The following is a 64801-nucleotide window of genomic DNA, read 5'->3' as shown; positions in this document are numbered from 1 at the left end:
GTACTTGTTAAAAGTTCAGTACTATTAATTATATTGTGTTAAAGGCAAAACCATTGTGTAATGTATGTAGGAGACACATTGTGATATCTTTGGTATATGTAAGGTACATCATGGTCCCTATTTTTGACTAGTCTACTTTGTTTTCAAAGCCTCTTAATAAGCAGGGATTTAGAAGCTCCTGTTACAATCTGGAAGGTAGAATCAATAATGACCTTCAAAGAGGAATTGAAGCCGAAAAGAGACAGAGTGGGATCAATTGGACAGATCATTCAAAGAGCCAACACAGGCACGAGGGGCCAAATGGCCTCCTTCTGTCCTGCTATTAATCGGACCATGTTTATGTAGTTTTAATTTTGGCTTTCTCTCAGTAGATTATGTTGGAATCATTTGCCTTTCCACAAACATTTGGTAATCACAGTGTAATAACTGGCAATGCCGACGCCATTAGGTCTGGCCACCTGAGCTCCATGATTGAGATGTTACAGGATGGTGACCTTGGTCACCTGCTCTTTGACATTTGGGCTCTGACACTTGACCTCTCAGAGCTCAAGAGCAGCCATTTGATGTTTGCTAAATGAATTAAGGGCGGTCTAGCCGTTTAATGGCTTTGGGGATGTTTGGGTTTTAATCACCACAAGTTTTGGGCTGGATTCACCTTTGACCCCGTGTCCTGTTGTCTCCTGGATGACAAATGGGAGTTCTTTTCACATCCACAAAAACACAGATGTCTGTTCGATAATGTGATCAATCAGGATGAATATTCACCCTGAATAATCACCAGATATTATTTAAGAGTGCAGCATTTTCCCATTCTTCTGTCAAACCATCGCGACTCGATATTCATGAATTTCTGGGGCCTTATTTACATCAATTCAAAGTTGCCCAATTCCTCTCCCTTGGGTTTTTTTTTAAACCTTTGGCTAAAATTGACTTTGATGATGGCTCAGCCGGTATAGACTATATCTGTGTGAAAATAAACCAAGTAAAGACAGGCTTGTGTTTAGGCTGCAACCTTGGGACATCACAAAGTGAATGCTTCCTTGCGATGTTGTAACTGGGACTGCTTGTGCACAGCAAGCTCCCACAAATAGCACTGGCTTGTTTTCTGCCCAAAAGCACAGTGGTTAGCACTGCTGCCTCACTGCACCAGGGACCCGGGTTCAATTCCGGCTCCAGTCACTGTCTGTTTGGAGTCTGCACAATCTCCCCGTGTCTGCGTGGGTTTCCCCTGGATGCTCTGTTTTCCACCCACAATCCAAAGATTGGTCAAGATCGGTGGATTGGCCATGCTAAATTGCCCCTTAGTGTCCCAAGATATGTAGGTTAGGGGGAGAATACTTGGGATTATGGGGGACAAGTCTGGCCTTACAAGGATAAGACTTAGGTGAGATTGTTGTTGGTGCAGACGCAATGGGCCGAATGGCCTCCTTCTACACTGTAGGGATTCTATGATTCTAGATGAGATTAGAGTGACTGTTGTTGACATCAAGGCAGCATTTGAACAAGTGTGGCATTGGATACAAGCAAACCTGGAGTCAATAAGAGTCAAGGAAAAAACTCTCTGCTGGTGGGAGTCATCCCTGGCACAAAGGAAGATGGTTGTGGCGGTTGGAGGTCAATCATCTCAGTCCCAGGACGTCACTGCTTGTGCCCCTCAGAACAGTGTCCAAGGTCCAACCATCTTCAGCTGCTTCATCAACGACCTACCTTCTATCCATAGGATCATGGAATCCCCACAGTGCAGAAGGAGGCCACTACCCCCATTTACCTATTATAAACCTTTGTTTTAATTTGGGATAACCTTGTGTTTAAATGCATCTTTTTTTAAAAGCTCCATCCTGCTTATTTTTAACTTTCTAATTCCAGTTGGTTTCAATTTATTCAGGATTTTAAATTGTAATAACGAGGGGAAACATGTCTATGTTTATTGGGAGTTAATTAACTTTCATAGAATCATAGAATCCCTGCAGAGCAGAAGGAGGCCATTAGATCCATCTGCACCGACCACAATCCCACCCAGACCCTTCCCCCATAACCCCATGCACTTACCTTAGCTAATCCCTCTGACACTAAGGGGCAATTTAGCACAGCCAATCCACCGAACCTGCACATCTTTGGACTGTGGGAGGAAACCTGAGCACCCAGAGGAAACCCATGCAGACACAGGGAGAATGTGCAAACTCCACACAGACAGTGACCCAAGGCTGGAATTAAACCCAGGTCCCTGGGGCTGTGAGGAAATCGTGCTAACCACTGTGTCACCATGTCGCCGTAAGGTCAGATGACTGCCCAATGTTCAGTTGTGTTTGTGACTCCTAAGATAATAAAGCAGTTCATGTTTATATGCAGTAAGACCTGGACAGTGTCCAAGCTTAGACTGATAAGTGGCAATAAACATTCATGAGACACAAGCCAATGACCATCTCCAACAAAAGAGAATCCAACCATCTCCCCTTGACATTCACATCGCTGAATCCCCCACTGTCAGCATCCTGGGAGTTACCATTGACCAGAAACTGAACTGGACCCAGCCATCTAAATACTGTGGCTACAAAATCTGGTCAGGAGCTGGGAATCTTGTGCTGATTAATGTATCTTCTGACTCGCCAAAGCCTGTACACCGTTTACAAGGCGCAGGTCAGGAGTGTGATGGAATATTTGTCACTTGCTTGGATGGGTGCAGCTCCAATAACACTCGAGGAGTTCAACACCGTCCAGGACAAAGCAGCCCGCTTGTTTAGCACCCCATCCACCATATTCAACATTTAATCCCTGCACCACCAATGCACAGTAGCAGCAGCTATGTGCAACATACATAATGTACTGCAGCGACTCACCAAGGCTCCTTCAACAGCACCTTCCAAGTTCATGACCACCACTGTCTGGGAGCACAAGGGCAGCTGACACGTGGGAACACCACTACCTGGACATTCCCCTCCCAAGACACTCACCATCCTGACTTGGAAATATATCACCATTCCTTGGCAGAATGGGTCAAAATCCAGAACTCCCTCCCTAACAGCACTGTGGGTGTACCTACACCTCAGGGACTGCAGCAGTTCAAGAAGGCAGCTCACCACCGCCTTCTCAAGGGGCAATTAGGGATGGGCAATAAATGCTGGTCTAGCAAGTGATGTCCACATAATGAGATAGAACTGAAGTTTATTTATTAGTGTCACAAGTTGGCTTACATTAACACTGCAATGAAATTACTGTGAAAATCCCTCAACTGCCACACTTCGACACCTGTTTGGGTACACTGAGGGAGAATTCAGCACGGTCAATGCACCGAAACAGCAAGTCTTTTGGAGTGCGGGAGGAAACCGGAGCCCCCGAAGGAAACCCACGCAGACATGGGGAGAACATGCAAACTCCACACAGTCAGTGACCCAAGTCAGGAATCGAACCTGGGTCGCTGGCGTTGTGAGGCAGCAGTGCTGACCACTGTGCCACCGTGCCCCGGAATTAAAATGGAACCATCTCAGCGCTGTACTGGAGTGGCCCCAAATTCCTCTCAGCATCTGCAGCTAGTCCTTCCATTAATAGCTGTGGTTCCCCACAAACTTGTTCATTCTGGCTCTGGGTTTTTTTCGGAACTTCTAATTTAGGTAGCACATTCTCCTTGTGTCTACGTGGGTTTCCTCTGGATGCTCCGGTTTCCTCCCGCAGTCCAAAGATGTGCGGGTTAGGTTGTTTGGCCATGCTAAGAAATTGCCCCTTAGTGCCCAGGGTAGCGTAGGTTAGAGGGATTAGCGGGTATAATATGTAGGGATATGGGGGTAGGGCCTGGGTGGGATTGTGGTCGATGCAGACTCGATGGGCCAAAGGGCCTCTTTCTGCACTGTAGGGTTTCTATGATTCTATGATTTTTCAGCAACTTTGGCAAGTATCAAACCTGAATTTTCAAGCTGAAATTGTCCCCACGGATCTGAACAAGCGACAGTATTTCCCTTCTTATGTCCAGTAGGAACACTGTGGTGAGAGCAGAGTCTCTTTGTAGAGAATTCTGTTATAGTTTGTGTGTTATCCACTGGATGGCAGTATTACAATCACAATTACAAAACTGCTGGAAGAAACTCCGTCAATCCTTCGCTCTGTAAAAAATCCATTATCTAAAGCACATTAACTTTGAAGCAGGCTTAGTTTCGAATGTAGGCACATAGAAACATTGGGTTTAGGAGCAGGAGTGGCTACTTGGCCCTAGGAGCCTGTCCTATCATTCACGGCCCATCAGATTGTGGGTTCAATTTCACATTCCTACCTGCCTCCTCCCAAAACCCTGGCATCAAAAACCTGTCTAATCCTGCCTTGAATATATTCAATGATCCAACCTCTACTGTTCTCTGAGTAAGAGGATTCCACAGAAACAATCCTCTATGAGAAACACTTTTGTCTCACCTTAGTCTTTAGAGATCATAGAATCGCTGCAGTACGGACAGAGGCCATCAAGTCTGCACTGAGTCTCTGACATAAGTCTTATCCAGGCTCGATCCCCGCAACCACACATATTTACCCTACTAACTCTCCTAACCTATAGGTGTTTGGGCACTAAGGGGCAATTTAGCATGGTCAATCCACCTTGTTTCTGTTAAAGGGATCAAGGGTGTGGGAGAAAGGAGGGATCAGGATATTGAATTTGATGTTCAGTCATGATCAAGGTGAATGCAGAGCAGGTTCGACAGACTGAATGGCCTATTCCTGCTTCTAGTTTCTCTCTTTCAGACTGTGGGAGGACACACCGGAGCAGAGAAAACCCATGCAGACATGAGGTGAATGTGCAAACGCCACAAGACAGCAGGAATCGAACCAGGGTCCCTGGAGCTATGAGGCAACAGTGCTAACCACTGATCCAATTAATCTAATCCACACATCTTTTGGACTGTGGGAGGAAACTGGAGAACCCGGAGGAAACCCAGGCAGACACAGGGAGAATGTGCAGGCTCCACACAGACTGTCACCTGAAGCTGGAATCGAACCCGGGTCCCTGGCTCTGTGGGGCAGCGGTGTTAACCTGCGCCACCCACCTTCTCAAGAAGCAGTTGGGGATGGGTAATAAATGCTGGTCTAGCGACACCCATATCCCATAAACAAATGAAAAATATGATCAACCTTTCAATGTATTTGACAATCTTCTTCATATGCTATCTCCAGAATCAGGTCCGTGGTTACTGATGCTTCATTCTGAGCTGTTTTCTTGGTGGTTTTACTCAGTGGTGATTAGTTTTTTGAGTCCCATGTGTAATCAGTTCCGTCAGTCAGTGTTGGACACAAAGGCTGTACTAAAGCATTGTCAATAATGGACAAACACCACAGTGGCAATGACATCTATATAGCAAATGATTGAATGTTCTTAAGTGTCCCAAGATGCTTGACAGGAAGATGACTGAATAAAATTTGACCCATGAGCAAATATCACTTCAGGGCTGGAATTTTACCGCCCGCCTGCCGTGGGAATCGGAGCGGGTGAGGGACCTCGGATGGGATTTTATGGTTTTGGGAAGAGTGAGGCCGTAAAACCCACCACAGGTATCCAAAAACCTGAGGAAGAAGAGTACCCATGACATTAAGGTGGCACGGTGGCTCAGTGGTTAACACTGCTGCTTCACAGCGCCGGGGACCCAGATTCAATTCCAGCCTTGGGTGACTCTCTGTGTGTGGAATTTGCATGTTCTCCCCGTGTCCGCATGGGTTTTCTTTGGGTGCTTCAGTTTCCCCCCACACCGCAAAGATGTGTAGGTTAGGTGCATTGGTTATGCTAAAATTGCCCCTTAATGTCAGGAGGACTAGAAGAGTAAATACATGGGTTATGGGGAGAGGACTTGAAGGCTTTGTTGTTAGTGAAGTCTTGATGGGCCAAATGGCCTCCTTCTGCACTATAGGATTCTATAATTCTACAATTTGCATAAGCTGGCACTATTCCAGCACATTGTGTCACCTTCATTCCCTCTCCACTGACAAGATTTCCAAACAGAGACAATAAATATTTAACAAATGAGTTTTTCCCTGATATTCTGCACTCCTTCATCTGTTGGTGTGTGTGGACAGTGCATTTCAGGCATTGTCTGGTTAGGTTTCTAGGGAAAAGTCACACTGTGGTTTAGAGAACTAATTGAGAGACCAGGCCCTTTAATATCAGTCTAAATTCTACCGTCGAACTTAAGTTCAGTTCATTAAATCTGGAATAAAGTATTGGTAACAGTAATGGTGACCATGAAACGCAGAAACAGAGAAGCAAGAAGCAGGAGTAGGCCATTTGGCCCTTTGAGCCTGCTCCACCATTCGTTTTGATCATGGCTGATCATCAAGTTCAATATCTGCTCACTGATCATCAGGAAAATTCATCTCATTCACTTTAGGGAAGGAAATCTGCCACCCTTACCTGGTCTGGCCTACATGCCGTTCTGCGAGCCTTACCTGCCCTGGAACTGGAGGCGATAGAATTCCAGCCACTCAGGTACAGAGCTGAGAATCTATCCTGAGAGATATGGTTTTGAGTGAAGATTGAGTTCTATGGGGGAGTGATCATGAAATCTTCAAGTTTGAGAAGTATATTTCTCTATTGCCTGTGGATCAACGATGGGAATTGGATTTTTCCTGCTGAATGGATCTTGGGAGCAGGAGTCAGGGACACAATCCGGAAGAACTGGTCTGACTTGCACAGGAAGTAGTTTGGCTGGATCCTTGAGTGTAATTAATTTACTCCAGCACCTTCTTCTGCCCGCTTTTGGACCCAGACTGTGATTCCACACTGATTGGTCCAACTAACTGCAACCAGGAAGAAATGTCAGTTACCAGGGGACATAGTAAGAAGTCACACAAGACCAGGTTTCTCTGGAATCACGAGCTTTTGGAGTTCTTCATCAGGTGAGTGCAGAGTTAGATTCACAAACACGGTATATGTAGACAAAGACACAATTACAAGATAATTACAGGCTGGATAATGAAGAATGGTTGGAATTCGAGTCCTTACAGGTCATCAAGTCTTTGCAGATATGAACAGTGTGCGTGGAGAGAGGGATAATCACAGGTTAAAGAGGTATGAATTGTCTCAAGCCAGGGCAGTTAGTAGAATTTTGCAAGCTTAGGCCAAATGCTGAGGTTACACATAGGGTGACATGATCCCAAGATCTTGGTTGAGGCCAACCTCATGTGTGCAGAACTTGACTATCAGTTTCTGCTGGCGATTCTGTGTTGTCACATTCCAACCATCCCAACCTGTAATTATTATGCAATTGTGCCTGTGTCTACATAGGCCGTGTTTGTGAACTAACCTCCACTCACCTGATGAAGGAGCAGTGCTCCAAAAGCTCGTGCTACCGAATAAACCTGTTGGACTTTAACTTGCTATTCTGAGACTTCTCACCGTGCCCACCCCAATCCAACGCCGGCATCTCCACATCATAGGGGGGACATAGGTTTAATGTAAAAGGGGGGGAAGTTCAAAGGAGATGCAGGAGACAAGTTTTTTTTTGATGTAGAGGGTGGTAAGTGCCTGGAATGTGCTGCCGGAGGAGGTGGTATAAAGCATATACAACAGCAACATTTAAGAGGTATCCTGATAGGTACATGAATAGACAGGGAATAGAGGTATACGGACCATGCAGAGGAAAAAGGTCTTTAAACCTTTAGTTTAGAAAGCTATTATTTATTTCGGTGCAGGCTTGATGGGCTGATGGACCTGTTCCTGTGCTGTAATGTTCTCTGAAAAAGGCACAGTGCTACCTGTGGTGTGCAGACAGAGGGTGGGCGCTAAGTAATGTTGGGATACAGGCGGATGCTCGCAGTTAGTTCCCGGAAGGTTGGCAGCTGTGTGGAAGTGTCCCAGGGAGCTGCAGTATTCAAAGTTTAAAGATTATTTATTAGTCACAAGGAAGGCTTACATTAACACTGCAATGAAGTTACTGTGAAAATCCTCTAGTCGCCACACTCCGGTGCCTGTTCGGGCACGCTGAGGGAGAATTTAGCATGGCTAATGAACCTAAACCGCACATCTTTCGGATTGTGGGAAGAAACCAGGGCAGACACGGGGAGAACGTGCAAACTCTGAACAGACAGTGACCCAAGCCGGGAATCGAACCTGGCACTGTGAGGCAGCAGTGCTAACCACTGAGCCACCCTGCTGCCCATACTCTATAAACAAAAGAAGCTAAAAGAAAACACTGCAAACTTTGCCTATGATGCGAAGTCAAGCAGCTAATAGGAGAACTCGGGGCGCTTCATTCCAGAAACATCTGTCATTTCATTTAACCCCGGATAGTTTATCCTGTCCTGGACCAAGTTTGTATCGAAAGTGCGAAGACCATCTGGCTGGCTAGTCCGCCGACTCGAAAAGTGGATGGGCCAGTAGAATCGCTAACACCACCACCTCGTCTGATTAATTGTTAGCGGCTGTGTGCCGATGTGGGAAGCACGGTCATTGACCACAATGTTGCTCAGGGATGCAGTGACATTGGGATGTGTGCCTAATGTCTTCCCGCACCATTCCACACAATTCCAGCACGGACTATTGCAATCAACATAAAATTCTAACCCATGGGCGTTTACCACCCGACATCCAACTCAGTGCAGTTTAAATAGTCCCTTTGCCACTTGTCTGTGTCAACCCAACAGAGGTGAACTGGAGAACATAGAACATAGAAAAACTACAGCACAAACAGGCCCTTCGGCCCACAAGTTGCACCGAACATATCTCTACCTACAAGGCTTACCTATAACCCTCAATCTTACTTAGGCCCATGTACTCACCCAGAAGTCCCTTAAAAGGCCCTATCGAATCCGCACATAGAAACATAGAACATTACAGCACAGTACAGGCCCTTTGGCCCTCAATGTTGTGCCGAGCTATGTCTGAACCCAAGATTAAGCTATCCCACTCCCTATCATTCTGGTAAATGATAAAATATCTCTAGAAAATAAAAGGCCAAGGAAATGATTAAATACAGAAATTAGACCTTCAAATCAAAGAGCAGGTTTCTCTGTCCATAATAAGAGAATGTGTGCCAACCCAATGTCAGGTATTTCAAACACCAGCTGTGCCAGGACAACCATTAGTGAGTTAACCAATTAATTTTAAATCATAGAGCAAATTTAGTTATCAGACCAATGCCCGCCAATGGGTGCTGGAATCCCACCCTGGCAGTTTGAGAGCTGGGATTCTGTTTAAGAGAAAATTTGCAAATGAAACATAAGGATGGGTTTTCCCTGTGGGATTGGGAATCCCATCCTCAAGATCAAATAGGACTGAGAAGGACACAGAGTGGGGAACAATCACACACATATGGGGGCGACTTCTCCCGTTCCGCCAGCCACGGGAATCCCAGCAGGTGGGGGTCGGACCATGGAAAGGTCCGTTGACCACAGGTGGAATTTTCCGGTTTCGGGACGAGCGCGGGCAGAGAATCCCACCCACAATATTCATCTGGGTGGCCAAATAATGGCAAGACACAGGTTGGCAAACCGTTAGAAGTCACCATGTGGACTCTCAAAACTGCTGGACTGATTATTTATTAGTATCACAAGTAGGCATACATTAACACTGCAATGAAGTTGCGGTGAAAATCCCCTATTTAGCATGGCCAATGCACCCAACCAGCACGTCTTTCAGACTGTGAGAGGAAACCAGAGCACCCGAAGGAAACCCACGCAGACATGGGGAGAATGTGCAAATTCAACACAGACAATGACCCAAGCTGGGAATTGAACTCAGGTCCCTGGCACTGGGAGGCAGCAGTGCTAACCACTGTGCCACTGTGCTGCCCCAATTCGGGAAGGAAATCTGCCATTGATACCCAGCTGGGTCCTTATGTTTTGCACATTCTCCTCATGTCTGTGTTTCCTCCGGGTGCTCTGGTTTCCTCCCACAGTCCAAAGATGTGCGGATTAGGTTGATTGGCCATGCTAAAAAAATGCCCTTAGTGTCCTGAGATGCATAGGTTAGGGGTAGGGCCTGGATGGGATTGTAGTCGGTGCAGACTCGATGGGCCGAAGGGCTTCTTTCTGCGCTGTAGTATTTCTATGATTCTATGACATGTGACTCCAGTTTCATGCCAACATGGATGGCATCCTCTGAAGTGGCCAATCAACACATCCATTTCTTTCAAAAGACCGGAAGAGTGGATACGTTGGTTTAGTGTCAACGCCAGTGGTCCAGGGGTTAATGCTCCAGGGACACGGGTTCAAATCTCACCAGGGCATCTGGTGGAAATTTAGTTCAATTAATGAAATCTGGAATAGCAAGCTGGTCTCAGTAATGGCAACCATGAATCAATTGCTGCAAAATCAAAAAAATGCACTTGATTCACCAATATCTTTTAGGGAAGGAAATCTGCTGTCCTTACCTGATCTGGTCTACCTGTGCCTCCAGATCCACAGCAACATGCTCTCTGAAATGGCCTAGCAAGCTGCTCAGTTCAAGGGCAATTAGGGATGGGCAACAAACGCTGGCCTTGCCAGTGACACCCACATGCCAAGAATTAATTAGAACATAATTGAATTGCAAGTAACAAAACTCATTTCACATGTTTTTTCACAGTCTTTTAGTCTTTTGATATTTATATAAATTTCATAGAGCAATGATAATTAATTGCACTAAAATTAATCATAATAACTGTCATTAAATATCACTTCACAAGCTGCAATTAATGGTCCTTTCCAAGTTGGATGACATGGTGGCACAGTGGGTTAGCACAGCTGCCTCACAGCGCCATGGACCCAGGTTCAATTCTGGCCTCGGGTCGTGTGGAGTTTGAACATTCTCCCCGTGTCTGCGTGGGTTTCCTCCAGGTGCTTTGGTTTCCTCCCACAGTCTAAAAATGGTGCAGATTAGGTGGATAGGCCTTGTTAAATTGCCCTGTGGTGTCAGGAGTAAATACATGGGGTTATGGGGGAAGGGTCTGGATGGGATTGTGGTCGATGCAGACTCGATGGGCCTTCTTCTGTACTGTAGGGATTTTGTTCTATGATTTCCTTTGAGATAGTTTATGAATGCAGTTTTTGTTGGTAAATCCGGTTTCAATATTTTAATTAGTTCCAAAAACAGGGAGCTCCACTCATTTTGTTTTTCCACCTTTGAGTTTTTTGGATTCTTATTGTCAAATTAATCCTTCTCTGATTTCCTCCCTGCCTTCATTAATTACTCCCAATCTATCCACAAGCTCCTTTTCCCTCCTGCTCCTTATTCTCTGATGTTTCCGCTGTGTCCTACAATATAAAGCTTCCTCCACATGCCCTAATCAGATACGGGGCAACACCTTCTGTGCCCTGCGCCATGTGGTTGTTCCTCAACTGGCAGAATATGAGCTCAGATTGAGTGAATTGCTTACGATATCCTCAAGATCAGCTACAGTGTAGAGCTTGCTCCGTTCTCCTCCGATGTGGTTGTCCTGAAACTGCCCATCATTTACATTTACCGGAAATTTCCTGCACCCCAATTACAAACCCCGATGGAGGTCAGACACTCTCTGGAGGTCAGACCTTCCCTGGAGGTCATGGCCCTCCTTGGAGGTCATGACCCTCTCTGAGGTCAGCGTCAATTCAATGACAACTTGTGAATTCGAGTTAGTTTTTTTCTAACAGGAATTGGACGGAGATAGATTTACAAATGGGAAGTTTGTGAAATGAATCGCCAATAGGCGGCAGGGCTGGGACCAGACTGATGGCCAGGGCGTGGACACAGTTCAATTGGATCTCCTCTTGGGAAGTGTTTGATTCAAACGCAGGTTTCTGTCAGCGGAGGCCAATCAGATCCAAGCAGGATCATGAGGTGGTTTTCCTCTGGGACAGAGTTCCATTGAGTGGATTCCTTGGGCTGGATTAGTGATCCCTCGAGCTCTGTTTCGCCGTGACCTGGGGGCGTTGATGTTGTGGAGTTTCTCTGTTGCGGAGCGGGTCTGTCCGACACAGGAAGCTATGGAGAAGGAAGCAAGTGGAGAGTGAGTTGAGGCTGGAGTGTCACCGCCATAGCGATGGAGTACGTCAGAACTGGCGAGTTTGAGGATGATGGGATGAAGGAAGAAAGACTTGTATTTATATAGCACCTTTCACAGCCCCATCCCCAAACAACAAAGTCTTTCCTGGAATGTAGTCACTGTTGTATTACAGAAAAAGGCAGCAGTCGCATTGTGCACAGCAAGATCCCACACACAGTTAAGTGATTATGACCAGGTCACCTTTTATAGGTGTTGGTTGAGGGCTGATGAGGATGTCAGAGAAACCTCCTGTGCTCTGTGAAATAACGCTGTGGGTTCTTTCACATCCACCCGAGAGAGCAGGTGGAGTCTTATCTAGCATCTCATCTGAAAGACAGCGCCTCTGACAGTGCAGCACTGCCTCAACACTGCCCTGAAGTATCAGCCCTGAATCACTCTGCAATTCGACAGATTTATTCCATTATTCATGTGTGTGCGTGTGTGCGTGTGTGTGTGTGTGTGTGTGCGTGCTTGTGCATATGTGCATGTGTGTGTTTGTGTGTATGTACATGTGTGTGCGCACATGTGTGTGGGTGTGCATGTGTGTACATGTGTGTGTACATGTGTGTGTACAATTGTGTATGTATATGTGTGTGCATGTATGTTTGTGCATGTGTATGTACATATGTGTGTGTATGTGAGTGTGTGTGTCTGTGTGCACGTGCCCAGGTGTGTGTGTGTCTGTGTGTGTGTGCCCGTGTGTGTTTGAGTGAGTATGTGTTTGTGTTTATGTGTGGGGATTGAGTGCATGTGTGCATGTTTGTGCATACATGTGAATGCACATGCATGTGTGTGTGCATGTGTGTGTATGAGTGTGTGTGAATGAGTGTGTGTGAGAGAGTGTGTGCGTGTGTGAGTGCACCTGCATGTGTGTGTGTGTGTATGTGTATGTTTAAATGTGTGTGAGAGTATGTGTGTCTGTGTATGAGTGTGTGTGAGGGAGAGTGTGTGTGTGTGAGTGTGTGTTTGAGAGAGATTGTGTGCATGTGTGTGTGAGTGTGTATGTCTGTGTGTGTGTGTGAGAGAGAGTGTATGTGTGAGTATGAGTGTGTGTGAATGTGAGTGTGTGTAAGTGTGAGTGAGTGTGTGTGTGTGTAAGTGTGTGAGAGTGTGAGTGTGTGTGTGTGTGTGAGTGTGTATGTCTGTGTGTGTGTGAGAGAGAGTGTATGTGTGAGTATGAGTGACTGTGTGAGCATGATTGTGTGTGAATGTGAGTGTCTGTGTGTGTGTGTGTGTGTATGTGTGTGTGTATGTTTGTGTGGTGGGGGTTGGGGTTGGTGGGCAGGTGATTGTTGGGGGGGGGGGGGGGGGGGGGTGGTTTGGGGGGGTCACCCTGTTGGAATTAGCTGTGTGTCAGTGATTAGCCCTCGTGTGGTAGTGACTGACTCTGACTCCAGTGCTGGGCTTCACACTCCTGGGCTGATGATCCAGCGCAGTGCTGAGGGAGTGCTACACTGTTCACAGAGCTGCCTTTCAGATGGGGCAGTAAACCGAGGACTGGTCTGTCCTCTCCGGCGGGTTAAATGATTCCATGGCGTTATTTCAAAGAAGACGAGGGAATTCAGCCCAATGATTTGGCCAATACTTACCCCAAAATTAGCACCACTAAAAATGCCTTATCTTATCACATCGCTGTTAGTAACTGCCTCTGATACCTGCTCCTGTACACTTTGCGATGTGCGGTGATGATGAACGGCGCAATGGAAAGTTTTTTGTTCTTGTTTTGTTAAACAGGATTTCCACACGATCGGTAACGAGGTGTTAACCTTCATTCTGTGTCGATTGCGTCAGGTGGATTGAACGTTTGTCATCAACTGATCCACTGAAGATCCAGATATAGATATCCCTACTCCCCTTGACAACCCACCTACAACCTCTCCCTACACCCCTGCCCCTGCACCCCTGCCTCTGCACCCCACCTTACACCCCTGCCTCTATATCCCTGCCCCTGTGCCTCTGCCTCTACACCCGTGACCCCACATCCCCTGACAACCCATCTACAACCTCTACCCACTCCCCCATCCTTACATCCCTGCCCCTACACCCTTGTCTTACCCCCTGCCCCTACACATCTGCCCCAACACCCCTGCCCTACAAACCTGCCCCTACACCTCTGTCCCTACACCCATGTCCCTACACTTCTGCCTTACACTCCTGCTTCTACCCCCCTGCCCCTACACACCTGCCTTACACCCCCTGCCCCTACACATCTGCCCCTACACCCTGCTCATACACCCCACCACATAAAGACCCCTACATCCCACCTGGCAACCCTTCTGCTCCGTCTTCCTATACCACTGCCTCTACACACCCCTACGCCACTGTTTGAACACCCCACCCGCACCACCCCCCCCACCCATGCCCCTACACACCTTCACCCTGCCCCCATGCCTCCTGCTCCTACAACACACCCTTACTCCTGCTTAAGCCCCCTATACAGCCCTGCTCATGCACCCCTTTACACTCCCACCACTACGACTGCCTAAACTTCCATTTCCTCGACCCCTAAACCCTTCCTATAACTCCCTATACCCCACACCTACCCCTGCTCTGTGCAGCGGGGAATAGAATATGGGATGTACGACTGTGAGCATGAGCAAGAGTGGGACGAGAGATAACAACAACAAGAATTAGTATTTATATAGCCCCCTTTAACATAATAAAACTGAAGAAGACACTTTCAAGTGATGTTATAAAACATGACACTGTGCCACATAATGCAACGTTCAATCAGGTGACCGAAAGCTTGGTCAAAGTGGCCAGTCAAAGGTACAGGGCTGAAATTGTTGTTCCCTGTGTTATGGTCAGTGTGATATTGCTCAGATACTTACCTTTCTGTTTTTCAACTGCTCAGTCTCCTCAGAAACTGACTTCTTTTTTGAGAGATCCCACCAGAGTAGATCATCAGCAATATCTTCTCTCTTCGTTGGCCCTAAGAGTGTAATAAAAGATAAGCCATTTAGTATCCATTCTCCCCCAACAACACCTTTCCCTAAAGTGTGAGGGAGTCATACACTCACACACACACACACACACACACACACATGCACACGCACAGAATACACACATGCACACACACATACACACAAACACATGCATACACACACACACTCACACACACACACACTCACACGCACACACATGCAAACACACACTCACACACGTGCACATACATCCCACACATACAAACACACGCACACATACGCTCACACACATGCACATACACTCACACGCACACACACACACACGTACACATACACGCACATGCGTGCACCCATACACACATGCAAACACACACACACACTCCCACACATGCACACACACACACTCCCACATATACACACACACACACACACACACTCCCACATACGCACACATATGCACACATAAACACACATACTATTGCTATTTGATCATGATGCAGGAAAATGTGAAGTTGTGCACTTTGGTAAGAAGAATAAAGGGACAATGTTATTCAAATGGAGAAAAACTGCAGAAAGCTGCAGCACAGAGGGGTTTTGGAGTCATGCATAAATCACAAAAAGGGAATACGTGAGTTCAGCAGATAATAGGGTAAGCAAATGGAATGTCAGCCTTATTTTCAAAGCGGCTGGAGTGTAAAAATAGGAAAATCTTGCTGAAAGTAGGATGGCACGGTGGCACAGTGGTTAGCACTGCTGCTTCACAGCTCCAGGAACCTGGGTTCGATTCCTGGCTTGGGTCACTGTCTGTGTGGAGTTTGTACATTCTCCTCATGTCTGCATGGGTTTCCTCCGGGTGCTCCGGTTTCCTCCCATAATCCAAAGATGTGTGAGTTAGGTCGATTGGCCATGCTAAAAAAATTGCCTTTTAGTATCCTGAGTTGTGTGGATTAACGGGTAAATATATAGGGATATGGGGGTAGGGCCCGGGTGAGATTGTGATCAGTACATTTCTGCACTGTAGGGTTTCTATGATTCTATATAGGACACTAGTTGGACTACACCTGGGATACTGTGAACAGTTTTAGTCCCTTTATTTAAGAAAGATATATTGGCATTGGAGGCAGTCCAATGGTTTACTAGTTCAATCCTGGGTATGGAGGGATTTTCTTAAGAGGAGAGGTTGAGTAGATTGCTTCTGTATCCATTGGAGTTTAGAAGAATGAGAGGCAATCTTATTGAGACATATTGGACCCTCAGGGGGCTTGACAGGGTAAACGGTGAGAGGTTGAACCTTGCGGGAGTGTCTGGCACCAGAGGGCATAACCTCAGAGTAAGGGGCTCGCTCAACTATTTAAGATAGAGATGAGGAAGAATTTCTTCTCTGAGAGGGTAGTGAGACTGTGGAATTCTTTACCACAGAGGGTTTTAGAGGCTGGATCGTTAAGTATGGTTACGACTGAGATAGACAGACTTTTAATCTGTAAGGGACTTGAGGACTATGGGGATAAGGCGGGAAAGTGAAGTTGAAGATTATCACATCAGATCAATCATGATCTCATTGAATGGGAGAGCAGACTCAATGGGCCAAATGGCCTGCTTCTGCTCCTACATGTTACGGTCTCATGTTCTACAATTTTCTTTACTATTAAGACTCCTGGGAGAGAAAATGATTTATCTTAAGACTAAATCCATAGTGAGCAAACCTGACTTAAACTCTTACGATGGGGAAATGACTGAGATCATGACTGATCTGATGTGATAAGCCTTAACTCTGTTTTCCTGTCTTATCCCCATAGCCCTTGATTCCATGACTGAAATTTAACATTTCTTTTAGTTGAGAATTTAAATTGACAATAAATTTGACAGAACAGGTTTGCCTTGTTGGGAGATGAAGGTGGCAGAATCTAACATCAGCAACCTAAATCCCATCAAAGCCCATCCCTCTCACACGAGATGTAGATTATTGCAAGACTTCCTTTCTCACGTTTTGATTTAAAGTTTGCTAACAGTTTGGTTTAATAAAATAATAAAACTGTTCTCCGGCCGCCACCTTCCTAGCCAGGATCCATCCTGAATTTTGACACAGATACCTGTTAAGTAACTGACTCCAATTCCAACAATCACCGTCGATAATGTTCCCAGAATTCCATAGTAAAGGTAGGATAAGGCGTAGAACTCATCCGCAATGCTGGGCCTACAAAGGAAATGACATAAGACCATAAGACAGAGGAGCAGAATTAGGCCATTCGGCCCAGCGTGTCTGCTCTGCCACTCAATCATGGCTGATATTTTTCTCATCCTCACTTTTCCCCATAACCCCTGCTCCCCTTATTAAATCGAGAACCTATCTACCTCTGTGAAATTTGAATTCAATAATACTCTGCAATTAAAACTCTAATAATAACCATAAAACCATTGTCGATAGTCATAAAAAAACACATTGGTTCACCGGTGCAGTGGTTAGTGCTGCTGCCTCACCAGGGACCTGGGTTCAATACCCAGCTTGGGTCACCGTCTGTGCGGAATCTGCACATTCTCCCCCTTGTCTGTGTGGGTTTCCTCTGGGTGCTCCAGTTTCTGCCTACAGTCCGAAGATGTGTGGGTTGGGTGGATTGGCCACGCTAAATCGCCCTGCGGTGTCAGGGGGATTAGCTGTGTAAATGCATGGGGTTATGTGGATAGGGCCTGGGTGGGATTGTGGTTGGTGCAGACTCGATGGGCCAAATGGCCTCCTTCTGCACTGCACCCGAACGGTGTGGCGACTGGAGGGTTTTCACAGTAACTTCATTGCCATGTCAGGGTAAGAGATGGATGTCCCCTGGGCATTGCCAGCCTGGACCCCTGGCACTGCCCAAGGGGCAAAGTGACAATGCCTGGGGGCATCTTAGCACTGCCTAGTGGAGAGCAGGTAATGGCAAGTGGGCAGGTCGGGAGACAGGTGGTGCAAGGCCTTTTGGGGCGAGGGCCTAACGGGGGAGATAGGTGTGGGTGGGGGGGAGGGAACTGTGACACGAATAAATAAACTTAAACAATATTCTTTAGGGAAGGAAATCTTCCGTCCTTACCTGGCCTGACCGATCTGTGACTCCAGAGCCACAGCAATACTCTGTGAAATGGCCTGGCAAGCCACTCAGTTCAAGGGTCATTAGGCTGGGCAGTAAATGCTGGCCTAGCCAGTGACACCATTTCAAGCTAATAAAAGGAAATTGAACTTGTTAACAAGCTAGTTGACCCAGATAAAACGATGCCCCCTTCGTTATATGGTTGGCATGACCAGTCTGCTGGGAGTGGACAGCCTGTTTAATCTAAAAACCTTTCAAAAGGATGGTAAGGAATGTGGCATGTTCTATCTTCAAGGGGTTGTTCTTTGCGCTTATGGGGGTTGCCCCTTAAGATAGTACCACCTCCTTCTTCCTATCGCCTGCTTACCAAAATCCATAACCCCAAAATGCTGCCCTTCGTCCCTCCCCAACCTGGCTGCACCCTCCCCACCCAATACTCAAGATGGACTTTGATCTGGGATCTATTGAGGCTTCTCCTTGGGGTTGCGCGCAGTTCCAGCAGTGGCCACCAATGAGATATTGGTGCTGTTGAGACCGCCAGGGCATTGAGGGCAGAAGCCCCACTGATGGGTAACATAGACCATGCGCAATGTGTTATGGTTGCAGGGCAGACTGGCACCGAGTTGTTTTCCTGACGACTTTGCCCTTGGTAGGGTGGGCAAGATATTAGCCCCTGCCCCCCCCACCCCACCGCCCCGGCCACCCAGCCCCCCCTGTAATATCTCACCTCGTCTTCGATCCAGATATTGGTGCGCCTGTCTCAACAAGCCAAACGCTGCCATTGGCTGTCACATTGGGTTGGTGCAGGAGGTGGCAGTTGTTGGTGCTCACTGGCAGGGTTCCCATCCGCTGGGGGCTGGGTGGGTAGAGAATGCCCCCCACAGACACCCAGAGAGAAATGGCAATTCCAGCCACCACGCCTGAAAATGCACCCTGGCAAAGAGAGAACACGGATCAGGAATCCCAATGAACACCCAGCTAAAGAACCCCAAGAAACGTTCAAACAACAGGAGACCGGTGTCAGTGAACCAAAAGGTTGATGGGTTATTTTAAAGGAACACAACACAGGGGGCACAATTCCCCAACACTTCCCACCAATGTCATCTTCCAGCCCCAACGCAGTCGATAGCAATTTACATTCTTTGCTGTAATTACTGTCAGGGAACCTGCACTGCAGCAAGAGGTCAACTTCGTTCGGGATCGGAAGGTAGGTCCTGCCGGGGGGCAGAGGTTGGCAAATTCCACCCATAGAATTTACAGAAACAGGTGTGATGGCACTGTGCCTTTAAGAAATGTATTTTAATCATCTTTCTCTGAAGAATCCTTTTATCGGCACCGTGTTGTCTGCAGCCGATGTCTTTTATTGTTACTGAAGCAGTATTATTAACACTGTGTTGATTTTAATCTGGGCTAATGCAGTGTTCTGTGGCTTTAATACTCCTTTGGAGATTGCAAGATTACAGAGAGGATAATGGGTTATATATTGTGAGAATTCAATGAGTATATTAGGTTGTTTAGGGCTTTAGTGAATATATTTAAATGTGAGGTCTTTAAAATTTCAATGAGGATATTTGAGTGGAACTTATAAAATGTTGAGAGGAATAGACAGGGTGGATTCTCGGGGGCTATTTCCCAGGGCTGAAATGGTCACTACGAGAGGACATAGGTTTAAGGTGCTGGGAAGCAAGTACAGAGGAGATGTTAGGGGTAAGTTTTTCACTCAGAGAGTGGTAAGTGAGTGGAATCGGCTGCTGTCGGTGGTGGTAGAGGCGAACCCACTGGGGTCTTTTAAAAGACTTCTGGATGAGTATATGGGATCTAATGGGATTGGGAGTTACAGATAGTTCTAGGGCTTGGTAGGTATAGATGTGATCGGCGCAACTTGTGGGCCAAAGGGCCTGTTTGTGCTGTAGTGTTCTATGTTCTATGTTCTAACTTGATTCGGGGATGAGTGACATGCCTGGGCACTGCTTTTTTTAAATAAAACATTCCAAATTTGTCAATTTGTTTCTCTGTTGCTACAGAGGGGAGGTAATAGCCCAGTCATATCATCCCTAGACTATTAATCCAGTAACTCAGCTGACGTTTTGGGGACCTGGGTTCGAATCCCGCTACGGCAGAAAGAGGGGAATCTGGATGTTGAATTCGATGATTAGAATGAATAGCGGAGCAGGCTCGAAGGGCTGAATGGCCTGCTCTGGCTTTGAGTCTCTATGTTTCTGTGTAGTTCAGCAACCACAAGGCAGAACGGGATCTGGTGCGATTTGGGATAGGATGGTTATGATTGAGTTCACGTGTGGAATGTGTGCAAATTGGGAGGCTGGCTTTATCCAGGAATACAGGAGGACAGAATCGCTTATAAACTTGCTGCGCAATCTCCCACCAAATTAACCTGATTCCGAGCACCGCAAAGACATATATTGATGTTGGTGGGTGTGTCATTGAGAGAAAATCACCTTTAAACTTGTACTTACTTTGGTGTTTGCAGGGGGTATAAATATTCCAAGGATAAATGCGCCCAATAAAGGGTTACTGATGATGCTCATCACTGTGAAAGAACCCTGGGGAAAAGTTTGAATATTTGATGTTAGACCAGGTGGGTTACTTTGGGCACGATTCATTCTAGGTGCCTGTACCAGTGGGTAACCAGAGTGATCCCCAATGGCATCAACAGGGCCTGTCAGGTGTTCACCCATCTTCAGCATGTAAAAATATGCCAGGGTGCCAAGAGACAGGCCCCTCGGCCCCTGGTAACCCACCCCCTGTGCTGACAAGGGGAGGACACCCAACCCCTCAGCACAGAAGGGTGTCCTCCCCACTACCACTGAAAGAACAGGTTAACCGCTCCCTCCCCAGCCTCACATGAGGATGACCTGAACATTCGCCCCACCCTGCCACAGCCCAGGGGCCTCACTCCCACCCACAACCCCCTCCCACACCCAGCAAGAGGAATACTATGAGACTGGGTTCCCTCATTCCCTGTATCCCCCCCTTCAGGCCCATGTCCTTGGCAGTGTCCACCCTTCATTGCCCCCTGCTACCCTGGCAGTGACTCAAGTGCTGCCATTGTTACTAACCCCATGTTTATAAACATCCTGCCTCTGATTGACAGATTGGATCAATTGCCTACTTGCCATGAAGTTTCACTTCCTCTTTTCTAGCCGCAATGTTTAGGAAGTAGTTGAAATGCATCCAACCAAAGAAAAGCAAAGCTCCTCACTAGTGGGTGAGTGATCCAACCTGTCAATCAAAGCACTTCAAAGGGGCGGAGATAGTAGATGTCACTCTTCCAATGTTGGAAAGCGACCTCCTCAGTGAATCAATCAAAGAATTTCAAACAGGTTTCAGAGCAACTGGACCCTTGAGAGAAAGCAAGGAGATCTCCCTGGTAAAATTGACAGCTCCTTTCAACCAGAACACATTGAGGAGGCCATTTAACATCTGGAATCACAGAATCCCTACAGTGCAGAAGGAGACCAGTCAGCCCATCAAGTCAGCACCAACAACAATCCCACCCAGGCCATATCCCCTTAACCCTACATATTTGTCCCACTAATCCCTCTAGCCTACACGTCCCAGGACACTAAGGGGAAATTTAGCATGGCCAATCCACCTAATCTGCACATCTTTGGACTGTGGGACAAAACTGGAGCACCCGGGGGAAACCCATGCAGACATGGGGAGAATGTGCAAACTCCACACAGACAGTGACCCAAGCCGGGGATCGGACCCAGGTCCCCGGAGCTGTGAGGCAGAAGTGATAACCACTGTGCCGCCCATAGCTTATGGCGTATGGAACACTGCAGTGATTTTAAACCATTCCGGATGGCCATGGGGAATGGATATCAGAGAGACCAGGGCACTTTGAAGCTTTTAAAGACAGAGACAATAAAGAATATCTTTCACAGAATGTTGCCTGAAATCTCCATCCCGAGAGTGAACACCACCTTTCCCAGGGCAACAAGGTCAGGTGGAGCCATCATCCCTGGGGAGAGTACTGAGGTCAACTCCTTACCCCCAGCCTGAGTCCACCCAACACCCAGGTCTCACCGACGTACCTGCAAGACCCCTCCTCCAAGCAGCGAGGACAATGCGGCAAAAATGACACAAGCAGAACCAAACAACAGGGCTGTAAAAAACACAGAGAAGGTGTTTACTACAACAACAACACACATATTGCATTTACATAGCACCCTTAATATCACTAACAATATCAAGTTGCTTGAGAGGAATATTGACCTTGAACCACCAAAGGAACCATGAAGACAGGTGGTCAAAAGCTTGCTTAAAGAGGGAGGTTTTCATAGAATCCCACAGTGCAGCAGGAAGCCATTCAGCCCATAGAATCTGCACCGACCACAGTTCAATCCAAGCCCCATCCCCATAATGCAATGCAGTTACCCTACCTAGCCCCCCCTCACTCTACGGGGCAATTTAGCAAGGCTAATCCACTTAACCCACATATCGTTGGACCATGGGAGGAAACCGGAGCAGCCGGAGGAAATCCACGCAGACACGGGGAGAACGTGCAGACTCCGCACAGACAGTGACCTAAGCCGGGAATCAAACCCAGGTCCCTAGCATTGGGAGGCAGCAGTGCTAATCACTGTGCCACCATATCTTAAAGGAGTAGAGAGATAGAGAGGCTTAAGGAGCAAATTGATTTGATTTGAATTGATTTATTATTGTCACATGTATTGGCATACAGTGAAAAGTATTGTTTCTTGCACGCTATATAGACAAAGCATACCATTCATAGAGAAGGAAAGAAGAGGGTGCAGAATGTAGTGTTACAGTCATAGAGAGGGCATAGAGAAAGATCAACTTATGTGAGGTACGTCCCTTCAAAAGTCTGACAGCAGCAGGGAAAATGCTGTTCCTGAGTCGGTTGATATGTAACCTCAGAATTTAATATCTTTTTTCCCAATGGAAGAAGGTGGAAGAGAGAATGTCCGGGGTGTGTGAGGTCCTTACTTATGCTGGCTGCTTTTCCAAGCAGTGGGAAGTGTAGACAGAGTCAATGGATGAGAGGCTGGTTTGCGTGATGAACTGCACTACGTTCACGACACTTTGAGCCATGAGGAGAGGCTGAATAAACTAGGCTTGTACTCGTTAGAGTTTAGAAGAATGAGGGGAGATCTCATTGAGACGTATAAGATGATGAATGGGATGGATAGGATAGAGGTGGAGAGACTCTTCCCGCGGAGAAAGGATAGTAGGACTAGGGGGCACAGCCTCAAGATAAAGGGGGGCCGGTTTAGAACGGAGTTGAGGAGGAACTTCTTCACTCAAAGGGTGGTGAATCTCTGGAATTCTCTGCCCGTTGAAGTGGTGGAGGCTGCCTCGCTAAATATTTTTAAGACAAGGGTTGATGGGTTTTTGATAAGCGAGGGGATTAAGGGTTATGGGGAGAGGGCGGGAATGTGGAACTGAGCCACGACAGATCAGCCATGATCTTATTGAATGGCGGGGCAGGCTCGAAGGGCTAGATGGCCTACTTCTGCTCCTATTTCTTATGTTCTTTTGTAGTTCCTCGCAGTCTTGGATAGAGCAGGAGCCATACCAAGCTGTGATACAACCAGGAAGGATGCTTTCTATGGTGCATCGGTAAACGTTGGTGAGAGTTGAAGCTGACATGCCAAATTTCCTTAGTCTTCAGCGAAAGTTGAGGTATTGGTGGGCTTTCTTAATTATTGTCTTATTTCTAGAACTCCTAGAAATCTAGAACTAGAAAGCTGATGATACACTTGCCAATGGTGGAGTGATTAAAACTGGGGATGATCAGGACTCCCAAATTGGAGAGTGCAGAGATTTTGGAGGGTTTTAGGGCTGGAGGAAGTTAGAGAGATAGGGGAGGGGTTGGAAACAGAGAGAAGCTGTGACCTCATTAAATATGACCATAAGGAACAGGAACAAGAGTAGGCCATTCAGCCCTTCGAGCCTGCTCTGCCATTCAATAGGTTCATAGCTCTAATGACCATATGATAGTCATTTTCTTTTCTTATTCATTCATAGGACCAGGGCCTCATTGGCAAGGATGTCAATTGTTGCCAATCTCTAATTGCTGTTGAATAGATGATGGGAACCACAATCCTGAACAAAGGACAAAGAAAGTTACAGCACAGGAAAAGACCCTTTGGCCGTCCAAGCCTTAACTGACCATGCTTCCCGACTTAACTAAAATCCCCTATCCTTCTGGGGACCATATCCTTCTATTCCCATCCTGTCCATGTATTTGTTAAGATGCCCCTTAAAAGTCACTATCATATCTGCTTCCATTACCTCCCCCAGCAGCGAGTTCCAGACACCTCCCACCCTCTGTGTAAAAAACTTGTCTCATACATCTCCTTTAACCTTTCCCCTCACACCTTAAACCAATGCTCCCTAGTAATTGACTCTTCCACCCTGGGAAAAAGCTTCTGACTATCCATTCTGTCCATGCTCCTCATAATCTTGTCGACTTCTATCAGATCACCCCTCAACTTCTGTTGTTCTGTGAAAACAAGTTTCTCCAACCTCTCTTCATAGCTAATGCCCTCCATACCAGGCAACATCCTGATAAATCTTTTCTGTACTCTCTCCAAAGCCTTCACATCTTGACCAGTCTGGATCAGTCCCCTGAACTGCTGCAGTCCACGTGGTGTAGGTACATCCATGGTGCTGTTAGGGAGGGAATAAATTGGGTGAGCTGAAGACTATCATCGGTAATCCTGGAGTTGGAGAAGCACAAGATGGATCATCCACTTGTCTCTTCTGGCTGAAGACACCTGCAAATGATTCAACTTTGACCTTTGCACTCACACGCATTTGAACTTCAAGCCCGTCCCTTTGCTGTGACTATTGTGTTGTTTCATCATGGGCTTCACTTCACTCATTGTAATCTTCGGAGAGAGGTGAATGAGCCAAGGGAACCTGTCCAATGAGATAAAACTCGGTCCAACCTTCAGGGTAAACTTTGCACAGATTCAGTGATACCAATCACACATTGACATTTTGTATTATTGAACCGCAGCCAGTCACATTCCACAGATACGGCCCCAAAAAAAGCACCTAATGTTTTCCGTTTTGACCTTGAAAATGTTATTTATTTCTTTTGGTTGGGGTGAGGGAAATTCTGAATATTCCTGAGCACTTTTCACTATTTTTGTTTAACGCCATCTGCTACATTTGTGCTTGCGATCAACAACCTTGGTGTTAACTAATTATGTATCCCGCTCTTACCATACAAGTAACATAAGTTAAAGATTATTTTTATTATTGTCACAAGTAGGCTTACATTAACATTGCAATAAAGTTACTGTGGAAATCCACAGTCCAAAAGACATGCTGGTTAGGTGCATTGGCCGTGCTAAATTCTCCCTCAGTGTAACCCGAACAGGTGCCAGAGTGTGGTGACTAGGGAATTTTCACAGTTACTTCATGGAAGAGTTAATGTAAGCCGATTTGTGACATTAATAAATAAATAAACTTTAATTGTGGGAGAAAATCAGACCACCCGGAAGAAACCCACGCAGACACGGGAGAATGTGCAGACTCCGCACAGACAGTGACCCAAGCTTAGAAATCGAACACGGGTTCCTGGCTTTTTGAGGCGACAGTGCTAACCACTGTGCCACCCACATATAAGACAAGGAATTCACAGGACAATTGGTCTAAGTGAGTGTTTATGTCCCACCTCCCTCGCAATCCTCCGATTCTTTTCTCTCTCATTTGCTTATCTGGTTTTCTGGACTTACATCTATACTATTCACCACAGCACTTCCTGGTGGTAGCCAGTTCTATATTCCCACTTCTCTCCAGCTGGTAAAGACTTTTCACCTGAATTCCTTACAGTCTGTCACAACTTTTCTAGGTCTGCTCTGTCAAACCCTTCTCAATTTTAAAGGTTTCTGTGAGACCATCCATGAACCTTCACTATTGTAGAGGAAAGAGTCCAGACTGTTCACTCCTTCTGCACAATGTAAGTGCTTATTTCTGGTATAATCTCGATAAATCTCTACTTCCTTTTCAAATCATAAAGGAATCCTGGATCAGTCTTGTCACGATCCAGTCAACATCTTCATTATTCTGTTCAAATTTTATTGGTTAGTGTCACAAGTCAGCTCACATTAACATTGTAATGACGTTACAGTGAAAATCCCCTAGTTGCCACACTTCAGGTACACTGAGGGAGAATTTAGCCAATCCATCTAACCAGTATGTCTTTTGGACTGTGGGAGAAGACCAGAGCACCCAGAGGAAACTCATGCAGACACAGCGGAGAACATGCAGAATCCACATGGTGGCCCAAGCCAGGAATTGAACCTGGATCCCTGGCATTGTGAGGCAGTAGTGCTAACCACTGTGCCACCGTGTCCACATAACCCAGCCACGCTCTCATTTCTGCTGTTGTTGTGCAACAAACTACAATACTGGGCAATGGAGAGTCAGCACTCACAGCCATTGTTCATTACCGGCCTTATCCAGCATCCTGCAGATTGGAGATATGGAAATGTACCGACAGATACTCACATAATCCTTTCGATATCAGGATGAGTTTCTTCTCAGATAGGACTTTCATTCTGGGTTTGATGATGTCCTCCACAGTGACAGCAGCCATCGCATTGATACTGGTGGAAACTGTGCTGGAAATGAAACAGCATTTCAAGTTACGGTCCTCACACAGCTTTGGCCTGAATTGAGTGCGAGCACTCGGACTACGGGGTAGGAAGCTTTGGGCTTTGAAGCCGCCAGTGAGTCAAATAGTGGGAAAGCAGGAATATTGGAGGAACTGACCTTCCCATGTGAACTCTGAACCTTACTGCTTGTCAAATGGAGGCTAAAGGTCAGAGAGGACAAGTAGAAGGTCAACACGGCATCCTGGCCAACATTCATCCCTCATTCAGCAGTGCTGAAGTTGTCGTTCATCTGGTGGATGTTCACCTGATGTTACTGGCTGCCAAACGCAACACATTTTGTTGAAATAAAGCCCCAAGGAGAGGGAAAACTGACATTTATATCCCACCTTTCCCAATCCCAGAATGTTTCATAGCACTTAACGGATAGGGAATCACTTTTGAATTGTAGACACAATTTCATGTGAATGCGACGGCCAGTTTTCACACAGCAAGATCCCACAAACAGCAATGGAATGAATGACCAGTTAATCTGTAATTGATGACGGAAATTGAGGGAGGGGTTGTTGGTCTGGACACTGGGTAACCTGCCCTTTTGTTCTTTACAAAACACATCACAGGGTCTTTAACGTACACCCAGATAGGCAGGTGTGACCATAGTTAATGTGAGTCTTATATTATTTGAATGGAGGTAAATTGAGAGAGGCGGATACTCAGCGAGACCTTGGAGTCCTTGTACATCAGCCGCTAAAAGTAAGCACGCAGGTACAGGAGGCAGTAAAGAGAGGCAAGTGGTACCTTAGCCTTCATATTGAGAGGATTTGAGTATCAGGATAGGGATGTTTTGCTGCAATTGTATAGGGCGTTGGTGAGGCCACACCTGGAGTATTGTGTGCAGTTTTGGTGTCCTTATCTGAGGAAGGATGTCCTTGCTGTAAAGGGAAACAGCGAAGGTTTGCAGGCTGATTGCTGGGCTGGCAGGTCTGTCATATGAGGAAAGACTAAATTGGTCAGGGTTATATTCACTGGAGTTTAAAAGAGTGAGAGGGATCTCACAGAAACTTATAAAATTCTATCAGGGTTAGAAAGAATGTTCCCAATGATGGAGGAATCCAAAACTCGGGGTTATAGTTTGAGAACAAGGGGTAAATCTTTTAGAACTGAGGACAATGGTGCATGTGTGGAATTCACTACCACAGAATATAGTTGAGGCCAAAATGTTGTCTGATTTCAAGAAGAAATTAGATATAGCTCTTGAGCCTAAAGGGATCAAGGGATACGGGGGGAAGGGGGATCAGGGTATTGAATTCAATGATTAGCCATAATTGAAATGAATGGTAAAGCAGGATCGAGGGCCGAAGGGCATCTAGTTTCTATGTTTCCATGACACTGTGCTCCATCACTTTATCACTGCATTGCCACCTTTGATTATGTGCTCAACCCCTGGAGTGGGGCTTGAACGACAATTGCTTTCTGACTCATCGATGTGAGTGTTAGCAACTCAGCCCTCTTCCCTCACACACTCTATCACCATGGGGAAGACAGCAAGAAAGATGTAAGTGTGTTCACGGCAGCTCAGAGAAGGTTTACTAGATTGGGTGAGTTGTCTCATGAGGGAAGGTTGGGCAGGCTAGGCTTGTATCCGCTGGAGTTTGGAAGTGTAAGAGGCAACTTGACTGAAACATAGAAGGTCCTGAGGGGATTTGAAAGGGGTGGATGTGGAGAGGATGTTTCCCCTGGTGGGAGAATCTCGAACTAGGTTCTTTGTTTAAAAATAAGGGGTCACCCATTTAAAATGGAGGTGAGGCAAAATTGTTTCTCTCAAAGGGTCAGGAGTCTTTGAAACTCTCCTCCTGAGAATGGTGATGGAGGCAGAGCCTTGGAACATTTTTAAGGCAGAGATGGATAGATTCTTGGTAAGCAAGGGGGCAATAGATTATCAGAAGTAGGAGCTATGCGGATCTGGTCACCACACTATCTGAAGGTTGTGGAGGCTTTGGAGAGGGTACAGGAATCCAACCCCAGGATCATCGATGACAGTCTTTAGCTCACCTGATTCACCCTAACAGCACTGTGGATGTACCTACACCCACACGTACTGCAGCAGTTCAGGGGACTAATCAGGATGTGGAGGCTTGGAGAGGGTGTAGAAAAGGTTTACTAACCTGTTGCCTGGTACGGAGGGCATTAGCTATGGGGAGAGGTTGGAGAAACTTGGTTTGTGCTCATTGGATCTATGGAGGTTGAGGGGGTGACCTGATAGAAGTCTACAAGATTATGAGGGGCATGGACAGAGTGGATAGTCAGAAGCCTTTTCCCAAGGTGGAAGAGTCAATTACTGAGGTGCAAGATTTAAAGGAGATATAAGAGGCAAGTTTTTTACAGAGGGTGGTGGGTGCCTGGAACTCACTGCTGGGGGAGATAATGGAAGCAGATACAATAGTCACTTTTAAGGGGCGTCTTGATAAATACATGAATTGGATGGGAATAGAGGGATATGGTCCCTGAAGGGTAGGAGGCTTTAGTTCAGATGGGCAGCATAGTCAGTTAAGGCTTAGAGGGCCATAGGGCCTGTTCCTGGGCCGTAATTTTCTTTGCTCTTTGTTCAGATTTGAGATTGCTATCGGATCAACCATGATCTTAATAAATGGCGGAATTGGCTTGAAGGGCTGGATGGCCTACTCCTGCTCCTTGTTCTTACGTTGCTAAAATCATGGGGACAATAAATTCCTTCTAAGTCTTAATCTAATGATTGGGTGGCTATCCAGGAACTGTCTATTGGACACCATTGCAGGAGCATCAACACCACAAAGGATGGCAGAGGGTTCCAGAAGAATTGCTATCCTCTCAGAGCCACAGGGGATGGTGAACAAATCCCAGCCTTGCCCACATCAGCCACGGTGAATTTCAAAAGATTCACCAACTATGAGACTTGACAGAAATCCTTTCAGAGATATTGGAATGATTGGATGCTCCCCTCAATGCCATAGTGATACCTCAGTGTCCCACTGAAGGCAGCAGACAGGAACAATCCGGGAACCCCAGGGTACGTCTGAAATATGTCCAGCACCATGTACGGCATCATCTGAAAGTGGAAAGAGAGTCTGATAGAAACTAATTTCAAGGAGCACAATTTGTCAAGACAACAGCAACAATTCGCGTTTAGAAAGTATTGTTAATGTAATATCCCCCTCCCCTACCCCCCTTCACAGAGGCATTATTAATCCAAATATATCCCCAGTCCTCACAGGGAGACATTAGGACAGAAAATCACAAATATTCAAAGAGATTATATCTGCAGAATATTTCAAAGGACAATAGTGTGGGAGGGAGGCAGAGAGGAGTCATAGAGTCATAAAATCACTACAGTGCAGAAGGAGGCCATTCAGCCCACTGAGTTTGTACTGACCCCACATATTTACCCTGCTTATCCCTCTAATCAACACATAATTGAGCATGGCCAATCCCCCTAATCTGCACAACTTTGGAATAGGGTGCAAATTCCAGGATTTTGGACCTCAGGAGCTGAACTCATGGTCAATTTGGCCAGAATTGTCTTAGCACAACTTGGTATTAAAAAAGCAGGGGTGAGGTGTTGGGGGCTGGAGAGTTAGAGAATAGAATAGTATCCCAAGAGCAAAAGGAGGTCCTTTGGCCCATCAAGCCTGCACTGACAGCAATCCCACTCAGGCTCTATTCCTGTAACCCTACGTATTTACCCTGTCAGTCCCCTGACCCTAAGAAGCAATTTAACATAGCCAATCAACCTAACCCACACAGCTTTGGACTGTGGGAGGGAAACTGGAGCACCCGGAGGAAACCCAAGCAGACACAGGGAGAATGTGCAAACTCCACACAGGCAGTCACCCGGGCTGGGAATTGAACCCTGGTCCTTGGCACTGTGAGGCAGTAGTGCTAACCACTGTGCCACCGTGTCACCCCATCATTGGGATAGGGTGCAAATTCCAGGGCTTAGGACCTTGGCAACTAAAGGCACAGTTAAATTCAAATCATGACAGTTAAATTGGCCAGAATTCTCTTGGCACAACTTGACATTAAAAAAACAGGGGTGCAGAGTTTGGGAGGGAGGTTAGAGATGAGGTTTTGCAGTAGACTGGGGGGAAAGGGGTGCAGGGTGATGTATGACTACAAGCTTTTTCCTTATGTAAACAGTATAACATTCTGGTGGAAACGATTCCTCATTCCGCTGCTCACTCAGCCATCTGGTTCTGCGTTTGCCTCACCTGATCCGGTGCGGAGACATGCCCAGCTTTGACAGGGTCGCAATCCCCGTACAAGGCAAACATAATGATTCCACAGGTCGCTGCGCTTGTCACTATCATCCACAGGCCAATTTGGTTCACAAAGATTGCCCTGTAAACAGACGCAAGCAGAGTCTAGCATTCAGAATGTTCCACACTTCAAGTGTTCTCCATTTCCCTCTCAAACATGACGAGAGAAACGGAAATCGAGAGTCACGTTTCATTGAAGAGACAGAATGTTTCCCTACGCTCTGCACAGTTTCAAAACTTAACCCAAGTTCACGATTGAAGAAGCAGCAAGGACTCTCTCAGAGAGTCGAAGAGAGGGTTCCACTGAGGCAGATGAGTGATTTTAACATCTCAATTCCCTCCACTAATTTCAGTGTTTAGGCTTCAGCTAACACTTGATGCAGAGGTCAAGCGTTAGCCCCCATTTTACAAAGCTTCTCCCACACACAGTCCATAACCCGACTCAATGAGAGATTGTAAGGAAAGCTATCCAAAGAGCCTTTGGGGGAATGAGTTAGCTTTTTACACAGAGACTGAGTAACACCTGGTTTCACAAGTCAACGTGTTGCTACTACTGTTTCTGGATAAAGGAATGTAAGAGCTAGGAGCAGCAGTAGGCCATTCAGCCTCTCGAGTCTGCACTGACTCTCCAACAGAGCAACTTCCCCAAGCCCTATCCCCGTAACCCCAGGTAATTACCCCACTAATCCACCAAACCTACAAATCTTGGGACACTCAGGATCAATTTAGTATGATCAACCCACCTAACCCACACAAATTCGAAGTGGGGTTCAAAGAACGTAAGAAATAAGACAGGAGTAGGCCATTCAGCCCTTCAAGTCTGCACTGACTCTCCAACAAAGCATCTTACCCAGGGCCTATCCTCATAACTCCATGTATTTACACTAAGAGTCAATTTAGCATGGTCAATCCACCTAGCTTGCACAGATTAGGAGTGGGGTTCAAAAAACATAAGGAATAGAAGCAGGAGTAGGCCATTCAGCCCATTGAGCATACCTTCTACCTCAACTCCACTTCCCTGTCCTACTTCCATATCCCTCAATTCTCTCAGTCTCCAGAAACCTATTGACCTCAGTCTTAAATATCCTCAACAACGGAACATCCACAGACCCTCTGTGACTGAGGATCCCACCAATTCACCACCCTCACACCAAAAAACTTTCGCTCTCCTTTTCTCTTTCACTTTGCCGAAGGCCCGCATTAAATGCTCCCCCTGCTGGTTGGTTTTTCAGCTGCAGTGTGGGAGTGGGTAGTGGGAGGTGTTGTGGGGTGGCGGGGGGGGAGGTGCTGTGGGGGGAGCATGAGATCAGCTGCCAACCATCCCAACCTCACCGCAGTGATTTTATACTGGGGCGGGTAAGGCTTTGAATGGGGATGAGGAAAATATCAGCCATGATTGAATGGTGGAGCAGACTCGATGGGCCGAGTGGCCAAATTCTGCTCTTATGTCTTATGGTCTTATGGAATCTGCCTGTGCCCAAATTATTGGTCATAACATTGATCTCACCCAACCTCAGATTTTAGTCCAGTGGGAGAATGCCATTGTCATGGGGGTAGCCCAAAAATAAATGGGATCGGGCCTTTGATGGGAATCGGGCTATGGGTGGGTGTGGGTGGGTGGTAGAACTTCTGTCAGAAGCTCCCTGCTAACTTTGGGCGCCCACCCCTGTTAACACCTGATTACCACTGGAACTCCCTTCTCAAATTGGCCTCTTGCCCGATGCCACAATCATCCTCCATGCCTACCCTCCCCCCCTTGCCCACCCTCACACAAGCCTCCATCCCCTGGGATCTTGATAACCCAACCCCCTGGGACTTGGTCACCAATGTTGTCAGAGACTTCCTCTGTCCACTGTTGCTCTTGTCACCTCAGTGACGGGTGAGCTGTCTGTCAGTCTCCTGGGGCTCCCAACTGAGGGGTGGGATTTCTACCTGCTGCCAATCAATTGTCTTCAAGCTTGAAATGGCTGTGGGGTGAGCAGAGAATTCTCTGTCTGGCAGGAGGAAACCCTGCCATCCAAAAGATTTAGGCCATTTACTCTTGCGCATTTCCGATTTTTAACCAGGGCGGCACAGTGGCACAGTGGTGCCAGGGATATGGGCTAACATCTGGCCTTGGCTGACTGTCTGTGTGGAGTTTGCACATTCTCCCCGTGTCTGCGTGGGTTTCCTCCAGATGCTCCGGTTTCCTCCCACAATCCAAAGATGTGCGGGTTAGGTACATTGGCCACACTAAGTTTACCCTTAGTGTCCCGGGATTCATTGGCTAGAGGGATTAGTGGAGTAAATATGTGGGGTTACAGGGACAGGGCACAGGTGGGATTGTGGTCGGTGCAAATTCGATGGGCTGAGTGGCCTCCTTCTGCACTGTAGGGATTCTATGATTTCTATGAAAATTTAATTGGGTTTCCTCCGAGTTTCCTCTCACAATCGATATATGTGCAGGTTAAGGGGATTGGCCATGTTAAATGTGCAGGGTTACGTGGATAGGGTTGGGGTGTCAGCCTGAGTGGGACGTACATTTGGAGAATTGGTGCTGTCTCGATTAGCCGAATGACCTCCTTCTGTACTTCAGAGATTCTGTCGATGTGATCATTCCATCTTTGACAGCTGTGCCTTCAGCTGCCTGGGCCCCAAGCTCCAGAATTTCCTCCCTAAACCTTTCCACTTCTCCATCACATTTTCCTTTATCTTATTCCTTAAAACCTACCTGTTTGACCAAGTTCTTGGTCATTTGATCTTTGTTTGTAATGTCCATTGTTCTGGCCATGAGATGATTGATCTCAAACAACCATCTCCTTTTGTATGGCGTGACCTCACCATTGTAAAACTGGGTTGTAGACTGGGGTCCTCAGCACTCAGTCCCACATTGGGTGCCAGGCTGAATGCCCTGTCTCGTACTCTAGTCTGAATTTTCCTTCACCCTCCTCGGCCAAAACATTCCGTTACTTCTCTAGGCTCAGTTTGGGTTTTACTCGTTCCAACTTACAGCCGGGCTTGACACTCGGTTTTGCAAGCGATGTAGCGCTGGACTTGCGCCTGATTCACTCCATACATCGACAACCACAGGATAGTTCCCCCCACAACAAATGTCCAGAATGTGTAGCGTCTCCTGGGATCTGGATCAAAACTAAACAGAGAACTTCCATCAATGAACATTCCAAAGGTAAATCACCGTAATAGAGCTTTCCAGTAGCAATATCAGTGTGGACAATTTAGACAACTGAGCAGCACGGTGGCGCAGTGGGTTAGTACTGCTGCCTTACAGTGCCAGGGGCCCGGGTTCAATTCTGGCCTCAGATCACTGTCTGTGTGGAGTTTGCATGCTCTGTGTCTGTGTGGGTTTCCTCCGGGTGCTCTGGTTTTCTCCCACAGTCCAAAGATATTTGGGTTAGGTTGATTGACCATGCTGAGTTGAGCCTAATGTCAGAAGGATTAGCAGGGTAAATAAATGTGTGAGTTTATGGGAATAGGGACTGGGTGGGATTATGGTCTCTGCAGATTCGATGGGCCAAATGGCTTCCTTCTGCACTGTAGTGATTCTGTGAATTACCCCAATGTTTCTTTCTGTTCTTTAAAGAAAGGGTCAAGTCCCCTCGATCAGGACTGCTCTAGAGTTTTATTTCATTCACTGACCAGGCCAGCATTCATTGCCCAACCCTAATTGCCCTTGAGAATGTGATGGTGAGCCGCTGTCCTGAACCACCGCGGTCCATGGGATGTAGGTGCGCCCACAGTGAGAGTGGTGCACGAATCCAGGCTTTTGACCCAGCGACTGCGGAGGAACGGTGATATATTTCTGAGTCAGGATGCTGAGTGACTTGGAGGGAAACTTGCTCCCACTTGTCTGCTGCCTTTGTCCTTCTCGATGGGAATTGTCATGGGTTTGGAAGGTGCTGTCTAAGGAGCCTTGGTGAGTTTGTTTTATTCATTCTCGGTGTGTGAGCATCTCTGACAAGGCTGATGTTTATTGCCCATCCCTACCTGTCAATTGAGAAGGTGGCGGTGAGCTGCCTTCTTGAGCCAGGGTAATTAGGAATGGACAATAAATGCTGGACTTATCAGCAAAGCTCATATTCCAATATTAAATTTAAGAGAATGATGTGTTTCAGGAGCAGGCGAGAACTCCTCAACTTAAATTCTTTCTCCGTCCTTGGCTAATCTCAGTTGATTTGCAACAATTGATGTAATGTGACAAGGCAGGGAGCAAAGGGTTATCAGCCATCAGCCTCATTATCGTACATAGTAAATGTGGGTACCAGCAAAGAATGGGATTCAACTGTGACGAACTCAATGGAAACAACCTGTAGAGCAGCAATGGGCAACCTGGGCTAGTGAGTGGGTCGCGTGAGTGACCCTCCTTCATCTCAGCGGGCCACAGAATTGAAATCGGGCTTGTTCACTACCCATGACCCCCATGAATAAGATTAAATACATTTAATACACACCAAATATTTCATTACACGTTATGGAAAACGCTTAATCATTTGTAAATTAATCGAACTGTTATCAACATCAACTGGTAAAAACAATGTAAACATTTACGCTTTGGACCCAGAGGGAGCACACGGCTCTCACAGTCAGTGTAATGAGTAATCAGCACCCATCTTGCTTTATTTGCATATCACTTCAATCAAGTTAACTATTTGTATGGCAGAGGTACGTAGATTCTTGACTAACATGCGGGGACAATGTGATCGGGGTTAGGCAATTGAAATTGAGGCCACAATCAGATCAGCCGTGATCTTATTGAAGGGCAGAGCCCCAAGTCACAGGGAATCGTAGAATCATAGTATCCCTACAGTGCAGACAGAGGCCATTTGGCCCATCGAGTCTGCACTGACTCTGACCCAGGCTTAGTCTGTAACCCTATGTATTTACCCCGGTAATCCCTCTAACCTTTATATCGTGGGACACTAAGTGGCAATTTAACTTGGCCAATCAATCTAATCTGCACATATTTGTTATCATTTCTGTATTGAATTTATTAGTAATTATGCTGTATAAATTTTGGATTTTTCCACAGGTTCATTGACCGATGCAGATTCACTGGAATGCTCGGTGCCCCAGTGATGAAGATCATTGCAAACACTTTACTCTCCAAAATTGATCCTGGACCCATTAAATGCGTTCTCCAAGACTCTGGCGGATCCTCCAGCCAAATAGGTTCCCCGGATTATGACCGCGATGAACCCAGACATCATAGTGATGACTTGAAAGACATCAGTCCAGACAACGGCTTTCAATCCTCCCTGGAAGCACAGGAGTGAAAACCATTAAAAACCAAAACATGGTGAGGGACAAAGTACTTTCCTTGACAGCTGTGATAGTTCAGCGACAATAAAAACTATTGAAGCGTTAGAAGCTGTTTCACCTGGCAGGAAGGTTGGTAACTGGAGAGCACAGAGTTAAAACCATTGGAAAGAGAGGCAGAGGGGAAAGATGGAGGGATATATTTAATACAAAGGCTTTTTTTTATGATCTGGAATGTGCTGCCCAAAAATTGTAAAGTTATATAGAAAGAGCGGAGAGGGAAGAACCAACGCATCCAACAGTTATATCACAGTGAAAGGTTAGAATGTTGAATCCATGGTGTGATTGGTTGAGGAATTGATAATGCTGATTTCTTTACAGACCATCTTGAGGGAGTCTGTAGTTTACAGAGAAAATCATGAAGGTGCCAGGCTAAGCTAGAATCTAAATATGTGAGCACTGTAGAATATCAGGACCTTTAACAGGGTGCTGTGAGTTTCTGAGCAAATGTTCTTTACTAACCACAGTTGTGTAGAATGTACAGATGAATCCAGTGGATAATATAGATACCCAGATATTAAGGCCAGTGACTGAAAGACAATAAGGCACATCAGAACGAGACAATACCACACATTAATGGCTCAACACAGTCCATTAAACAATGTATTAAGCATCCTTATCAGAGAAACTTACACATAATGACCTTCATGCCCAGAAAATATTAAAATTAATTTATGGGATGTGGATGTCGCTGGCTAAACCCACATTTATTGCCCACCCTAATGAACCTTGAGAAGGTGGCAGTTAACTGTCTTCTTGAACCATTGCAACCCATATCATGTTGGTACCCGCAGGAAGGAAGTTCCAGGGTTTTGACCCAGCGACAATGAAGGAACGGCCAATATATTTCCAGATCAGGCTGGTGAGTAACTTGGAAGAGAACTTGCAGGTGGTGGTGGTCCCAGGTTTTTATAGCCTTCATCCTTCTAGATCAGCAGTGTCCAAACTCCGATCCGGATGTGGCCCCCTGCGGGCTGGATGTGAACCACAGGCTGTAGTTTGGAGACCCCTGTTCTAGGTGGTAGCAGTCATGGGTTTGGAAAATGCTGCCTACATAACTTGATGAGTTCCTGCAGTGCATTTTGTAGATGGTGCAGACAGCTGCCTCTGTGCATCAGTGCTGGAGGAGTTGAATATTTGCGGATGGGATGCCTATCAAGTGGGCTGCTTTGTCATGGATAGTTGAGTGTTGTTGGTGCTGTCACCCCAGCTTCCTTCCCTTAAAGGAAATAATTACCCTGGTAAACGTCAATCTCATGTCAAAGTCCACCAAGAATATTTTGCCTAAATTATTTGTCATTTCATTTTGCTTCATGTAAATGCGACATTTGTTCTTCAAAAATCAAGTTTCAGACCCAAGGAATATTCCTGGTGATGTGAAGGATGATTTAGGATGCTAAAATGCTCTGTTCAAGACTGCAAGAAACTACAAAGGGTTGTGAATAAAACCCAGACCATCATGCAAACCAGCCTCCTATCCATAGACTCTGTCTACACTTCCCACTGCCTCAGGAAAGCAGCCAGCATAATTAAAAGACCCCAAGCACCCTGGACATTCTCCCTTCCACCTTCTTCCGTCGGGAAAAAGATTACGTACCGACCAACTCAAGAACATCTTCTTCCCTGCTGCCATCTGACTTTTGAACGGACCTACCTTGCGTTAAATTGATTTTTCTCTGCACCTTAGCTATGGCTGCAACACTACAATCTGTACCCTCTCTCCTTTCCTTCTCTATGAATAGTATGCTTTCTCTGTAAAGCATGCAAGAAACAATACTTTTCACTGTATGCTAATACATGTGACAATAATAAATCAAATCAAATCAAAAAAATCTCAATCTGAAGCTCAAATTTGAAGTCGAACGTTGCTACTGAAAGGTGAGAGGGACTATTGCTCGTCAACTTCAATCATTGTGCTTGTTCCTGTTATTCCGACAGGAAATTTGATATGTTATTCTGTGAAAAAAAATTAAACTAATGGTGGAATCTTATCACAGGATGGAAGAGGAAAATAATGACTGCTAACAGATTTAGCCGACAACTTGGAACTCATCTTCACCAGCCTTAAAACCAAAATTGAAGATTCGTTCGCTGTTATTTTCTTCAAAGGTCTTGCGTAAATCAACCGTTCTTTCACATTGCTGGGTCAAATTCCTGGCTGGCTTCCTACCTCAGCACTGTGGATGCTTTCTACACTGCGTGGACTGTAACAACCCATGAGATAAGCTCACCAACACTTTCTTAATTGCACCTACTATGAGCGGCATGGTGGCACAGTGGTTAACACTGCTGCCTCACAGTGCCAGGGACCCAGGTTTAATTCCGGCCTTGGGTTACTCCTTGTGTGGAGTCTGCACGTTCTCCCCGTGTCTGTGTGGGTTTCCTCTGGGTCCTCTGCTTTTCTCACCCAGTCCAAAAGATGGGCGGGTTAGGTTGATTGGCCGTGCTAAGTTGCCCCTTAGTGTCGTGAGGGTAAATATGTGGGGTTACGGGGATAGGGCCTGGTGGGGGGGGGTGTTTGGGGTTGGTGCAGGCTTGATGGGCCAAATGGCCTCCTTCTGCACTGTAGGGATTCTGTGATTGTAAATAGCAACCTTGCAGCCCGTGTCCCCAGATATAATTTTGAAACGTGTTGCCTCCAGTTGGTCAATACTTTTGTCCCGTGGGATCCCCACGTCATCCATCTCGGAGTCAGGTCATCAACATCTGCTGCCATTGGATTTGTAACGACAATTTCCATTTGTATAGCGCCTTTGATGCAGAAAAATATTCCAAGGTGCTTCCAAGAAGCGCCATGGGACAAAAATGGATGCTAGGGGTGGGAGGTGTGATCAGAAATCGCAGTCAAAAAGATAAGCTCGGAGGAGGATCTGAAAGGAGGATAGGGAGGGAGTTTAAGATGGATAAGCCTCATTAACTTGACTTGATTAGAGAAGGGTTTGAACTGCCCGGCCCAGCTGACATGCAATTGCAATTTGTCAAAAGTGAAACTAAACGGTGATCACTTGCCTTGGTTTAAAACCAGAGCTGGAGCGTAAATGACAATCCCGGTGTACATGACCTACAGGGTAAAAAGAACATCACAGATCATTCAAAGCAAAGATTTGGCTTTCAACAGATAGACACTTGCTTATTGATGAGTGGGCAGCACGGTGGCACGGTGGTTAGTACTGCTGCCTCACTGCGCCAGGGACCAGGATTTGATTCCCAGCTTGGATCACTGTCTGTGCAGAGTCTGCACATTCTCCCCGTGTCTTCATGGGTTTCCTCCAGGTGCTCCCAGAGTCCAAAGATGTGCGGACTAGGTTGATTGGCCACGCTAAATTGCCCTGTAGTGTCAGGGGGACTAGCCAGGGGAAATGCATGGCGTTACAGGAATAGGGTCAAGGTGGGATTGTGATCGGTGCAGACTCGATGGTCCGATTGGCCTCCTTCTACACTGTGGGGATTGTGTGACCCGTTAAGCAGGGGCTTGTCTTAAGAACAAGGACAGAAAATGGCATTTGATAGAGTAACAATTCTATTACTGGATGGCGACCCAGGGGCCTGAACTAATGTTCCAGAGACATGGATTCAAATCAAGTCATAGCAACATAGAGGTTTACAGCATGGAAACAGGCCCTTCAGCCCAACTTGTCCATGCCACTTTTTTTATTAACCACTAAACTTGTCCCAATTACCCGCATTTGGTCCATTTCCCTATATACCCATCCTACCCATGTAACTGCCCAAATGTTTTTTAAAGGATAAAATTGTACCCAAGGGGTTAGCACTGCTGCCTCACAGTGCCAAGGAGCCGTGTTCGATTCCCAGCTTGGGTCACTCTCTATGCAGAGTTCACAACTTATCTCACGTCTGCATGGGTTCCTCCAGGTGCTCCAGTTTCCCCCCAGAGTCTGAAAGATGTGCTGGTTAGGTGCATTGGCCATGCTAAATTCTCCCTCAGTGTATCCGAACAGGTGCCAGAGTGTGGTGACTGGGGAATTTTTACAGTAACTTCACTGCAGTATTAATGTAAGCCTACTTATGACTAATAAATAAAATTTAAACTTTAAACCATGGCAGCTGGTGGAATTTAAGTTCAATAATTAAATCTGGATTGATTAGCTAGTTTCTGGTCTCAGTAATAGTGATGGCGAAACTGTCTGATTATTTTTAAAAACCAATTGGCATCAGTCACTTATATTAGGGAAAGAAACCTACCCTCTAAGGGAGGTAGTGGTGTAGTGATATTGTCACTGGACTAGTCACCTAGAGAGCCAGGGTAATGCTCTGGGGACCTGGGTTCAAATCCCACCATGACAGATAGTGAAATTTGAATTCACCAGATGACTGTGAAATCATTATCAATTGTGGTAAAATGTCATTTGGTTCATTAGTGTTCTTTAGGGGAGGAAATCTGCTGTTCCTACCAGTTTGTTCAATATGTGACCCTCTGAAATGGCAAAGCTAGCCATTCGGTTGAAGGGCAATCGGGGATGGGAGCACAGTGGCACAGTGGTTAGCACTGCTGTCTCATAGCACCAGAGACCCAGGTTCTGATTCCCGGCTTGGGTGCCTGTGTGTGGAGTTTGCACATTCTCCCCGTGTCTGCGTGGGTTCCCTCGTGAATTCCTCCGGAAAGATGTGCGGGTTAGGTGGATTGGCAGTGCTAAATTCTCCCTCAGTGTACCCAAACAGGTGCTGGAATGCGGCGACTCGGAGATTTTCACAGTAACTTCTTTGCAGTGTTAATGTAAGCCAACTTGTGACTAATAAATAAACTTTAAAGTAAATGTTTAAAAAATGCCTGTCAGCGATGTTCACTTTCTATAGATGAATAAAAACAAAATCTGCCCAACCTAGATGCGACTGAAGACCATCATTAATATCTGAACTACTTTCTGAAATAGCCTGGGGGAGCAGTGAGGGATTGGTGAGACTGATGAGTTGGACAGTGACACCCGCGTTGTATGAATAAGCAAGTCAGTGATGAGAAAGAGAGCATGTGCGGGATTTTCCAGCCTCAAAACTGGAAAATCCCACCTGAGGTCATCAGACAAAGCAACTAGCATGGAAAATATCCTATTCACCGCTGCAAACATGCATTCTCTCCAGCTGTGCGCCACTGCAGAAGTGTGTGCCTCTTGACAAGATGCACTGCAGCAATCCCTTCATCGCCAACACCTTGTGAACCTGTGAGCTCTGCCACCCAGAAGGACATAATGGAACCTGCAAGATCACTCCAAGTCATTCACCATTCTGATTTGGGTGCGATTTTCTGGAAAATCCTGCCCCGAGGTCAACAGACCTTTGCGTGGATCCCACCCCCCCGCCCACCATCCCCATCTCCACTGCCCAATTCTCGTGATGGGCAGGATGGGAAAATTCCTCCCTATATTTCCATTCCCTCACTGTCGTTGGGTCAAAATCCTGGAGCTCGCTCCCTGACAGCACTGTGGGTGTACCTACACCACGGCGGGGTTCAAGAAGGCAGCTCACCACCTCCATCTCAAGGGGCGATTAGGGATGGGCAATAAATGCTGGTCTAGCCAGTGATGCTCACTGATGCCAGGCCTGAGTATTTCCAGCCCTTTCGGTTTATTATTTGAAAAGAATAATTGTTTGATGTTTCTCCGTAAGCCTCAGTGTGATTGACACTTCCTGATTTGGTGACAGCTTGAGTTAAAATTGATCTTTGTCAATTTTGGGTCCAGAATGCAGTATCAGAACTGGTCACTAAAATTCACTGTCAAATTACACCTCACCCTAGCTCCATGTTCTTATGGAGAAAGAGGAAAAGTGGAACTGAGCCACTTCAGATCAGCCATGATCTTATTGAATGGCGGGGCAGGCTCAAAGGGCTAGGTGGCCTACTCCTGCTTCTATTCCTTGTGTTCTTAAAAGAAATTATCTACCCATTAAATGGTCACATAATCCAACCCTGTCGGTTAATGCTGAATCATTTATTAATCTGCTCAGCGCAAAACTGGAAAGCCTATCAAACTGTGAGAAAGTGTGTGAGACAAGTACAATTCAAATGAGCTTGTCCTGAGGGGACAGCACGGTGGCACAGTGGTCAGCACTGCTGCCTCACGCAGCGCCAGGGTTTGATTTTCGACTTGGGTCACTGTCTGTGCGGAATTTGCATGTTCTCCTTGTGCCTGTGTGGGTTTTCTCCGGGTGCTCCGGTTTCCTCCCGCAGTCCAAGGATGTGCGGTCGAGTGACCTAGCAAGCCACTCAGTTCAAAGGCGACTAAGGGTGGGCAATAAATGCTCGGCCAGAGACACCCATGTCTCACGAATGAAAGAAGAAAAAGTTAGATTGATTAGATCACAAGACATAGGAGCAGAAGTAGGCCACTCAGCCCATCAAGTCTGCTCCTCCATTCAATCATAGCTGGTATTTTTCTCATCACCATTCTCCTGCTTTTTGACCGTAACCCCTGATCCCCTTATTAATCAAGAGCCTATCTATCTCTGTCTTAAAGACCTGGTCTCCACAGCCTTCTGCGGCAAAGAGTTCCACAGATTTATCACTCTCTGGCAGAAGAAATTCCTCCTCATTTCTGTTTTAAAGGATTGTCCCTTTGGTCTGAGGTTGTGCCCTCTGGTTCTAGATTTTGGCTGTGCTAATTTGCCCCTTAGTTTCAGGGGGGATTAGCAGGATAAATATGTGGTGTTACAGGAATAGGACCTGGGTGGGATTGTTGTCAGGTTTGATGGGTCGAATGGCCTCCTTCCGCACTGTAGGGATTCTACGAAGAAGGACAGGGGTCGGCCCCAAAATTCCCCAGCTCATGACTGTGTGAGGATTGTGTTAGGATCGCGCCTATTGGTCACCCAGTACTGATCCCAGTCAACATTGAGTTGGGGGCCATCTCACTGTGGGCATTGAGTGAGACACGTGCGTGGGTACATCAGGCTGTGGGGAGGTCAGAAGGGTTGGGAGGGGAAGGGAGAGGAGGAGGGGGAGAGGGATTGTTAGGTCACGGTGGGTGGGGTGAAGCAGCTTAACAGGATCCAGCAGGTTAAAATAGGAGCTGGATAGCTTTGCGGGAAATTCAGTTATTTTACATTCACCCCCGGCCCAATGACTGATAGGTTAAGATCGCACCTCCGCGCCCCCACCCTCCACCATCCCCCAAACCCCCCACCTCCCTCCGTCCCCCAACTCCCCCCCTCCACCCCCACTACATAAAACTTCTGCACCAATGTTTCTATTCATTCAGAGAAGGCACAATGCGATGCGATTGAAGGGAGCAAACCCAGAACTTTCTAAGCCCTAGCCTCAGTTCCCCCAGGTGAGATCGAACTGCAGCAAAAACATGCTGAAACTCTTACCGTAGCTGCTATGAACTGTATGGTCCCACACAGTCGGAGGCCTCTGCTGAATCGCAGTTCCAAGTACTGTAAAAAATAAGCCATTACTTTCAGAAATCATCATGAGCTTTCTTTTAACACCATGGGTGGAATCTTATTCCTGAAGCCCCACCGTCCACTCCGATCCCCCCCCCCCCCGCCCCACCCCCCCACACCCCACCTCCAATGGCGTATTTGGTGGTGAGGGGGGATCTAATGAGGCTGGTAGGTGGCAGATGGAGACAGTGCCACTCTCCTGCCTCCACTCTGATTACATCTGGGATAGGCTGCCCCGTTCTCCATTAAGGTCTTAAAATAGATTGGTAGTGCCCACTTAAGGGTCCCATCCAACCAGCGCCAGGTGACAAAGTGGTAGAGTGGTTAGCACTGCTGCCTCATAATGCCAGGGTCCTGGGTTCGATTCCTGGGTTGGGTCACTGTCTGTGTGAAGTTTGCACGTTCTCCCCATGCCTGCGTGGGTTTCCTCTGGGTGCTGCGGTTCCCTCCCACACTCCAGAGATGTGTGGGTTAGGTGGATTGGCCGTTCTTAAATTGCCCCTTGGCGCCAGGGGGGTAAGCCAGAGTAAATGCACGGGGTTATGGGGATAGGTGGAATTGTGGTTGGTACAGTCTCGATGGGCTGAATGGCCTCTTTCCGCGCTGTCAGGACTCTATGATTCTATAAACTAGCAACAGTACCTGATCAAGGGACCAGACATCGGAAAGGGGAGGCAATGGTCCAGTGATCACTAATTATCACTAATCCAGAAACTCAGCTAATGTTCTGGGGACCTGGGTTCGAATCCCGCCACAGCAGATGGTGGAATTTGAATTCAATAAAAAAATGTCTGGAATTAAAAACCTGCTGATAAATAAAACCACTGTCAGAAAAACCCATCAGGTTTGCTAATGCCCTTTAGGGAAGGAAATCTGCCCTCCTTACCTGGTTTTTAATTTGATTTATTATTAAATGCTAGCCCCGCCTCCCCACCAATTTACGGTGCGGAGCAGACTGTGCCGGATATCCGACGCTGGGAGATGTTTGCAGGGCACGAACATTCACGGAAAACCCATGAATTGTGCCCCGCACTAGGAAATTAGCACAGCGAGATGGGAGAATCACCGCCTGTGAGCCCTCTATATAACTTCAACTTCTTTCTTTCTTTGGTTTTTAAAAGCAATCCTTCTGCAGGATTGGAATCGAGGGATATAATCGCCAACTCCATCAGGTCTCACTCACGCTTACCTCATAGGTGCTGGTTAATCTCAAACGATAGAAAACAGGCAGGAAGAGATAGGCGGTCAGCACGGCATTCAGTGTTTGGCCCAGACACATCTGTACAAATTTGGCCCCGTAGGTGTACGCTTCGACCGGGACCCCGAGCACCTGGACTGCAGACATGAAGCTGGCCGAGAGGGACAGACCCACCGGCAGAGCGAGCATCCGTCGACCCCCTGTGAAAAAGTCATCTGCCTTGGCCTGCCGGTCGCGGCGGCGAGCGGCGAAAAATATCCCGATCCCGGTGGAAATCAGGAGCATGGCAGCGAAGAGAACATAATCCCAGAGTGTGAACGTTACCCTTGTTGGTTCCGTGGCGGCTGTGCCCATGGTCGCCACTTTGCTCAAGAGCTGACGTTAAGAATGCAGATTGCAAGAGAATCAAACATCAGAACCAATCTGGAAATGAGAGCTCCTTGTTAAAGAAACTTCAACAAAAGTTTTCAAGGAGATCCTGATTGGTTAAACCTGACGCCGTTTCTTTTCTTGGCACTTTCGATATCACCAAAATAATTCACCTGAATCTCCAGAGTGAGCGCTTGTCCCAGTGTTAAGAAGGTACAGAAACCTGTGAGAACTCAACAGCCCTTTGCAAGCTTCAGACAAACGTGCTTCTGGATTTTAAAATGAGCCGTCCTGACAGTCTGAGCTGACGCCATGCTATCGCAGCAAATTCAACTTCAGTTTTGTCCTTCGGCGAGCTGGAGGGTGCCCGGTCAGTGAAAAATAGGAGATGAAAAGGAGGAAGGTGTGCTTTGTTAAACTGGCCGTTTCGGACTTTCATTTTCCACTGCCAAGGCAGGACACACCTTGTGGGTTTTTAACCCTTAAAAAGGAGGATAAGTCAGACACAGGAGAACAGGATTGATATTTATTCAGCCACGCTAACCACAAACTTCACTTCACAGTAAACATTTAGCCTAGATTTTCCAATTAATTTCATCAAGTAGTTAATTTACATTTAGGGAAATCAGGAAATGGACGTGAGGACCTCTGAAACTACTCCTTTGCCCATCTAGGATCCAGTGTCCCTTTCCTCACTCAAATCCCAGCGTGACAAATAATGTAATTCGAATTCAACAAAAATCTGGAATTTAAACTTTAAGGGTGGCAATGAAACCATTGCTGATTATTGGAAAAATCCATCTGATTCGCTAATGTCCTTTAGGGAAGGATTATCCAGTGGATAGTGAAATGCTGTCTCCTAGGGTAGAAAAGTCAAGTACTAGGTTTAAGGTGCACGAGAAAAAGTTTAGAGGAGATGTGCGAGGCAAGTTTTTTACACAGAGGGTGGTGAATGTCTGGAACACGCTGCCCAGGGAGGTGAGTAGGAACAGGTACGATAGCCGCATTGAAGGGGCATCTAGACGAATACATAAATAGGATGGGAATGGAAGGATACGGACTCCGTAAGTGCATACGGTTTTAATTTAGGAAGACATCATGACCAGCACGGCCTAGAGGGCCGAAGGGCCAGTTCCTGCGCTGGACTGTTCTTTGTTCTTTGTTTTTTGCAATCCTCACCTGATCTGGCCTACATGTGACTCCATGACCATCGCAAAGTGCCCTCTGAAATGGCCAAGCAAGCCATCCAGTTGAAGAGCAATTAGGAATGGGACACCCATGTCCCATGAATGAACTAGGAAGCACTCTATTTTATCTGATGATCACAAGGAAAGTTTACACTGTAGGGTATGGAAACGCCATTTGACTTTAGCTTGGAGTTTTCTGGTGCAGGTTGGCAGGATATTATTGATACAAATATCCTGGTGCTGGTCTCATTCTGTTGTTCTTCCATTGGGCCTTAATTAAACCAATTGAACTTGCCATTGTTGCTATGATGATGGCATCTAAGTTCAAATTTATTAGTGTCACAAGTAGACTTACATTAACACTGCAATGAAGTTACTATGAAAATTCCCTAGTTGTCACATTCTGGCACCTGTTCGGGTACACTGAGAGAGAATTTAGCATAGTCAATGCACCTAGCCAGCACGTCTTTGAGGGAGGGAACCGAAGCATTTGGAGGAAACCCATGCAGACAGGAGAAGAACGTACAAACTCTGCACAGAGAGTGACCCAAGCCGGGAATCGAACCCAGGTCCCTGGCGCTGTGAGGCAGCAGTGCTAACCACTGTGCCACCGTGCTGCCCTATCTCACATCAGGGTCCTAAATGATAAGTCGAATGAGCTTCTAATATTATGAAATAAATAACTTTTCTTTTTAAATATATATCAAAACATCCAACCTCGTCCGTGGCTGGGATTCTCTGATCCTGCTGCAGTGAACGGAGTTTTGACTGAGCACCAAGTTCCCCAAATTCTCACTGGTAGTGGGGCAGGTGTGAACAAGATCGGAGAATCACACCCACAGAATCACAAATACACACTGAAATTATTGCAAAGTTAGTGTTGATAAAATTGTCTGTTAAAAAGGTAGTTTTTTTATGACCTTAGAATTTTTTTAAAAGCTGCGTGTGCATGCAGTGTACAGACTGAAACATTATATCGAGAGGCCAGGGAGTAGGGTTGCCAAGACAACGGGCTCTGTTTGAATTTTGACCAATCAACTTAAATTAGGCATTTGAGTAAAAGCAACCTATTAGATTTAAATTTCATATTTTGGCAAGCTGAGAATCAATCCTATTGTGGAGATATTTCTATGTCACCACAAGTAAAAGAGACAGCACTCAGCTTCAGAGAGGTACAGCAACTGCCTCTGCCACAGCTCATCTATGTCTTAAAGGAAAGCCTCATCTCAATAGCGAAGATTGCAAAGAAGAAAGAAGACGGAAGATTCTGGAAGATAAAAATTGGTTGTATTTTGAGAGTCACTAAACAAATTCTTTTTTGTTGTTAATAAGTGGGAATTGTATTTATCTGGGTACAGCATTCTACTGGAACAGTGTTTTACACAGTTCGTCAGTAGTTTAGTTAACCTGTTCACTGTTACTTAGATAAATAATGTGTTGCTTGTTGATTTTACAGAGTCTCGGGGAGTTATTTTGATTTAACCACTAAAAGTTGCTGAAGAACTGATTGTACTGTTTCTCACACACTTACAGAATAGCACGGGGGCACAGTGGTTAGCGCTGCTGCCTAACAGCACCAGGGACCAGGGTTTGATTCCCTGTGACCCGGGTCACTAGTGATCCAAGTGACCCGGCTTGGGTCACTAGCTCTGTGGAGTTTGCACATTTTCCTCGTGTGTGTGTGGGTTTCCTCCGGGTGCTCTGGTTTCCTCCCACACTCCAAAGATATACAGGTTAGATGCATTGGCCATGCTAAACTCTTCCTTGGTGTACCCGAACAGACACTGGAATGTGGCGACTTGGGGATTTTCACAGTAACTTCATTGCAGTGTTAATGTAAGCCTACTTGTGACACTAATAAATAAACTTTATTTTACTTTTTTACATTACACTTTTTACAGATTCTGATGTGAGCTACTTCTCTTTGAGTAGTTAGGTGTTAGCTCTCAGAGGGGGATCAACCTCCCCTTTGTGACAAAATGCAGAAAGGTACGTGATAAATACATTCCTATTACCCCAACAGAAATATTGCTTGCACCACGTCTGCATTTCAAATTTCACTTTTGGGAATTTCCGCTTTTCCACACTGTTATATTTGATGGGGTATCGCCCTTTGATGTATTTAGTGAATTTTTGTTTGAAAGTGTAACCTTGATTGGAATCCAGCCCAGAGCCTCCTCCCCCGACACTGGATATCAGAGTTTGGATGGAATTGGGTTTGAGACTCAGACAGCTCCGAACCATCACTGGACTTGGCATGGAATGCCATTCAGTTGACAATCCTGCTCATTAAGTCCAAAAGAATGATTGTTGCTGAAAAGGGAGATAAAGAAAAGGTAATTGTGATTTTGTTGACAGAGATTTCTTGGATGTTATTCAAGCTTTTTGGAATATTTCTTCTAGATGATCAAAGGTAACAACATTACCTTGTCTCTCTGGGCTCAGTGCTGAGGTGTTCTGGCCACCTAGACCAGTGCACTGTTTAAAACAGAGCAGCAAATAGATTTTAGTTCAGGTTAGGTAGTAATGGGGAGGTGGTGGCCCAGTGGTATAATCACTCGATTATTAATCCCGAAACTCAGCTAATGTTCTGGGGACCTGGGTTGAACTCCCACCACAACAGATGGTGGAATTTGAATTCAATAAAAAAAATCTGGAATTTAGAATCTATTGATGACCATTGTCAATTGTCAGAAAAACTCACTGATGCCTTGCGGGAAGGAAAACTCCCGTCCTTACCTGGTCTGGCCTACATGTGACTCCAGAGCCACAGCAATGTGGTTGACTCTCAACTGCCTTTGGATGGGTAATAAATGCTGGCCAGCCGGTGAGGCCCATGTCTCACATATGAATGAAAAATGAATTACTCTGTTAACTGAAAGGAAGGATCATTGTTCTTTTCTGGTCTATCAGAGACAGACTCATAATACTGACGGGCTCATTCACCATCCCACAGCCCATAAACCCCTTCGTTCTCCTGTCCAGTCTCAGTTTACATTCACTGCAATTGTTGCTAAACTCAAGTGTTGCTCATTAAGTTTCTTTTCCTTTGTTTGTTTGCTTTTTTGGGTCAGTGGAAGAGGACGAGTGATTACTGGAAGGTAGGACATGATGCTGACAGCCCCAGTAACAGTACCTGTACATGTGACATCACCCACAACACGCTATCATCACGAGATTGCATTTTCCTGAAAAGTGCTCAAATTCATCGAATTATAAGACTCCATCGTTAATCAGTCACATGACATCACCAGTGACATAACGGAATGACATCACCCAACACTTTAGTGTTAGACGGGTAATGGAGAAGGGAAGTGCCCAGGCCGAGGGTCTCAGGTGTGTCCATTTTAATACCAGGGGTGTAGTGAATAAAGTAGATGAGCTTAGGGCGTGGATTGCTGCTTGGGGATGTGATGTGTGGCTATTACAGAGACTTGGATGTCTCAGGGACAAGACTGGGTACTTCAGGTGCCAGGATTCAGGTGCTTCAGGAAGGACAGGGAGGGGGGCAAAAGAGGTGGCGGAGTGGCAGTGTTGATCAGGGACAGTGTCATGGCTGCAGAGAAGGTGGATGCCGTGGAGGGACTGTCTACAGAGCCTCTGTGGGTGGAAGTTAGGAACAGCAAAGGGTCGATAACTTTGCTGGGTGTTTTCTATAGGCCACCCAATAGTGACAGAGAAGTTGAGGTGCAGATAGGGAAACAGATCCTAGAGAGATGTAGTAATAACCGTGATGGGAGACTTTAATTTCCCAAACATCGACTGGAATATCCCTAGGGTAAGGTGTTTGGATGGGGAGGAGTTTCTAAGGGGTGTTCAGGAGGGTTTCCTGATACAGTACGTGGATAAGCCTACGAGAGGAGAGGCTGTACTTGACCTGGTGCTGGCTAATGAACCAGGACAGGTGTCGGATCTCTCAGTAGGAGAGCATCTTGGGGATGGAGATCATAATTCTATCTCCTTCACGATAGCATTGGAAAGAGATAGGATCAGGCAGGCTACGAAAGTGTTTGTCTGGAGTAAGGGGAAATATGAAGATATCAGGCAGATAATTGGACGAGTAAAGTGGAAGGAGGCGTTCTTGGGGAAAAGTACAGAAGGAAGGTGGCGGATTTTCAAGGAATGTTTGACCGGAGCTCTGCACAATAACGTTCCGATGAGACAAGGAGGTTTTGGTAGGTCGCGGGAACCGTGGTGCACGAAGGTTGTGGTGAACCTAATCAGGAAGAAATGAAAGGCGTATAAAAGGTTCAGAGAGCTAAGAGATGTTAAGGGTCTAGAGGAGTATAAGGCTTGTAGAAAGGAGCTTAAAAAGGAAATTAGGAGAGCCAGAAGGAGTCATGAGAAGGCCTTGGCGGGTAAGATTAAGGAGAATCCCAAGGCATTCTACAAATATGTGACGAGTAAAAGGATGAGAAGTGAAGGGATAGGACCTATAAAAGGTGAAGGGGGAAAAGTCTATGTGGAACCAGAAGAAATGACTGAGGTGCTTAATGAGTACTTTGACTTGGTATTCACGGTGGGAAGTGATCTGGGACGTTGTACTACAGGTTTGCGGCAGACTGAAAAGATTGAGTTTGTGGGTGTTAAGAAAGAGGATGTGTTGGAGCTTTTAAATTCTATCAAGATAGAAAAGTCGTCAGGACCAGATGGGATGTACCCCAGGTTACTGTGGGAGGTGAGGGAAGTAATTGCAGAGCCCCTGGCAATGATCTTTGCGTCGTCGATGGAGACGGGAGAGGTTCTGGAGGATTGGAGGATCGCGGATGTGGTTCCTATTTTCAAGAAAGGGAACAGGGATAGCCTGGGAAATTACCGACCGGTGAGACTGACCTCAGTGGTTGGTAAGTTGATGGAGAGGATTCTGAGGGACGAGATTTATGAGCATTTGGAGAAGTTTAGAATGATCAGAAATAATCAACGTTCTTTTGTCAAGGGCAGATCGTGCCTTATGAGCCTAGTTGAGTTCTTTGAGAATGTGACTGAGCACATTGACGAAGGAAAAGCGGTAGACGTGGTTTACATGGACTTCAGCAAGGCGTTTGATAAGGTCCCCCATGCAAGACTTCTTAAGAAGGTGAGAGGGCATGGGATCCAGGGGGCTATTGCCTTGTGGACCCAGAACCGGCTTGCCTGCAGAAGGCAGAGAGTGGTTGTGAATGGGTCTTTTTCTGCATGGAGGTCGGTCACCAGTGGAGTGCCCCAGGGATCTGTTCTAGGACCCTTGCTGTTTGTCATTTTCATAAATGACCTGGATGAGGAAGTGGAGGGATGGGTTAGTAAGTTCACTGACGATACGAAGATTGGTGGTGTTGTGGATAGTCTGGAGGGATGTCAGAAGTTGCAGTGTGACATAGATAGGATGCAAGACTGGGCGGAGAAGTGGCAGATGGACTTCAATGCGGATAAATGTGTAGTGGTCCATTTTGGCAAGACCAATGGGATGAAGTAGTACAATATCAAGGGTAGGAGTCTTAGCTGTCTTGAAGAGCAGAAGGATCTTGGGGTCCGGGTCCATAGGACTCTTAAATCGGCCTCGCAGGTGGAGAATGTGGTCAAAAAGGCAGATGGTGTACTGGCCTTCATTAATTGAGGGATTGAGTTTAGGAGTTGGGAGGTAATGCTGCAACTTTATAAGACCCTTGTCAGACCCCACTTGGAGTACTGCGTGCAGTTCTGGTCTCCTCACTACAGGAAGGATGTGGAAGCTATTGAGAGGGTGCAGAGGAGATTTACAAGGATGTTGCCTGGATTGGGAGGCATGCCTTATGAAGATAGGTTGAGGGAGCTAGGTCTCTTCTCCCTGGAGAGATGAAGGTTGAGAGGCGACCTGATAGAGGTTTATAAAATGTTGAGAGGAATAGATAGGGTGGATTCTCGGAGGCTATTTCCCAGGGCTGAAATGGTCGCTACGAGAGGACACAGGTTTAAGGTTCTGGGAAGCAGGTACAGAGGAGATGTTAGGGGTAAGTTTTTCACTCAGAGGGTGGTGAGTGAATGGAATCAGCTGCTGTCGGTGGTGGTGGAGGTGAACTCGCTGGGGCCTTTTAAAAGACTTCTGGATGAGTATATGGGATCTAATGGGATTGGGAGTTACAGATAGTTCTATGGCTTGGTAGGTATAGATGTGATCGGCGTAACTTGTGGGCCGAAGGGCCTGTTTGTGCTGTGGTGTTCTATGTTCTATGTATGTTCTGGCACAGCACTGAAAACAAATCGTTAATCGTTAATCCGAACTTTGGCATCACCTGCAGGAGTGACATCATCTGCCCTGTGACATTTGGACTTAATGAGCATGATTGTCAATTGAATGGCATTCCATGCCAAGTTCAGTGATGGCTCGGAGCTGTCTGAGTCTCAAACCTAATTCCCTTCAAACTCTGATAGCCAGTGTCAGCGGAGGAGGCTCTGGGCTGGATTCCAATCAAGCCATATTGCCTGCTCCAGTAATTGACGCTACACTCACTTCTGATAACTAGAATCATAGAAATCATGGAATCCCTACTTTGCAGAAAAAGGCCATTTGGCCCATCATGTCTGCACCAGTATTGCATCAGAGCATCCCATCCAGACCCTATTCCCGTAACCCACGTATTTACCCCACTAATCCCCCTAACCTATACATCTTTTGATGTAAGAGGCAATTTAGCATGGCCAATCCACCTAACCTACACATCTGTGGACACGAAGGGGCAATTTAGCTAGGGCCAATCAACTTAACCTGCACAACTTGATGTTTTATATTCTTTGCAAAAATCAATTGCATTGTCTTGAGTTTTGTTGTCAATAAACAGAGTGTCCTTGAGTTTCTTTTGTTGCTCTTCCATTCTGCAGTTCAGGACAATCTTTATTTCTTCATATTGCTGAAAATTAATGTGCTCCTTTTGCATTTGACCTTGAAGGTCAATCAACTGTTCTTTCAACTGTTTATTTTCCTGTTGCGCTCTTGGCAATTCACACTGCACTTCAGGACAATGCTGTGTCCCTACTGATAGTTCTGTTGCAGTGTTTGCATAATTTAGTATTTAGCATTTTTAAAAATTCCTCATGGTTTTTCCAATGTTATGTATTTTGTGTTTAAATGGTTTTTCAGGACAATGACTTTTTGAGCACCCTTTCTGCTTGCTGTTGTGCCTGGCTGTAACTCAACTTTGATATGAACGTTTTCCTGTAGAACAGTTTAATTTTCTTATGCATGTTTTGTTTATTTTGGGTTATCTCAGATATCTTTGGTTCATTCTTACCATTTGCTTGCTCTGAGTTGCCACCTGCAGTTACAGTTTGGGTATATATAGGCTTTTTCAAAAAGCTCTATTTTTGAGTCTTGTGGATGCTTCTCATCCTCCCCTTTCTTCTGTACTATCTTCTTAGATTCATGCACTTCATTTCATATGACCATCTCATATTTTGGTTGAGTATTTGCCAGCGATTTCCTGCATCCCTCGCTGTGGGGTCCCCTGTCTCTCACAAGGTGGTGTCTTCAATCTCGCTCACCCTAGGCTCTTTAGTCTCCTTCACTCTGAGTCTCCCATCTCCTTTGCTCTGCAGACATCCTGTCTCCTGCACTGAGTCTCCCATCTCCTTTCCCCCTTGCACTGGAGCCTTCTGTCTCACTTGCCCTGGAATCTGCTCTCCCTTTCAATGCTTTACTAGGGGTATTCTAGAGCTTCTTTTAATGTTGGCGCTCTCCACAACTTGGAGTTTAAAATATTTGTCAAAGGTTTTTAAACTCTCGCTAAATGTTGTTAAGGATTTGTCTCTACCATGTCTTAGGATTGCTGCATTTGCAAATGCACCAAACAAGTACAAAAATGTATTAACTCTTCTGATTTATTGCTCAATCCTGATATACTGTGGGAAACCAAACGTTTCCTTCTCCATAGCACTAAGTTTCAGGTCTCAGTTGGCTCTTGCATGAATTCAAATTGGTTTTGTGGTTATAATTTACTAACTTGTGAAATTGAGTTGAGTAATTATAGATTGGTGTTTGTAAAATTGTAAAACTCTAGGGGGGAAAGCATTGTGTGGTTTCTTTAAACGGTAGCACTTATTCAGTGCTTAAAGAGTTTAAAAAATGCAAGTGCACAGTGTCCAAAATGAAACATTTGTTCTAAAAGGCCATGAAGCAATGTTACCAAAGATGCAGTCTTTTGTTTTTTTTAAATTCAGCCAATCAATTTGATACCAAGAACCCATTAAATTTAAATCTGATGGTTTTGATAACCTAGGACCAATCCTATTGTGGGAAATATTGATATGTCATCACTTGTATAAAAGAAAAGGGCAGGGGGACAAAAAGGAGAGAGCAACAGCCACCTGCCACAGCTCACAGCTCTTAGCTCAAAGCATCATCTACATAGCCTGTTTCCCGTGCCGGGTTGTTCTTTGTTCTTTGTTTGTTCTTTATAGCAAAGGTACCAAAGAAGAAAGAAGTTCCAGACAGGAGAATCAACAGAGACGGCCCAGAATATTCCAGAAGACACAAAACCTGGTTGTAACTTAGAGAGTAACTAAATTCTATTTATTTTGTTAATGGGTGGGAATTATATTTGTTGGAACATCATACTATGAGAATCTTATTTTGTTCCGTTTGTTAATAGGTTAGTTAATTTTCTCACTTTTAGTTAGATAAATAAATTGTTACATGTTGATTTTAGAGTGAGTGTCGGGGATTTATTTCGCATATAACAACTAGGAGTTGCTGAAGAACCAGTCACACCACTTCACACACACCTTTTACAGATTATAAGGTGAGGTACTCCTGTTTGGATGTTTTGGTGTTAGTTCTCAGAGGGGGGAATCAACCTTCACGTCATAACACTAACCATGGCCATTGTTCATGAAGGCTGAGTCTTTTTATTTTCTTTTCTCCTGACGATGTAACTGTCATTTCTTTTTTCATCTTCCCTTTGATCTTCCCTCGCTTGCTGAGTTCCTGCTGGGCTGATGGGGCCATTTGTAAAAATTTATTCACTCTGCAAGAAAGCTTTGAAACAAGATGTCTGGGTGAGCTCCTTACAGGCCTGGGAATCAAATGGAAAGTGATTTACAGCCTTACCTGCAGTTTTAAAGACCTTTATTTTCATTCACTGGATCCCAGTGTTCCCACCACGTTGCGTTATTTGGTTTCTCACTAAGAGAACTGGAGGTTTGTGGAGCTGAATATAAATATATCTCTTTCTTTTTCCCTGGGTGGAAGATTTACCAGGGGGCATGGGTTTAACGTGCGAGGGGCAAAGTTTAAACGAGATGTACGAGGCAGGTTTTTTACACATAGAGGGTGGTGGGTGCCTGGAACTCGCTGCAGGGGAGATAGTGGAAGCAATACAATAGTGACGTTTACAGGGTGTCTTGACAAATACATGACTAGGATGGGAATAGAAGGATACGGTTCCCAGAAGGTTAAGGGGTTTTAGTTAAGCCGGGCAACATGGTTGGTGCAGGCTTCAAGGGCCAAAGGGTCTGTTCCTGTGCTGTAATTTTCTTTGTTATTTGTTTGTTCCAAACTGCTTATTGGTAACTATAACTATAATTATTGTTAAGGAGCAGCCCTGAATAGGTGTCTCCATGCTAGCTCCTCCTTGACTTTACTGCCCAGAATCAACCATCATGCTATACAGAATTTCAGTTAGGCCTCATTTAAAATATTGTGTACAATTCTGGTATCCACACTACCAAACAAACAAGGAACAACACAGCACGGGAAACAGGCCCTTCAGCCCAACGAGCCCACGCCACCATCTTAACAATGTGCTTTTCCTCCTCCACCCTTGACTCATGTCTATGTTTATGGCACCCCCATTGGAAACCACAAGGATGTGAATGCTTTGTAGAGGGTACAGAAGAGGTTTACCAGGATGTTGCCTGGTCTGGAGGGTATTAGCTATGAGAAGAGGTTGGATAAACTCGGTTTGTTCTCATTGGAGCGACAGAATTTGAGGGGTGACCTGATAGAGGTTTACAAGATTATGAGTGGCGTGGACAGAGCAGATAGCCAGATACTCTTTCCTATGGTAGAAAAGTCAAATACTAGGGGACAAAGGTTTAAGGTGCATGGGGAAAAGTTTAGAGGAGATGTGTGAGGCAAGTGTCTTATACAGAGGGTCTGGAACGCGCTGCCTGGGGAGGTGATGGGAACAGGTACGATAGTTGCATTTGAGGGGCATCTAGATGAATACATGAAGAGGATGGAAATAGAAGGATAGGCGCTCCATAAGTGCGTACAGCTTTAGTTTAGGCAAGCATCATGATCGGCGCAGACTTGGAGGGCCGAAGGGCCTGTTCCTGTGCTATACCGTTCCTTGTTCTTTGTTTATGTGACTCTATATATCACACCATGGGTGGTCCTGTTCTCCAGTCCCACATTAACCCTTAATAACTTAAATACCCAAATACTCTTTTTTGCAGGCGTCCCTCATGTATGTCAAGCCACAAAATGTAGAGAAGCTCATGGGACATTTCCAAAAACACACTTGGACAGTCCCAGAGGAGCCCACCAGAAACAGCCCTGAATAAAGGCCTGTGCTCATTGGGTAACAAGGAGTGCTTTTTGTTACCGAGACTGATAGCTGCAATTGGGAAATTTTCCAACTGTGTAAGCGAGAGAAAATAGAGCTGGCATTTTGAGTTGGCACAGCTCTTAAACTGTCAACCAAACTGTGAACTCAAAAACCCTACTGAGATAAATGTAGCTTTTGAAACTCAGCCAATAATTCATAATGATAGAATGAAAGCTCCTGGGGAAGTGTTGGCAAAGAAATATACTGAAAATGGATTATTAACCCAAAGCAGATGGTCTAACAATCAAAACAGTCCAGCAGGGAATTTTTATTTAACTTAGTGACAGTTGCAGGCTGTTTTTCTTTAAGTTTAAAGAACAGGAGAGTTAAAAAATTTAAGATAGTGACTTATGCAGGCCTTGTCTACCCTTCAAAAATATCTACTGCATTAAATTGTGACTCACAGGCTAAGACTCTAACATTAGCCAAAATGGGGTTTGTTTTTACTCAGTGTGGAATTCAAATGGCTCTACTGCGTTTGGGGTTCTCTCATGGATGAGTCAGGCCTCACTCACATCCCCCATCGGCAAGAACTGGGTCTGTTGGAGATGGGGGTAGGATTTGCATATTTATGTCCTGCCCACTATTTTTAAAGTTCTGAAATGTCTTCAAGACTCCATGAAAACCTGGCCCCATGTCAAGGTAGTTGGGGAATTGAAAGAACTTTTTTTAATTACAAATATAAACAGGGAATGTTGGAAATACCCAGAAAACCAGGGAGCAAATATGAGGATGTTAATGCTGGCGGGGTTCTCCAGTCCTGACGGCAGCTCAACCCCAACCCACTCGGTTTTCCGGAGGGGTGGGTTAACGCCATTGGGAATTCCCATTGGCAGCGACGGGACTGGAAAATCCCGACAATCGTAAACAATGCGCCACCTCCCGCTGGCGGGAAACAAGTGGCTGGGAAGCCAGAGAATCTCATCCAACATTTCAAATCACTGACCTTTCGCTAGACCTGGTGGAAGTTAGAAATGTAATGGGTTTCGTGCAAGTACAGTTCTGGTCAACCTGTTATAGAAAGGGTATTATTAAACCAGAAAGAGTGCAGAAAAGATTTACTAGGATGTTACCAGGGCTTGATGGTTTGAGTTATAAGGAGAGGCTGGATAGACTGAGACTTTTTACTCTGGAGTGTAGAAGGCTGAGGGGTGACGTTTCAGAGGTGTATAAAATATTGAGGGGCACAGATCAGCTAGATAGTCAATATCTTTTCCCAAAGGTAGGGGAGTCTAAAACTAGAGGGCGTAGGTTTAAAGTGAGAGGGGAGAGATACAAGAGGGTCCAGAGGGGCAATTTTTTCACACAGAGGGTGGTGAGTGGCTGGAACAAGCTGCCAGAGGTGGTATTAGAGGCGGGTACAATTTTGTCTTTTAAAAAGCATTTAGACAGTTACATGAATAAGATGGGTAGAGAGGGATATGGGCCAAATGCGGGCAATGCGGACTAGCTTCGGGATTTAAAAGAAGGGGCGGTCTGGACAAGTTGGGCCAAAGAGCCTGTTTTCATACTGTAACCATCTATGACTCTAAGTACAGAGACGGGGAAAGTGGGGCAGGATAACTGGAAAGGTGAGTGTGAAGCTGGAAGGCAGAATAGATTCAATGACTGAAGTAATGATGGGCACAAAGACAAAAGGGGGTAGTGATGGGAGAAGATACGAAAGATGGGGTTTGGGTGAGATGGTTGGTATTCGTCATGCCTTGGAGAGGTAGAAGCAGTTAGTTAATAGCTTCTCATTGCAAATGGTTATTGGCCCAGCACCATTCAGCACATAGAGGGTTAAATCCAAGCCACAAAGGAGTTGAGTTGTCCCACTCTGGTGCACCCCAGGTGGTGTCAACTTCAGTTCAAAAAAGATCAGGGCACTTAAAAGAGTGATCGACAGGCACAAATTTGTAATAGCAACCCTCTCTCGTTAATTCAGCAAGCTCATTACTTAACCGCAAAATTAATCGGCAAACATGTGGGATTTTCCCTTCTATTCGAAAAGTCATTGCTGCCTTTCTGCTATTGGCTCTTACAGCCTCGTTAATGTTCTCCAGGGACAATCGCTGCTGAACATCCTGTTGTTTAGTGGTTGCGGGGTGGGGTGGGGGTGGTGGGGGTAGTTGGGTGGTGGTGATCGAAGCCTCAATGTCGTCTGAAAGCAGAAGGAGATAATCTGCTTTTGTGATGGTGATTGAAGGGTAAATATTGTCCGCGACACCAAGGATAACCCCTTCCCCTTCCTTGGAATAGTGCCATTTGACATCCACCTGAGCAAGGACCTCGATCTAACGCCACAATGGAAAGACAACACTTCTGACAGTGTAGGACCCTTTATCAATTCATTCGTGGGACATGGGCGTCGCTGGCTGGCCAGCATTTATTGCCCATCTCTAGTTGCCCTTGAGAAGGTGGTGGTGAGCTGTCTTCTTGAATCGCTGCAGTCCACATGCTGTGTACTGCGGCGGAGTGCGAGCCTTGAACTTTACCCTCAATCCCTTGCATGAGACTTGAGCCCTTAACCTTGTGATTCAGAGGTGAGAGTGCTACCTACTGAAAGATAGGCTTGCATTTATCTAACACTTTCCAGAGATGTTCACCTGTAAAAACCCAATTCCAGGCTGGGCCTGTGTATGAGCTTGAGCAATGGCTGAAGGGTGGAAGCTGAAACCTCCAGCAGTCCAGGGATTAATCCAAAATCTCAATTTTCTCTGCTCATTTTTTCTCCCCCGTTTCCCTGCAGAGCTTTGGTGGGTGTGAACCTCTGGTACCAGCATCTGAACGGTTCATCCAGCGAGCCATTGTAGTTCATCTCAACTCCGCCCTTATCCTTTCCACAGGGATCAATGTCCAATGACTCAGAATGGGAACAATGGCTGGTTTTCCGCCACTCCCTCATTGAAGGTTTAGTAAGTGTCCTTATGGCAATGAATCTGCAGTCCAACACCAATCATAGAACCATAGAATCCTACCGTGCAGAAAGAGGCCATTCGGCCCATCGAGTTTGCACCAACAACAATCCCACCCCGGCCTTCCTCCCACTACCCCACACATTTACCCGACTACCCTACGCATCGCAGGACACTAAGGTGCAATTTGGCATGGCCAATCAACCTAACCCGCGCATCTTTGGACTGTGGGAGGAAACCGGAGCACCCAGAGGAAGCCCACGCAGGCACGGGAAGAGTGTACAAACTCCACACAGACAGTGACCAAAGCTGAGAATTGAAGCCAGGCCCTTGGAGTTGTGAGGCAGCAGCGCTAACCACTATGCCACTGTGCCGGCCAATCTTGATAGGTTTCTGACAGAATTGTTTGCAACATGCTCAAGAATCCCAAGGGTTGATATTATACTGGGCACACCCTTTCATGGCATTTCTGATATCCCAAATCGTTATCATTTAGGGGTTTCTTTCCTGACTGGTCACAATCCAGTTTGCATTGCCCCATCTCCCCAACTCCACAATAACTACACCCAGAAAAAGGCAAGTATGGCAATAGCACCAGGACAGGCGATTCTGGAGAGAAATTCACATTTTTCAAACAGTCTAACTTAGGCCGGCATTCCCATCCCAATTCCAAGGGCGGGAGGCTCGGACAACGGCATTCTCTGTTGGCCTTGGGCAGGATCATACGAATCTTGGGTGGACGTGCTGGTAAAATTTCACCTTTAATCTTTTGTACTGATTCAAGGAAAGAACACACAATATTGTCACATATTACACCACCCATCGCTCCATCCATCACACCATCCATCGTACTATCCATCACACCACCCATCACTCCATCCATCGTACCATCCATCACACCATCCATCACACCATCCATCACACAATCCATCACACCATCCATCACACCATCCATCACATCATCCATCGCACCATCCATCACACCATCCATCGCACCATCCATCACACCATCCATCATACCATCCATCACACCATCCATCACACCATCCATCGCACCATCCATCGCACCATCCATCACACCATCCATCACACCATCCATCGCACCATCCATCACACCATCCATCGCACCATCCATCGCACCATCCATCACACCATCCATCGTACCATCCATCAGACCATCCATCGCACCATCCATCACACCACCCATCACACCATCCATCACACCATCCATCGCAACATCCATCACACCATCCATCGCACCATCCATCGCACCATCCATCACACCATCCATCGCACCATCCATCGCACCATCCATCACACCATCCATCGCACCATCCATCACACCATCCATCACACCATCCATCACACCATCCATCGTACCATCCATCACACCATCCATCACACCATCCATCACACCATCCATCGTACCATCCATCACACCATCCATCGCACCATCCATCGCACCATCCATCCCACCATCCATCGCACCATCCATCGCACCATCCATCGCACCATCCATCGCACCATCCACCGCACCATCCATCACACCATCCATCGCACCATCCACCGCACCATCCATCGCACCATCCATCGCACCATCCATCGCACCATCCATCACACCATCCATCGCACCATCCATCGCACCATCCATCGTACCATCCATCACACCATCCACCGCACCATCCATCACACCATCCGTCACACCATCCATCGTACCATCCATCGCACCATCCACCGCACCATCCATCACACCATCCATCGCACCATCCATCGCACCATCCATCGCACCATCCACCGCACCATCCACCGCACCATCCATCGCACCATCCATCACGCCATCCATCACACCATCCACCGCACCATCCATCGTACCATCCATCACACCATCCATCACACCATCCATCGCACCATCCATCGCACCATCCATCGCACCATCCATCGCACCATCCACCGCACCATCCATTGCACCATCCATCGCACCATCCATCACACCATCCATCACACCATCCACCGCACCATCCAACACACCATCCACCGCACCATCCACCGCACCATCCATCACACCATCCATCGCACCATCCATCACACCATCCATCGCACCATCCACCGCACCATCCATCGCACCATCCATCGCACCATCCATCACACCATCCATCACACCATCCATCGCACCATCCATCGCACCATCCATCGTACCATCCATCACACCATCCACCGCACCATCCATCACACCATCCGTCACACCATCCATCGTACCATCCATCGCACCATCCACCGCACCATCCATCACACCATCCATCGCACCATCCATCGCACCATCCACCGCACCATCCACCGCACCATCCATCGCACCATCCATCACGCCATCCATCACACCATCCACCGCACCATCCATCGTACCATCCATCACACCATCCATCACACCATCCATCGCACCATCCATCGCACCATCCATCGCACCATCCATCGCACCATCCACCGCACCATCCATTGCACCATCCATCGCACCATCCATCACACCATCCATCACACCATCCACCGCACCATCCAACACACCATCCACCGCACCATCCACCGCACCATCCATCACACCATCCATCGCACCATCCATCACACCATCCATCGTACCATCCATCGCACCATCCATCGCACCATCCATCGCACCATCCACCGCACCATCCATCGCACCATCCATCGCACCATCCATCGCACCATCCATCGTACCATCCATCGCACCATCCATCGCACCATCCATCGCACCATCCATCGCACCATCCACCGCACCATCCATCACACCATCCACCGCACCATCCATTGCACCATCCATCGCACCATCCATCGCACCATCCGTCGTACCATCCATCACACCATCCACCGCACCATCCATCACACCATCCATCACACCATCCACCGCACCATCCATCGCACCATCCATCGCACCATCCATCATACCATCCGTCACACCATCCATCGTACCATCCATCACACCATCCACCGCACTATCCACCACACCATCCATCACACCATCCATCGCACCATCCATCGCACCATCCATCACACCATCCGTCACACCATCCATCGTACCATCCGTCACACCATCCACCGCACCATCCATCACACCATTCACCGCACTATCCATCACACCATGCATCACACCATCCATCACACCATCCATCGTACCATCCATCACACCATCCATCGCACCATCCATCGCACCATCCATCACACCATCCATCACACCATCCATCACACCATCCATCGTACCATCCATCACACCATCCATCACACAATCCATCACACCATCCATCACACCATCCATCGTACCATCCATCACACCATCCATCACACCATCCATCGCACCATCCACCACACCATCCATCCCACCATCCCTCCCACCATCCATCGCGCCATCCATCGCACCATCCATCGCACCATCCATCGCACCATCCATCGCACCATCCACCGCACCGTCCATCACACCATCCATCGCACCATCCATCGCACCATCCATCGCACCATCCATCGCACCATCCATCGTACCATCCATCACACCATCCACTGCACCATCCATCACACCATCCGTCACACCATCCATCGTACCATCCATCACACCATCCACCGCACCATCCATCGCACCATCCATCGCACCATCCATCGCACCATCCATCGCACCATCCACCGCACCATCCACCGCACCATCCATCGCACCATCCATCACACCATCCATCACACCATCCATCGCACCATCCATCGTACCATCCATCGCACCATCCATCGCACCATCCATCGCACCATCCATCGCACCATCCACCGCACCATCCACTGCACCATCCATCGCACCATCCATCACACCATCCATCGCACCATCCATCGCACCATCCATTGCACCATCCACCGCACTATCCACCGCACCATCCATTGCACCATCCATCACACCATCCATCACACCATCCATCACACCATCCATCACACCATCCATCGCACCATCCACCGCACCATCCATCGCACCATCCATCACACCATCCATCGCACCATCCATCGCACCATCCACCGCACCATCCAGCACACCATCCATCCCATCATCCACCGCACCATCCATCGCACCATCCATTGCACCATCCATCACACCATCCATCACACCATCCATCACACCATCCACCGCACCATCCATCACACCATCCATCGCACCATCCATCACGCCATCCATCACACCATCCATCGCACCATCCATCGCACCATCCATTACACCATCCATCGCACCATCCATCACACCATCCATCGCACCATCCATCACACCATCCATCGCACCATCCATCGCACCATCCATCGCACCATCCATCGCACCATCCATCGCACCATCCATTACACCATCCATTACACCATCCATCGCACCATCCATCGCACCATCCATTACACCATCCATCGCACCATCCATCGCACCATCCATTACACCATCCATTGCACCATCCATCGCACCATCCATCGCACCATCCATCGCACCATCCATTACACCATCCATTGCACCATCCATCGCACCATCCGTCACACCATCCACCGCACCATCCATCGCACCATCCACCGCACCATCCATCACACCATCCATCGCACCATCCACCGCACCATCCACCGCACCATCCACCGCACCATCCACCGCACCATCCATCACGCCATCCATCACACCATCCACCGCACCATCCATCGTACCATCCATCACACCATCCATCACACCATCCATCGCACCATCCATCGCACCATCCATCGCACCATCCATCGCACCATCCACCGCACCATCCATGGCACCATCCATCGCACCATCCATCGCACCATCCACCGCACCATCCAACACACCATCCACCGCACCATCCACCGCACCATCCATCACACCATCCATCGCACCATCCATCACACCATCCATCGCACCATCCACCGCACCATCCACCGCACCATCCATCGCACCATCCATCGCACCATCCATCACACCATCCATCACACCATCCACCGCACCATCCACCGCACCATCC

The 64801-nt window shown here is 46.7% G+C and overlaps 1 protein-coding gene across 1 annotated transcript; it reads right to left on the bottom strand.

Moving 5' to 3' along the window:
* Window positions 1–11707: 11707 nt before the first annotated feature.
* slc5a5 (solute carrier family 5 member 5) lies at window positions 11708–45122 on the bottom strand. Its single transcript, XM_080212576.1, has 15 exons — window positions 44760–45122; window positions 43496–43561; window positions 39182–39233; window positions 36635–36702; window positions 35957–36111; window positions 33849–33989; window positions 30812–30941; window positions 29564–29652; window positions 26464–26576; window positions 22011–22081; window positions 20427–20513; window positions 18680–18885; window positions 16981–17084; window positions 14798–14898; window positions 11708–11905 (listed from the first exon to the last, which is right to left on the bottom strand). Exons 1-15 carry the CDS (start codon window positions 45120–45122, stop codon window positions 11708–11710), a joined length of 1944 nt encoding a protein of 647 aa, XP_080068702.1.
* Window positions 45123–64801: the final 19679 nt, after the last annotated feature.

This window comes from Carcharhinus amblyrhynchos, chromosome 26, assembly GCF_965287045.1.
Source record: "Carcharhinus amblyrhynchos chromosome 26, sCarAmb.v2.hapA, whole genome shotgun sequence".
In the NCBI taxonomy this organism is placed as follows: Eukaryota; Metazoa; Chordata; class Chondrichthyes; order Carcharhiniformes; family Carcharhinidae; genus Carcharhinus; species Carcharhinus amblyrhynchos.
This window is presented reverse-complemented; position numbering and strand designations above follow the sequence as displayed.

What these genes read in the sequence shown, in the direction of transcription:
- slc5a5 (XM_080212576.1), bottom strand. Translation starts at nt 45,122, where the DNA reads ATGGGCACAGCCGCCACGGAACCAACAAGGGTAACGTTCACACTCTGG. An exon ending in GATTAACCAGCACCTATGAG is followed by an intron (nt 43,562 to 44,759) that starts GTAAGCGTGAGT and finishes TATTTTTTACAG; the next exon opens with TACTTGGAACTGCGATTCAG. An exon ending in TGGAGTCAGTTACTTAACAG is followed by an intron (nt 14,899 to 16,980) that starts GTATCTGTGTCA and finishes TTACACTCTTAG; the next exon opens with GGCCAACGAAGAGAGAAGAT.